Below are 72,089 nucleotides of genomic sequence, written 5' to 3' on the forward strand. Positions count from 1 at the left end.
CTAAAAAGTAACCCGGACCGATCAAAATTTTAATCAAACAATTTGAAAATTTTTCAACCTACAATTTCTTTCAATTTTTTGCTGAAAATTTTTGTCTTCAACCATATGATCAGCATGTTTCTTTCATGAATTATTTGTCTGATATGCAGTTTTTATACATTAAACTTGTATAGAAGAAAATGCAACATAATGTGCCGGAATTTTTTTTTCGAAAACACAATGAACAAATAGTTTGTTATAACCACGTACAAACGCAAGAAAGCCCAGATGTTCAGTTGCAAAAACTGCACAGATAACTGCAATTGGCAATTTGCTTTGTAAATTAAAAATAAAATTTGCACACAGAACTACCTACAAAAAACGTAACATTTTGATACGAAGCTCTGTATAATGTTTTAATTGTTTGAAAAATGGGGAACAACTTTGCATTTGGGTGTGTTTTACTTTTTCTCTTTTTTCCACGCAACTAGCACAAATAATAATCGGAATCAATCGAATAATATACCATAACAAGACTGCTCGTATCAGGGCGAAGCCCTGAATGTTCCGACTGCCTTTTAAGGTTTATGGAGCAGCAGTAATAACATTAAAAAATTAAATGATATGAAAAATAAATAAAATGAAATTTTTTTTTCTAAATTTTGAAATGTTTTATGAAAATCATCCCCCCACACGCCATATAAAGTATAAAAAGATAAATTTCGTTCCTTGTAACAAATCATTTATGGCAAATAAGCTTCGTTCAACCAATTTGGAACGATTTATAAGACGGATTAAATCTCCGCTTACGCGTTAATAGCGCGAATTATATCGCGCGTTAATTGTCCCAAATTGGTCAAAATGGCAATCTTTAATCCCTCATAACTTTACGAAAAACTTTTCAAATTTAAGCTCAGGACAACAATACCTTTTGAATGATATAAAAAATTCCGTCAAAAATGGCTAGTTAAAATGTCGAAATTTGTCTGAAGAAAAAAACCCACCCCGAGCACAAATATTCCGTTACTTTCGAATCGAAAAAAGTCGAAAAAATAAAACTCTTTCAGTCGTAAGTCGAACAACTTTTAAAAAATTGTCACAGTACTGAAAAAACGAGTTTAAAATTTTTGGTTTTCACTCCTAATTCGAGCAAAGAAAGAAAACAAGCAGGCTTACAAATAGCTCATTTTTTTTCGCTTTTCTAGTCATAAATTTCCTAAAATTTCCAATAGTTTCCAAAAATTTTTCATGAGAAATGGTTATCCAAATACTGATTTTTTTACGACTAGAAAACTTCAGAAAGGCCAAAAAGGCGAAATATAGTTTTAGAATAATTTGAAAAAATGTATGACAAGCTCTTTTTCGTTAGATCAATGTATTAATTTGTTTGATAATCAGTTTTTGTGGGGAGGTCACTACCAGAAGTTTGGAGTTTTTTTATCATGTAGGAGGTGCATTTTTTGTTTTCGAACGACAATTTTAATGTTTTTTTCTAGTTCCAAGATACTTTCATATAGGGGCGGATCTAGGATTTTCTCGAGGGGGGCGGATTTTCAAAAAATGTTCGAAAACTTTGTCGACCTTTTTTAGGTCGACCGAATTGATCTTTCGAGCTCTTTCTAAGCAGGATTTAGTCCCTGTTTTGGCAAAGTTTTATGTGCCGCTGTTTTGAAAAAAAAAACAGTCCAAAAAAGAGTTTTTGGAAAATTTTGACCAAAAAATCGCTTCTTTTCGGCGCAAAGAAAGAAACGCTCCCCTCAAAATTAGTAAATATTGGCGCCCAAGGCGCCCTTAGAAAATTTTTAGGGTCGGTCGGCCAAAAATGGATTTCTTAAAAAGTACCAAAGGGGGGACCCTGAGGAGGGGAACGTCCGCCCCCCTCCCCCGTAAATCCGCCCCTGCTTTCATATGTGCTTAAGTGATCGTTTTCACACATTTTTAGATCTTTAATTAGAAAGTGCAAATTTTATCGCATTGCTTTCGATTTATTTCTTTTTTTTTTATGTTTTCTTATTACATGAATTTTGAGGTCTGGAGAGTTATTTTCCAATTCGTCGCAGGGTGTCAGTCGAGTATTGTAAACCAAATTAAGTACTCGATTAGACCAAAAGCTAGTTTAGAAGTGTGATACCGCCAGACCACTTAAAATATACTTCAAGTGGACGAAAATAAAAAAGAGCAATTCCAGTAAACAAACTAAAAGGCAGCACAACGTTTCCAAAATAATATTTTTTTTTACTGGTTTTTCCAAAAAAAATCGATTTGCCTAAAAGGAAATATCATTTCACTGGCAAACATTGTCGGAAAACCGTACATACATTTTTTTGAAAAAATATGGTGAAGTTGCTAGAAAAATTTTTCTAAATTAGTTTTTGGGGAAGTGTGCGCCAAAGAAAAAACTTTTTTAGGTCAACATGTTCCAAAAAATGCCTAAAAATGCTTTCTTGGCCGGCTTTTTTTTTCAAAAAAAATGGCGCATACACTTTGGTTAAAATAGGGTTGTTAAAGTTATTTAAAAGAGCCAAGAAAATCAGTTTAGTCTACCTACAAAAAAGGCCGACAAAATTTTCAAATTTTTTTGAAAAGCAGTCACCCATCTCGATAAAATCCTAGATCCGCCCCTGAGTAAGACCCAATACAATCACATATTGCATCAGTAGATTTTTCGGGTGAAGACGAGTTAGTGAGACATTTTTTATCCAGATATAATGGAGAGAAGAAAAAAGGCATTTCGATTTCTTTTCCTGTTCACGTAGGGACAAATTAGCTCACGTGTATTGCAGTTAAGTGTTTTCTTCTCCCTTTAATGAGCTTGTTCGGGAAATTCGATGCCAGATTTGTCTCTGAAAAGGAGATCTAAATTGACAGATAGCGGAAACCCAACACTGAGATGCGGATGTACTCTGGGGTATCAATTAAATATTAACAACTATTGAAAAATAATCTTATTTTTTCTTCATAAGTGCAGAACTTTATTTTGAAAAAATAATCAATTTTCAGTTTTTTAAATCTCAATATGTGACATTTTTTTAAATTTTATGCGTGTCCAATCGAATTAGAATTTAATCAAAAACAATCAAGGTATTTTTTTCAATTAAAAAAGTAGTCATGAAAGAAAAAAAATTCGTCACTTTTTAGTTGAGAAGAGTTTATCTTTTATCGTAGTCATCAAAAAGTTGTATTCCCTGAAATCTATTTTAAATTCGGCTATCTATATCAATTTAATTGCAAATAGAATACAAGGAAAACGATTTCATTGGCTGAGGCAAATTACCCTGCCCGCAAATTCGGTACGTCGGAAGGAAAATTCACACTAAGATTGTCCCCAAAATTCAATTCCACAAAATTCTTCCCTTTTTCTGAATTCAGTTTTCACCGGATATTTTATGCCAATTTGCTTTCAATAGCTTTAACAATTTATAGCTACGACTAAATTGTAAAATATCACAAAAACAGGTGGAAAACTTTCGACAAGCAATCATTTAAATAACCAAAAGTAGCTAACATAGCTGTTTTTGCAGTAAAAACAGGTTTTATTATGGCTAGCGAAGTTGCGATTAATAAAAATCATCAGCAAAACCAACTTACTGAAGTAGAGTTAACATCTTTGGAAAACTTCGTCAAAAACCTTTCCCCAAAATTAGAAAAACGACAGGTCGTCAATTTCGTCCCGGAGCCTCAAAATTACTACCAGTCGCTCAAAAGTTCCAAAAACTACTCAATTTCCGAATCGCCCGTTCAAGAATTCCAGACTAGTCAGAACAACCCTTTCTATTTGAACAGTTATTTGTTCCCGTTGCCGACCGTTCAAAATGTTCACGGAACGAGTTCTTCGACTTGCAAAGAGCCGAGCAGCAACACAGGCGAAATAGTCAGTTCTTCGTCTCTGCATTCGCTGGACAATGTTGTAGCGTCTCAAAACTCGACTTTGGGCTACCATGGTTATTACAATGCCCAGAGTTTCATAACTTTGCCGAGTAACGAGCTCGGCCAAAAAGTCGGGCAGTCGATGTTGCCGATCATCCACGAAAGGTGCATTTGTGCTAGAGACGATTTAGGAAACCGACTCGGCTGTAGTTCGGAAATGCCGACTAGTGCATTCGGTTCTCGATTTTATTTGGCCAAAAAGCTGATGCCTCCTTCCCTTACATGGATTGGTGAGAACACCGTTTTTAAATTTACAATTATTTTGCCATTTTTTAAAGCATAATGGATCAATCTCCACCACGTAATGACCAATTGAGCTATCAACCCCCCCCCCCCCCCGCAAGCAAAAACGGTAAACCACTACAAAAAGACATCAGAAAAAGCAAGAAGATAGTTGATGTGTTGTAGCACGCAATCAATTGACCGTCTGAAGTTTATTTTATATGACTATCGAGAAAAATTTTGAAAAAAAATCGAATTTTATTTAAAAAATTTTTTTTTTTGCAAATTTTTGTTTGGGCGACCATTGCCTCATCGAGGTATGCGACTTACCAGGGTTGATGATCTAGCCTTCTATCTGAAGATCAAAAACTGTTCTCTGCAGCACCTTAATATTGTATGCAATACATTTTTTATCCTTTTAGGACAGAAAAAAAGTCGCTTTATATGACTCAGTTTTATTGATTCTTTATCACTCTGATTGTATTTTTTGATCTTTGATATAGTAAATTTTGGCGTTTCATATTCGTTGGAGAATCTGTTCTATGATTTCATATCATTCAAACTATTTTCAAGTGGTGGGGGGGGGGGGGGAGATTGCTCTATTGATCTAGCATTATTTCTGTAAATGCTCAGTTAACATCAAGTTTCGATCAAAAAAAAAGAAAAATATCAGATAAGTTATTGCTGCCAGATTATGGCGGATGGGACGGTGAAGATAAAACTGACGAAATTTTCGATTGAGCAAAAAAAATTGTACGAGATTCGAAAAAACTGCTGCAAACGAGTTAGTCAATTCTTCGAATTTGTATTCGCTGGACAAGAATGCAAACAGGCGCGGATCTAGAAAATTCTCGAGGGGGGCGGATATTCAAAAAACTTAGCTATAAAACCCTAATTTGACCAAATTTTTTGCGCCGCAGGCAAGGTTTTGAAAAAAGGCCAAAAATTGCGTTTTTAGACACTTTTTGGAAAATTTTGACCAAAAAATTTCTCCACCCTTAAAATTAGTATATATTGGCGCCCAAGGCGCCTTTAGAAAACTTTTAAGGTCCGTCACCAAAAATGGATATCTCAAAATAGTACAACGAGGGGACCATTTGGGTCGGCAGGGGTCGAATCCCTGAAGGGAAAGCGTCCGCCCCTCCGCCCCCCCCCCCTCCCTAAATCCGCTACTGGTTGCAAAACCCAAGAGTATTTGAATTAGTTTTCTTGGAATATTTTCGGAAAAAAGCAGAACATTTTAATGATTTCTTATTTTTCAGGAGTTTTATGGACTCTAATTTCCGTCACACTCGCGTTTCTCTCCGCCTTCAGCATAATTTCTTCGACTTGGGTGCTGCAGTTCGCCGATTCTGACCAAAATGGATTCGGCCCGATGAAATCTTGCCAACTGACTGTGGAAGACAACCTGTACTTTGTTCAGCATTGTTCATACTTCGTTCTAGACAATGGAGTGATGAATTGGCCGAGCAGTCCCTTTCAAGTCACAGCTCTTCTCTATTCTGTCGGAACGTTTTTTCTGCTAATTGCATCGATTTTCGCTTTTTCGTCTTTGTTGACACTTTCAGTTTGGCGACAAAGAACGAGCTGGCTCGCCGGATATTTTCAACTTTCAGCAGGTAATTTAACTTTTGTCCAAAATATATTATACTTTTTGAAAGTTTTTGATTCTCCCGGAATTTAAACGGGATCGTTTCAATATTTCAAAAATTACACGTACACACTAATAAAGGGTCAATCTAACGGTTAAGAATATACGAACTTGCATCTAGCTAACAATCTTTCCCCCTTTCAGAAAAGGGGGGAGATTGTTAAAAAAAAGAGTAAGTTAATCGAATTTTCGACCAATCAGAATGCAGCAAAATTAAAATTCTCGCCAGAAAGCTCTAGTGCTAATTTACTGTTTTATTCAGAAGGGTGGAAGTTCTTTAGATACCATACCATAGGGGGAAGGTTGTTAAGTAGATCCACAAACTTACAAGCTACAAACGAGCCTATTGTAATGAATCAAGGTAGTAGCAGATTTAAGGGGGTGGGAGATGCTTTTTTCAAGGATTCGACCCCTTAGCATCCAGAGGCTCCCCCTTAGATACCATTTTCCGATGTCGATTTTTGGTTGACCAGTCCTAATTTTTTAAAGCGCCTCTGGTGTCAGTGTGCTCTAAACTTTAGGGAAGAGCCAATCTAAAGAAAACAAAAAACGTTTGATATTACTTTGAAATTTTGTGTTTGCTTCAAAGGTGTATTTTTGTTCCAAGTCACTGAATTTATTTAAGCTTTTTCAAAGTTAATAAATAATGCCTTTTATCATAAAAGCCAAAAATTATTATTTGAGTTCTTTTTAGGCCGATTTTCAAACAAAAAATATGCGAAAGTTTGCTCTTTGAAATTTATTATATGACCTTTGGACAGACCAATGACCTCTTATGCATTTAACATCAATTTATTTCTCAGTATAAGACTGGTTCTTATGACAGGGGTTCTTCTGGGGAAGTCTTTTCCAGCTAAATTACAGCATAAAGACTTTGACAAGGGTATTTTGACCGGTTGACAGGAATTTTGACAGTGATATTCGACCCTTTAGGACAAGGACGGATCGAGGATTATCTCGATGGGGGAAGGGGGGGGGGGGGGGGGGGGGATATGGGGAAGCGATTTTAAAAAATTTGGTCGTACTTTTTTAGGTTGACACTAAATTGAATTTTTGAATACTATAAAGAGCCTTTTTGGACAAAAAAAAATTGCGCCGCAAGCAAACTTTTGAAAAAAAAACAGGACAAAAATGGCATTTTTGTTCGTTTTTTTCTGAAAATTTTGACCAAACAATCGCGTTTTTCGGCGCGCGCTCCCCTTCAAAGCCACTATATATTGGCGCCTTTAAAAAATTTTAGGGTTGGTCGGCCGAAAATGGATGTCATAAAATAATATCAAAGGGGGATCAAGTTAACATCCTCCCCCCAAATAGACCAAGTTAAGATACTCCACCCCAGCGCTGAGTTAAAATTAAATTTGCTAAGCGCTGCATGTAAATTGCTCGACTCTGCTTGGAGAGGAGTTCGAATACCTGAGGTAGGGGTCGCAGTCCCTAAAAAAATGCGAATGGTAATTTTTTCAGATTTTTTGGAGAATAAAACTTTGGATTGTTTATTTACACTTTTCTTTGATCTCTGAGCTGTATTTGTAATCATATGTTTAGCTTACATGCCAGTTAATCAGCGGCCTTATTTACGTCTGAGTAATAAACAAAATCTATATCTATAGACCAGAATTACAGATACGGAGATCAAATTTCAGTCTTGCGTTTGTGATCACCTGTGAAATCGATCTCCATTTTCGATCGTGAGAGAAAAATCTTTTAATCTCATTTCGATAAGGTGTCGACGTACTCCTAGATTTCCTTGTTTTTCGGTACCAATGGACCTTCTCAAATCGTGTAGGTTTGGGCTGCTATAATCCTCTTCCAATTATAGGTTATGTTGTCCTGTAGGTATGATAATTAAAGGACATTTCGACTTAATCTGGGATAAATCTGTGTCTTAAATGGAAGAGTGATCAACAAATTACCCATTATCTATAGTCTCCGTCAAAAATTACCCCAAAAAGACACAAAATGTCCCCTTACATGCGCTTTGAAACAACTTTGGAACCAGTACTTAACAAAATTTGTGACATTTTCGCTATTCTAGACATATAATTAAAAGCGTAAGCTAATACTGGCTTTATTTTTTGTTATCCATTTGTGAATGACCTTTCCAGATAATTATAGACTACGAGTTGTCATTATTTCTATCGCTACGTCCTCCCATTGAAAACGGGCTTCTTTTCCCCACAGTTCAATTACTACTTAGAGTAATGGAAAATACTTTTTTATTAAAAGATAACATGTGCACAAAAGATAACGCCTAAGGGTCTGTCTCGAAATACACTTTTAAAGACCTTTTCAGACTAAAAGTCTGTTTTTCCTAAAACTTTAAATGCATTCTGGCGTCAAATTTTCTCAACTTATTCTTAAATCCTTCCAAACCAAGTCAATTATCTTTGAAAATTGCGTTTTTTTCTAAATGACCAAAATCAATTGTCGAACCAGGAAGAAAAATTTACTAGATTTACTCCTCGTAAAAGTACTTTTTTGCAGATAAGAAACGCCCATTGATTTCAGCTGATTTTTTGTACTTCCTCCCTTCAATAAGTTTAATCGCACATTTTGTCTGTCTTTCAAATGCAATCAATTCCAACCTCGAATTTGCTTGTCTTAAGAAGATTAAATTCGCGCTCATAAAGATTAAGACGCTGAAAACACAGATTATTCAAGTTTTCTTCAACTTTTCTTTATTTTTTTCTTCAAAAACGACCTTATATCTAATTAGGTCTTTGAAATAATGAGAAAGGGATAGTTTTTACTAAGACGGGCCTCGTTTTTTCTTTATAGGAGTGATTTTAACCTCAAATTTCCTGCTGATTTTTCGTCTAATTAGGAAGAATGGCTGAAAAAATTGTAACAACTATGATTAATTGGAAGCTCTTCAAAGAATAAACAAAACGGAAAATGTCAGTGGGAAGCAGTATTATGTAATAGTACCCGATAGTTGTTTCCCCAACATTTTCTTAGCAATTTCCTTAACGATCGCTATTTATAACATTGACATTTGTAATTGATGTTATAGCACACTAATGTTAACCCCTCCCTCTCACCGCATTCTAGAAACCAGCATTTAACTTAGATCTGGAGCTGCAATTTTCAACAAACTGATTTGGACACCGAAATAGGTGGTTACTTGAGAGTAAAAAAAATGTTAAAAAGTTATAAAAACTGTCGGCAGCCTGTATATGAAACTCAAGGATTCAAGGCTGGTTTTTGGTAAAAAGCATAATGTGTTAAAAACATGTGTCGGTATGAAAAAAAGCTTGCCGACAAAATCCCTTTTGTTTGTTCCGATTGAGAAAAAAAATTGATGGAGTATTTATGCTTGGGGTAGTTTTTTCTCAGACCAATTTAATTTTTTTAATTAATCATTTTTGAGAGTTTTTTAAAACCTTTGAAAGAGTTTTCCACATGTTTATCTCCAAATGTACAATGCAGTACATTTTTATACACCCCACTATTTATTACCCTAGCAATTAAAAATTACTATATTTTAACGACGCTCAATTTAATGCAGCCGGTGGGAGCCATTCGCGCTTGTCGCCGCTGCGCAGTGATAAACGGCTCTATTTTTCGTATACAAACCTACCCTCTGTTGAAGGACTGTCAAAAGTATAAAAGTAGGAAGTTATTAATTATAGAGCGAAGTTTTAACATTTCGGTGTCAAGTTATAAAATAGGAGCTGAATTGTCTGCAATTTACACTGTAAAGAATGAAATGACTATTATGAAAAAGTACGGTGTTAAATTGAGTGTTGTTAAAATATATGACACCCTTCAAAATATTGATACCTTGAGCTCAAATTATATATATTTAGGATCTCTTTAACTATATGCCCCACGGGTACCTAGTAACTAATATCCCGCTATAAAGAAAAGCCCTGAATGTTCCGACTGCCCATTAAGTGGTCTCGATTAGTTTTTGAAGGTTTTGGTAAAATAAGAATTTTAAGCTGATAATATCAATTTTTACTTGTTAAACTTTGAGTCGTGCATAGAATTAATACGACCAATTAGCTTGCTTCACTTCAATTTGGATTGATTATGAATGCGGATCATTTGTCACGCATGAACAGTTTGCGTTGTAAAATAATCTGTTTGAGTAACAACGCCAATGGCAATTTTTGGTTCCGACTTTCGATACAAAAGTAACGGAATATTTGTGCTCGGGGTGGGTTTTTTTTTCTTCAGACAAATTTCGACTTTTTAACTAGCCAGTTTTGACGGAATTTTCTTATATCATTCGAAAGCTATTGTTGTCCTGAGCTTAAATTTGAAAAGATATTTTACCTGTGAACATTTTTCGTAAAGTTATGAGGGTTTAGAGATTGCCATTTTGGCCATTTTGACCAATTTGGGACAATTAACGCGCAATCAATTCGTGCTATTAACGCGTAAGCGGAGAGTTAATCCGTCTTAGAAATCGTTCCAAAGTGGTTGAAAGAAGCTTATTTGCCATAATTACTTTATTGTTACAAGGAGCGAAATCTATTGTTTTTTACTTAATATGGCGTGTGGGGGGATGATTTTCATAGAAAAATTTTCAAATTTTATTATTTTTTGCAAGCATACTCGCTTGGCAGTTCGAAGGTTACAGGATTACAGGATCGAAACCCATACGCGGTCAACTTTTCTAGAATCGGTCTGAATAAAAAAAACACCCCAGATATATCTATTTCTCACTTCCTTCGACATTCGGAACAAACAATCAACGGTTGAGCATATGAGAATTTAAACCAAGTAACGATCTCCCCCTTTGAGAAAGGGGCGATATACTTAAAGAGATCCAAAACTGATATTTCACTTGCGACTTTTTTCCTAATTTATTGGTGTTTGAAAATTTTGAGTTGCCCAATTTGGGATGAATAAGTTGCGTTATTTCAAGTTTTAATTAGGGTGTAGCTTGCGCCTGATATTCAATCCTTCAAATTAAATGATGCATGTGGAATTTTTTTTTTGAAAAGTTTCTAGATTTGGAAGAAAAAACAAATGCAGATACTTAAAAAAAGAAATGGAAACATCAAGGTCGGGTCATGACACGAGCACTTTTGTTACGCCTGTTTTTCAATACAGTTACGAAATGCTTGGTGTATTCTTCTCATAACATCAATTTCAGTTATATCAAAAAACATTTTTCAACAAAAAGTTTTCACAGCGCAATTAAAACAGGAAACCTTGAGTTCAACTGTAAAAATTGTTCTACTATCAATCATTTTAGTGAAGTCTTAAAGGTTGGAAAAAAGCCGTTTTGGACTAACATATGCGCGCGCCAAGTTTTTTGTTTGAGATGATCAAAGTGTAAGGGAAAACTGCTTAAGGGTAGCGAATTATCCTACTCACAAAATTGTACCAAAAAGGTTTGAGGTAATTTGTTTAGTCATAAGATTTGCCTACGACTCAATTTATAATAATAACAATCAGAGTTTGGGTGCAGTTAATCAAAAATTTTTCTTATCAAAAACTGTTCGAGACTAATTTAGGAACAGTCTGAACATTCAGAATTTGCGCTAATACGAGCCCTCTATCATTTATAAAACTCTATAAGCTACTTACTTGTTGAAAAAGTGCTTTAAAAAAGTGGCAACTCTCTGCACTATAAGGCAATTCGATTGCCCTTGTAGATAATTATTGTTCGATTTGAGAGCAGATTTTGAAATTGATTCTGGTTGATTTGTTTCAGTTCTTGTTCAGTCATTTGCTCTCGCCATCTTCCCCATGGGATTCAGAAGTGTCTTCGTTAGGAACATGTGTGGCCCTAATGTGTCCATGTACAATATGGGCAACTGTCACTTAGGGTGGGGATACGTGCTGGCTATAGTCACTACAAGTCTTGTCATTTTCTGCCCTTTTCTGTCCAAATTCTCAACCAAAAGGTCAACCAAGAGGTGCTTGAGGTCAACCCAGTTCACGAATCAGACAAACTCGGGTTACGCAGTGTCGTCATCGCAATGCTCGAATGTTCCGATTTCGCTCTCAACTGGATGTGTTTGAAAATTTTCTCAAACACAGATTTAATCTAGAATTTGAAAAAAACAACAACATTGAATATTTTGTCCTAAATTGCAAGCGTTGGTAAATTAAGATTTGATTTTACTGTTTGTAAAAAAAAATCTTGCAATATCAAAGCATCTACAAATTAGTTTTATACGCTCAAATAAACTGTTCATGATGTTATTTCTAATGTCACTTTAATAAATAATTTTTTTTGTTTGAAAATTTTTAAGCAGAGATAAGAAAATAAGTCGAGTCCCCTAGACGAACCTGCTTAACGAGCATGCTGCAGTTTCAAAGCCGCAGTGATAAAGCTTTTTGCACTTGGAGTTTTCTTTGTTTCCGTAATTTTGACAGAACAAGCAGCTCCAAACTTCTGAAGGTTTCCACATTTTAGTCAAGAATTAGATAGAGGTCGCTAGCCTTTGAGCCATCTCTTTTCCATCTAGGCCCTGCTTTTTGTTGTTTTCATCTCACAATCAAGCCCTTGGCGCCGCAACGTTTTTGATACAATGATAATTGTAATAGAATCCTGCTCCAAATATTGTTTTCTACTAAACACTATAAAAAGATTGTGAAATTTGGATAAAACGACAAAAGAGTTTTAGAAAAAAAAGTTGTGATCTTTGCGAAATTTTTTCTCGTTGTTCGGGTTTTTTTTCTTTGATCAGAGTCAAACTTGAGCTTTCATATAGGCAATGGTCCACGAATGAAGATTCTTGTAACATCCATTGCACAGCAACTTAAAGGCAGCTGAAAATATGCTTAATGACATCCATTAGTAACTTAAAATGTTTTCTAAAAGGTCTGCTCCTAAATGTACTTTATTAGAGAGCCGCGCACAAAAAAGTATATTTTTATGGTTCCGAGAATTTTTTTTATTTAAAGGGGAATTTTAGCAAGGATAGCTAGTTACTGTGAAAACATAACAGAATGTTCCGACCAGTCATAAGAACTAGTGTCGTTTTTCTGTGTAGTGTAATAAAAAGATCAGAGCGAAAAAATAGAATTTAAGCACATTCGACGGTCATAGTCAAAAAGGCCAATTGAAAACAATTTCTGTAAGGAAATGAAAAGAAAAATGAACCGTAATGAGAAATTAAAACTTTTCAAAAAAAATTTCTAATGTTTTCGCAGAGAGTTTTCAAATTTTTGAAGTTTATGATTCCCAAAATGAAGCAAAAAAAAACTCCAACAACTAATTTTACTTGAGTAAAAGTAAGCTTTCACGGCTTAAAATAAGCTTAAATAAGCTATTCTAAGCCTGAACGCTCACCTTATTAACTCGAATTGAGACCAAAAATCAAAAATTTCAAACCGATTTTTCTAGACACTTGAAAAAAAAATTTTAAATTCAATGTCTTTCGAATTCAGGCTGAAAGAACTTAATACGCTATAGAACTCAAATTTGCGTTGAAAAAAATGAAACATGACCGAATACAAAATTCCTTCACATTTTTCAAATGGTCGGATCAGTAAATACAATCAAAGAAGTAGATATTTGTAATCACAAATTTCTTGTGTCAGCAGTTTCCCTTTGGAATACATCTGGTTGGTGCTCTTGAAAATCGTTTTTAGGATCACAAAATTGACTTTCTCCAGTTTTTCATTGAAAAAATATGAGTTCTCAAGAAATAACTGGTCGTTTAATTTCAAAAATCTCTGCGTTTTGGTATCACACTTATATGAACAAAATAGCTCGTATCAGGGCAAATCCTTGATTGTTCCGACTGCGTTTTGATTTCTTTGTAGACCTTGATATGTTTGGAGATCGACTACGTTTTGATTTCTAGGAAAAACTCCGTCATAAATTCTTCAATAAATTTGTCTAAGAAAAAAACCACCCCAAGAACAAATATTTCAGCACTTTTATAAAAAAAAGTTGGATAAAAAAGGTGGTTAAAACAAAAAATGAACTGAACCAATTAATTACTCTTCGCTCGTAAATCAGACTAGTTAAATTGACAATTTGTTTTAATCTATCTGACGTGATTTGTCCATTTGTTGGATGCTGGCTTCAAAATACAACTGTTTTGGTCTCGAAAAGTTTTTGGTAAATTAAGAATTGACAAAAAATGAATTCCAGGCTGATCATGTTAAAACTAAAGTGTAACAGTTTTAGTCGTAATGGAATTAATTGTAATGAAATGGAATTAATAAAACCAATAAGTTGCATCAATTCAAAATGGAAAAAGTTTGTATTGCGGGATAATTTGTCACGCGTGTAAATTATAAAACGAGTAGTTTAAACAATCTCGTGGAAGGTTACTATAGTGGTCTCCAAACCCGGCTGGATTCATGAAGACTAGGACATCAATCTCCCAACACCCCGAAGAGTTGTGTAAAATTTGTCTAAAAAACCATACAATCATATATATTCCTCCTTTCCCCTGAAAGTCGTAACATTTACTGCTATAAGAAACTTGATGATAATCTATTGCTAGCTCGAAGTTGTTCTGTTTTCTTAGAGTACTGCATACATGTCGAAAATAAAATTCATTGAAGTCTTGGAATTATATTTTGGAAGTCTTGGAATTATATTTTGTTTGATGCCGGCTGTAGTTTTGGGAATCTTATAGTTTGCAACAAATAACAGATTTTAGTTTCCCTAATGACAATTACTTGTTACTCAATTGTTTTTCTTAGAGCAGCAGCGGTTCTCTCTGAAACATTTTATAGAGCTCTATCTTAATCTTTTCCCTCGTGGACAAATATTCTTAACCCTGTAAAAGTTGCAAAAACGAAAAAATGCTCTTAAAAACGGTTTCTAAATCACTGTTTTTTTTCTAATGACTATCGTTATAACTCCATATTGTTTTATTTGAATTTTGTTCTTAGTTTTTTTTGTTGTTTACTTGTCTGAAAAACTTCCAAAAATTTCGCTCCAATATGTAAACATTTTTGAAAAGGAAAATATCAATCACCAAAATTTTTCATTTCAATAAAATCGGTTTTTTAATCATTGAAAATGGGGAGGAACTTTGTATTTGGGTGTGTTTTAGATTTTTTTTCACGCAAAATCAGGTAAAAAAAATAATCGGATCAGTTTGATTGATAGTTTATATAAAAAACCCTTTGAATCAAGATTCGAATGGCATTAAAAATATTTCAAAAACAAGTAGAGAAAAACCGTTTCGAAGCATTTGAGTTTTAATCTATTTTCGAGCAAGGAAAGCAATTGATAGTAGACATCGAAACCTGCTCCTTTAGGCTGAAAAAACTTAATTTTACTGAATAGAAAATTAGTTTCAAAAGCTTCATTTTGAGTTTCCTGGGAAACAAAGTTTCTAAAACAATTTTTGAAAAACATTATTATCGATTGTGACTAATTTGCTAATATTTCGTAAAAATTTACGCGTTTTATACTTTTCTCATCACACCACGCACTACTTTTTTTTGTAGTTTTTTAATGAAAGTGGTCGGAACTTTCTGAGCTACTTGCACAGCAACTGGCTATCCTTTCTGGTATTATAAATATGTATTTAAGACTTTCATATTCATGTTTTACTATTAAAAATCACTATAATTTAACCTCAAAATCAAAGTAGTCTATTAAAATTTTCTCAGAACTTTGAGAGTTGAGCTTCAATTTAATTTTTTGTTTTTGAAAAATTAGGAAAAGACAAGAAAAATGACAAACACTATTTTTTGAATGTGCATTTTTTACTTTAGAAACAGATTTTAGTTTCCCTAATGACAATTACTTGTTACTCAATTGTTTTTCTTAGAGCAGCAGCGGTTCTCTCTGAAACATTTTATAGAGCTCTATCTTAATCTTTTCCCTCGTGGACAAATATTCTTAACCCTGTAAAAGTTGCAAAAACGAAAAAATGCTCTTAAAAACGGTTTCTAAATCACTGTTTTTTTTCTAATGACTATCGTTATAACTCCATATTGTTTTATTTGAATTTTGTTCTTAGTTTTTTTTGTTGTTTACTTGTCTGAAAAACTTCCAAAAATTTCGCTCCAATATGTAAACATTTTTGAAAAGGAAAATATCAATCACCAAAATTTTTCATTTCAATAAAATCGGTTTTTTAATCATTGAAAATGGGGAGGAACTTTTTATTTGGGTGTGTTTTAGATTTTTTTTCACGCAAAATCAGGTAAAAAAAATAATCGGATCAGTTTGATTGATAGTTTATATAAAAAACCCTTTGAATCAAGATTCGAATGGCATTAAAAATATTTCAAAAACAAGTAGAGAAAAACCGTTTCGAAGCATTTGAGTTTTAATCTATTTTCGAGCAAGGAAAGCAATTGATAGTAGACATCGAAACCTGCTCCTTTAGGCTGAAAAAACTTAATTTTACTGAATAGAAAATTAGTTTCAAAAGCTTCATTTTGAGTTTCCTGGGAAACAAAGTTTCTAAAACAATTTTTGAAAAACATTATTATCGATTGTGACTAATTTGCTAATATTTCGTAAAAATTTACGCGTTTTATACTTTTCTCATCACACCACGCACTACTTTTTTTTGTAGTTTTTTAATGAAAGTGGTCGGAACTTTCTGAGCTACTTGCACAGCAACTGGCTATCCTTTCTGGTATTATAAATATGTATTTAAGACTTTCATATTCATGTTTTACTATTAAAAATCACTATAATTTAACCTCAAAATCAAAGTAGTCTATTAAAATTTTCTCAGAACTTTGAGAGTTGAGCTTCAATTTAATTTTTTGTTTTTGAAAAATTAGGAAAAGACAAGAAAAATGACAAACACTATTTTTTGAATGTGCATTTTTTACTTTAGAAAAGCTGTTGAAAAAAGACAATGAATTAAATCAGAAACTAAGCTAATCTAATAAATAATAAAGAAAATGATTTCAGTTTCAGTTAAGACTATCATAATTTTCAACCCTTCTTTTTTGCACGTTAAGTTTAACAAAGTGATATGCCATGCCCAATAAGACACATAGAATAGCACCGATCAGGGAATACAGAAAAATTAATGATTTCAAGCCCTCTTTGATGATGCACGCATAAGATAAGAGGCATAAAAATAGACAGACAACTGTGCCTGGAATTCCGAAGGGCGATTTGTAGCATGTCCTGTTGGGGTATTTCATCACGAGCTTGATATGTGACGCACATTGCAGGAAATATGAAACGAGAGCACCTAAAAAAATACGATTGGTGGTTTGGCTCGAGGGCAAGTTCGGGAATGTGAATATCACCATTTTACTTTGTCTCAGGTATTTTAGTAACAAAAGTAATAATTTTTCTTGAAAGTATTGTTATATATTTATTTCCGAAAATAAGATAGCGTGACGATCAGACGGTGTACCTTATCTGAAATTACTCTATGAGTACAGTAACCTATAATATAACTCAATCCCTTTAAACTACTTGATATGAATCGGAGAAAAACTTTTTTCGCTCCCGCGTTGTGCACAGAAAAATGAAGAAAGGCATGTTAATTTTTCGTAGCTCCGTACTGATTTTTTTTTAATTTAAGTTCTATAAATTGCTTACCAAACAACGCCATATTGATCAGTGCAGATCCTACTTGATCGTCTCCACCTGTTATGCAATACAATAAGGCAGTTATTGCGTAACTCAGCACCGATGACGTAATCAGCGCGATATACGGAGTGTCTGCTTTGGGCAACAGACGTGACAGAGGAGCCGGCAGAAGTCCGTCCCTTAACAATTGCTTTTTTATTACACAAGTCAAATAAAAAAGCGAAAAACTACGAAAAAAGCAAAATTATCCACGAAAAAACTACGTGAAAAGTAGTCTGAAACTGTAAGAGCTTTCAGTTCTTAAAATTATTTTAAACAGACTTATGAAGACTGAAATTAAGTCAGCCCAAATTTTGAGCCTTGACCCACTGAAAATTTATTCAAGCGGATACAAAACCGAGAAATCTGTAACGTTCCCATTGAACGATTCTATACCATTCCCCGTGATAGAGTGGTGAAAGAAGGGCTAACAAAATTTTGAATTTTGGCACTTTTTGTTTCCTTTGTTATTATTTTTGCTAAACTTCGTGCAAACATCTCCACGTTTTTTGTCCTTGTTTTTTGTTTAATTTCAAAGGCCCTGGTTATGTGGCTCGTGTGATATGCTTAAAGTTTTACGAGTCATATGTAGTTATGAATTGTTCTAGTGGATAAACAGTTTAAAGTAGGAAGGGGCTGGTTGATACATAGCAGGTAGTCATAGGATGTAATCATAGCATGCTGGCCTCTTGCCTGGACATGGCGAAAAGAAGTCTTCCGGCGCAAAGGAGGAAAGACATACAACTTGCCACGAATCCCACCACAATGACCCAGGAGAAGTACTCGAACCAATTGCCATGATTTACTATAGTGCGGTAGCCTATAACACATTTTCTATCTGGTTGCAAGGAACAGGGGTTCAAAGAGATATTTGATGAGTTTCACATTGCAATTTTTTGTCGAGTTTTTTTCTGCGCCTTAGCCTTTATTATTTTTTCCACAAACTTAACCTTAAAACCAGTTTCTGACGGAACCACCGTTGTCTCAAATTTTTTTGCCAAAGTTTTTTTAGACTCCATTCTTAGTAATTATTTCATAACATGCATACGTGAAAGGCAATTGATGGATTCCTATCGTTAACAGCCTTAGATCTATTGGCGTATAATTATTCTAACCAGTGAGCAGCGGCGAGTTGTCAGTTGAAATAGCATAGGCACCCGGCTCTATGGCACAGCTAAACAGCAAAGTACACCCAGACAACACTGTCAAAGTAGCCATAGCTGAGAGTATGCCCACGACCACCTTCTTTGAGTCATCTGACCCCTCCCCCACCACCATGGGGATCTCTTCTATGCCCAGGTAGAACCAGAGGGCAAAAGATACTCCGGCTGACAGCCCATCTAGTCCGTTTGGATAGAGCCAGCGTTGAGGACATGCCGAGGAGTTGCCCTAAATAAATGCTTCATAAAAACGATATACTCTCCCCCACATTCAATATTCAATCATTCAAAATTTCTTTTCTCCGTATTTAATAACTAAGGATACAACCCCATAAAACAAGTATTCTGAAAAGAAACCCAAAAAACTGAATGAAATTAAAGAACACAAAGAATCTTTACAGTGTTTTTTTTTCGTATTGTGCAAGTCCAATTGAAGACTAAAACATGATCGGAACATTCTGTTAATTTCCCAGCAACAAGCTGCTAATGTTCAAAATGGCCTTTCAATTTACGTACTTTTTGTCTTCTATAGGATAATTCTGTTTTTTTTTTCATACCAAGAGACCTACAAAATTGAAGAAGTTTTAGCCCAATATGAAACAATACTCACTGAAAGATCGTCTGAGTCGCAATTTCCGAGCACCCACTGAAATGACACAATTACGGTTCATAGAAAATATGGATCTACATTTGACCGAAATGATCTCTCTGCTTTTAACGGTTCAGCTATTTTTAAACTTTGAGTTAACCGCCTAAAAGGTAAAAGTTTTTGATCAAAATTATCAAAATTAACTTTCATCCAATATTCGGGCAGCGTAAAATTTACACTAGAGATTTTTTGTTTCATGTGTTCAGAAGAGCTTAACGTATTTTAAACTCATAAGTAGAAGCTTGATATATTAACGAAGCTCCGCATCTTTCGAAATCTATTAATCTATTTCTACTACATTATAATTTATATCAAATATTTTTGACTGGTCTCCCTGTAAATAGATCTTCAAGTGACTTCAGTGCCAACATACTTCTGATTTGAGAATGACACGAGGGCAAAAGTTTTCTAAAACTCCAAAAATAGGTTTTTTTTAGATGAAATCTCTGTGATCGCCAATTTGATGATCATTTGGGATTTCAGCGAAATATATTTTAAAAAATTTCAGATGTATTTTCGTGAAAAATTATAAACCACGCTAAAAAATGTTAGATCATCGCACCTTGTCGAAATTGAATTTGGGAATGGCTCCTAGATAGAACACCACGAGCACAGTCACAGAGATGAGGGTGATGGCTAGTTCCACGTGGAAAGAGAACTTGAGTCCGACCACATTCACCAGTGTGAAGAAGAGGACGAAGGCAAGCCACCAGAGGGGTTGCCAAGAGGGATCCGTGTCGGTTATCTGCACCTGAAATAACACCTAATCTTCACCTAATGAACATCTTTGAGTGGGAGCAAAACAGCGGTTCTAATTAAAGGAGAGAACAGACTTGGCTTATTTCAGAAGGAGAGTTGCTTATTTTGCGCTTTAAAATTGAAGCAAAGAATTCTCACAGTCTGTTTCCCATTATAGCCCCCCTCCCCCCGCTCTCAGGCTAAAAGAACCGCTGAGCTTCATACGGGGAGCTGCTGTGGGTCCCCTGATAAGACTTTTTCGTTTTCTAATTTTTAGTTTAATTTTTGTACTGTTACTAGTTACGCTGAAGCAACGAGCACGGATCACTCGAATTGTTATAAAATATTGAAGGAATATTAAGGAGGATGCGCAATTCGTTTAAGAAATCCAATAGCATTTGACCTTTTTTGCAATTTTGGTCAGCTTTTAACTATGTAGTTTAGAGATTTTAAAAGAAGTGTTAAAAATCATCAATACAGGTGAATGAAAGAGCGAGACAATTGGTGGTCGGGGGTGGGGGGGGGGGGGGGTTGATTTTTTATGAGACTGACCATGTACGATCCAATGGCGTATATGCCCACTCCCCCCACTGTGATAACTTTCAGGGCCTCACAAAGCCCACTGAGGAAGCCCAAGTTGGGTCCCAATAGAGCAGAGACATAGGTGTATGGACCCCCTGCGTCTGGTTTGAACGAGGCCAGCTCAGCTATGCACAGGCTAAGCAGCAGGTACAGTACTGTCACCAGTCCCAGAGAGATACACGCACCTGGAAAGGAGGCGCAGAATTGGAAATTTAAGTGACCAGAGATAATTTCAAGGTCAAATCAAGAACAAGAGAATAAAAGAATCAAGTTGATGCAGGGTATAAAACGTCATAAAACTTGTGTTTAAAGCAATCGAAAACGTATTCTAAGAAACCTGCTTTGTTCAAGCTTTCAGCTTGAAAAATTTTACACAAAAAAAATACAATTCGCTTAATAAATAATTTTTTTAGCTTGGTTGTATTGGAAAAAATGCCTTTTTGCCACCTTTTTGGTCAATTATATTTTTAGCGAACTATTACCCAGAAATCCACCGACAAGTGACGACTGCCAGCCAAAGAAGTCGCCGGCAATGACTGCCCCGACTCCCATTGCCCATATATGGTACACCTTCGTCTGATGCAGACCCGGGGCACTCAAGGTAACGTCACCCTGGTTATAATTCATGGCTCCGGAGGGATCCATTTTGGGAGTTCAACTGGTACCTGCAGAGTGCAGGAAACAACAATTTCGCACATTTTAAACGCAAAAAAGCTGACAAAGAATAATGTTTTTCCCCTTTATTCAAAAAAATACAAATACACTCCTAGCAATTTAGGATTTGCACAGGTTTGAAGAAAGGAAAAGATTTCAAGAACTAAATTTGGAAATATGCTTTTGGCCAAACCTAATTAAGCTGTGCATTCTCTGATAAAATGTTACTTTGTTGTAGCTAATTCTAAGTTAAAACTATTAAAAAGAATAAGAATTAAGATGAATTAGTCGGTAAGTTAAAACATTAAACTAGTGAGAGATCATTCTCTCCGCCGGAGAGAATGGCTAATGAAGGTCATAACTAAGTGACCAGTTAATTAAATAAGTATGTTTAGCAATAATTGCAAAACCTGATGTAAAATCACAACATTCCCTTAAGCAGGAAAAAATTTAAATTGCAATATTTTAATGCACAATAACTAACTATGACTGACTCCTTTCTCCCCCTTTAAGGACGAGGAAAGAAAATTAAAGCGCCTTAAGATGAGGTACTAACACTAAGTAAGCTCCACTAGTGTTAAATGACAGCAACAAAGGTTATCCAGATTCCGATGGATAAGGGTTATGTTAAGATGAGATAAAGGCATCACGTTTTGGCACAACGCTGAATTTAGGACCACGTTTTATGAGTGAGGTCATGGTTTATAATGCGCGAGTGAAGAGGATATGATTTAAAGAAATTATGGGAGCAACAGATGATAATTTCTTTTGTAGGGTGAAATTTATCCGAAGGATAAAGTTGTCGAATTTAGCAAACACATTTTGGTAACTGGAAAATTAGCACCGGTTTACAAGGTAACATGCGTAGATAGCACATAATTTTAATGGAGTTGGTCTTGGTTTGTAAAACACAAACTGGAGTGAAGGCGAATTAAAGAATTTAGGAAAACACGTGAAGATGTCTTCTTTTTACTACATGAAATTTTATCCGCAGGGTTAAGTTCTTAAGTTTAGTGAACGGCCGTTAATATCTGAATGTTAGCACCGGTTTACTCAGTAATGTGTGTTATTTGGTAAGCCAGAATATCAGATTAAAGTATATCTAAGTGGTTATAAAGTTTTATAGTCTTTTAAAAAGTTTTCGAGTTCAGTGTTGAAAAGTTCACTATCAAGATCGGAGTGGTCGCCGAAATTTGCTATTTCCATTCTCAGTGATTCATCGGTTGATGAGTTTGACATTTGATCTGATGAAGATGATGAATCTGAATCTAGAACAATTAACTCCGCCGGATTCGTCTTGTTGATTGTCTCATGTGGTTCCTCAATCTCTAACACAATAGGCTCGGCCGCCGAACCAGAGGCTTCTTGGACACTCTCTACGGCATCAATAAAGTAACGTTGACCATAAAATTTTGGTGGGCCGACATTTCTACTAGAGCGACGGATAGGAATTTTACCGGGTATTATGGCAGGACTGTTGGATATAGTGCACTCATCCGTTGAGTCACTTATCTCATACACCGGAAAGTCTGTGTTTGAGTCGGTCTCCGTCGGATTATGCTCAACTTGTAAGTCATTTTGTCCAATGGTGTCGTTTTCCCCTCCCTGATTTGCGGTTCTCTGATCCGCCGAGTTAGATGTTCGGCTGGCTGGCACTATACTTATTGGGCACTCATATGATTGATCCATGGGTTGTTCACTGATTGGGAAACTGTCGTTTTCTAAAATCTCAGATTTTATTTCAGGATTGGTTATAGTAGAATTAAAATTATTTCCGATTGAGATGTGAGGTGTAAGTGAATCCGAAATAAAGCGCTCTCTGGCTACGTCTCTACAAGGAAAACCGCCCGCTATCCATTCCCATTCACTAGTATCCGAAATATCCGAAGGAATTAGCATAGATTCATCCGAAGCGAGGTAACCTGGATGAGTTGGTGACTTCTTTGAGCGTCGTGTCTGTCTTCTTGTCGGGATGGATGATGATCCAGAAATGCGTGTCCTAGTTAGGTTATCGGATGATGTCGGGTCTAATTGTCTGGTCCTTCTTTTTGTTGACTTCTTGGGTTTTGGTTTTCTTTTTGAGCCTTCCAGTTTCTGACCTACTTCAACATTAGGGTTAGAAAAGTACGGGAATGAAATGTTTCCTCTAAAAGGTCTGATTTTATTTGAGGTAGAGATAGGAATCGCAATGTCGGATTTTCGTATTATTTTTCCGTCGGATAACTTAACTGTCGAAGTCGAAGAATTTATAATTCTTTTGTTTAGTTCTTTATAAAAACAGTCTCGGTTGATATTACCATTAGTTTTCCGAAGGATTTTACCTTTAAAAGGGCTTTCGATTGGTATTCTGTTTTGAGTCATTTTCGAGGATGAAGCATAGTCTGTATCGTAGCCTTTTTCAGTCGGATTTTGGTTCTTCTTCGCAATCAAATCGTCCTTGTATCCGTCCTCTATTCTATCATCCGCGTTCCAATCCTTAGCTCGATCCTTAGACAATATTGATTTCCCTTTGTCTAAAATTCCAAAGGAAGGTTTACCCGAAGCTAATTGTTTCCAAATAGTATTTGGTTTTCTGTTATAGTGGATCTCGAAAGGTGAGCATTTAATTTTTGATTGGAAAGTAGAACGTAGGTTCCAAATGATTTTTGAAACGGCATTTTGCAGTGTGGTTTTATGATGTTCTTTTGAGATAGCCAGTAGTTTGATTTTTACAGTGTGTACAAGTTTTTCGACTAATCCGTTGGAACGGTGATCGCCTACTGTACAAAAGATTATTTTGATGTTGTTAGAATCGCAGAATGATTTGAAGTCTTGACTTGTAAAGCAAGTAGCATGATCCACCCTTATAGAATAAGGTATCCCGTGTAAGAATATGTAGTCTTGTAAAAATTCTATAACTGTCTTTGAAGAGGTAGATGATGTAATTTTTGCGACGGAAATTTAGAAAATCTGTCAATACAAAGTAAAATGTATTTATTTGACCCCCAATAAGAATCCAAAGGACCCGCGAAATCTAAATTAAGTTCTTCATTTGGTTCTGATAATGGATGAAGTTCACTAATTTGTGAATTAGGAATAACAGATTTTATATTCTTACCCGCCGATGTACACTCTGAGCAATTAATTCCATGAAAGTAGATTTGTCTGTTAATGTGGGGCCACCAAATGTATTGGGCCAAATATTTCATTCCGAATTGACATGGATGTGTTTCGTGGAGGGTCTTCATCATCGCGTTTCGTATGGTAAATGGAATAACGAGTTTGCCGTCCATGTAAAGTAATCCATCGGATTCGTGAAGGTCTCGGGTGAAATGTTTGAAATAAGGAGAATCTGCATTAATCTTCTCCACCTTATTTTGAAGTGCTTTAACAATAGGGCTTAACATGGGATCGTCTTCTGTCAAGAGAGCCACTAACTTGGCGTTAAATAAAATATTTAAATCCAAGGGTCGATCCGGCAACTTCAAGTTTTCACGGTATTTTTTAACAAGATTGATATGATTTGGTAAAAGTTTGAATTCTAAATCTACGGAAATACCGGAAGTGGTGGGATTAATTACAATATTCTTATGATTCATATTAACAGTATCTACAATTTTTTTTATCTACAGGTGAATTAATTAGGCTACAATTAAGAATTAAAAAATAAAGAAATGCGGAATTTGAAATGGAAATAATTAAAGTATTTGTGTTGGAATAATCCGTTGGAATACAATTTGAGGTACAAAATTCTGTTCTTCTGTGATTGAATGAGCAAATTGGAAAAGACGAGTTAATAAGTTTTAGTACTGCTGCTATTAGGTAATTACGTAATAAGACGTAGTCGGAATTTTCCAGATTGAGACCAATGGCTGAGCAAGTAGTTCTTAGTTTCTCCGACGGATTTAATGATTTATTAATCTTATTAATGTTTGCTACTACGAATTCTTCGTCGTAATGTGATGTTGGGAGGGCTTTTCCGGATGGAATTCTAGAAATAAGGTCAGTGAAGCCCATGTCTTTTCCTGCGATATGTTTGATTGAGAAATTAAAAGGTAATAATCTGTCTACCCATCTTGTTAATCTACTGTGGTAGGTTTTATTTCCGTGGTTTGGTGAAAGAGCGGATAATAGGGCCTTGTGATCAGTGATTATTTCGAAATCAGATCCGTAAAGGTAATTTTTATAATGCTCAACATCCCAAACAACCCCTAGAAGTTCGAGTTCGTTAGTAGAGTATTTAGACTCGTGAGGATTTAAAAAACGTGACGCAAATGAGATTGTTTTCCAATCGTTCCCATGGAGTTGTTCCAGCGAGGCTCCAAGTCCATTGTGTGATGCGTCTGTTTTCACTCTAGTTTTTCGTTTTACGTCGAAATGTGTATTCTCTGTTAGGTTTACGATTTCTTCTTTTATTCTTTCAAACGCTTTTGTATGATCATCGTTCCATTGGAATATTGATTTCTTATTTAGGAGCGGTCGGAGTGGGCTTCCTAAGGATGCAAGGTTTGGGACGAATTTAATGTATTGGTTTATAGAACCAAAAAATGATCGTAATTCTTTCAGATTCTTCGGTATAGGTAGGTCTTTTATAGCTTTCGATTTGTCGAATAACGGGGTAATTCCTGATTTAGAGATTTTAAATCCCAACCATTCTATTTCTTTTTGAAAGAATTTACATTTTGACCATTTTACGGCAAAGTTGTATTCGTCGAGGGTCGATAAAATTTTTAATACAATATTCTTGTGGTCTAAGAATGTTCCTTTGGAAGAGATTAAAATGTCGTCCAAGTAACAGTTAGTAAATGGGATTGAACCTAACGTAGAGTCCATTACTCTTTGAAATTCGTTGGGCATATCCCCTAAGCCGTAAAAACCAGTTAAAAATTGGTAAGTACCCGTAATGTCACCGCCCACGATACTGAAGTTACATTGGTTACTAGTAAATTTGTCTAATGCTAATTGACTGTATGCATTTTTTAAGTCTAAGTTAGTAAACCACACTTCTCCAACGGAATCATTAGTAATTTGTGCCGCGACGTTGTCTACAAGTTCGTGGATGTTTGGCATTTGATATTTGTTCTTGTAAATCTGTTTGTTTATGAATTTGGAATCTAATGCCAGTTTGATGGATTTGTCTTTTTTGCAAGTGATGACTATTGGGCTAATAAATCTGTCTTCGTCGCAATTTTCTAATTTTTTAATATGTCCCTCTGCTTTTAATCTATTGAGTTCTGTTTTTACCGCGTCCAGTAAATGGAGGGGAACTCGTCTTCCTTTTAGTTGAATTGGTTTTAATGGTTCGTGAAAATGGGTAATTTTTATTTGATTTTTGATTTTTCCAATCCGAAGGAATAAATTTTTAAATGACTTTGATATATTAAGGATTTCCCTATCTTGGTTTGTTTGGGAAATGGAATTTATTGACTTACACTGCTTGTTGGTCTGGAAATGTGGAAAATGTTTCTGAGAGACTTCTATTCCCACTTTTGGAAGGTTGTCGTTTCCTAAGATATTCCTTTCATGTCCTTCGGTTAGGAAGAATTGACAGTCGTTGTCTGACCAACCATTTGAGAATATCGGAATCTTCACCTTTCCAGTGATGTTTATGGCATTATCCGTGAATCCACAGTAAAGGTCTCTAGTTGTCTTATCCACCGGATAAATTTTCAAGTAGGGATCGCGTAATTTCAATTCGTGAAGTACGTTTTTCTTAAGAAAGCTCACCGGGCTAGCTGAATCCACTTGAATGTTTAAAATTACTTGGTTTTCTTTTCCGAGTCCGATGTTTAATAATTTCTTCAGTTCCTTTCCGTCGTTATCAAAAATTGTAGTTACATTTAGTACAGAGTAATCGTCGTTTTCACTTTGTCCAGATTCCGACCATGCGTTTATGACGCCGCAACATTCTCTATCCGTGTGGTCGTTATTTACATCCGGAAAATCCGACGGATTAAAATCTGTATTATCTACAATTTGAGTATTTACAATGTTTACATTTTTACGTCGAGATCTACAAAGTCTGGTGAAATGACCTTTGAATTTACAAGAAGTACAAGTCGTGTCCTTTGCTGGGCAAACTGCTAAGTGTCCTTTTGAGAATGAACCGCCACACTTCATACAGCTGTTACTTCTTTCGATGTTGAGAGTTGGTTCTCTTTTGACGTTAAAATGGTTGTTTGGTTTATATACAGATGATCCGTTGGATTTAAAATTATTAGTTAACTTCAAGTGATTCAGAATTCCTTTTTCATCGATGAGTGCTACGTTTAGTGCTTCGCGTGGAGGGAGGGTTTCTGTTAATAATTTCCTTTGGATGTCGTAGTTTTTCATATTATTTATGAAAATATCTCTTATCCACTCTTCTTCTCCTGCGGATATGTCGCACTTTTTCGCCATTTCAGCTAAGGCACCCCAAAATTGTTCGAGGGATTCTCTGTCGCGTTGTTTTCTATTTAACAGTTTATGTCGTTCAAATGTGACATTTGATTTTCTTACGAAAGCAATCGCTAAGAACTCCCAGAATTCTTTAAAGGAAATTTGTAAGACTTTCACCTTGGTAGATTTCTGTCCGAAGATCCTTTTTCCTTCATTTCCCAATGCCAGATATAAGACCGAACGTAATTTCTTGTCTGCTTCTTCTATTCGCATTCCGTTAAATTTCTTAGTTTCGGTTTTTATCGAAGCTGTTTCTTCTTCGTCATATCGTCTTTGTTCTTGGGTATTTCTCTCCAATCTCAAGCGTCTTTGGGCGTCTGTTTCACCGTCCGGTGGGTTTTCCAAATTTGGTGGTAGTGGATGTTGTCTCTCCGACGGATTGAGTAGATTTTCTATATCTATGTTTTCTTTAGCAATTATAGCTAATTGAAACAGATCACTCCAATCTTCCCAAGGAATGGGTGGGTCTACCGTATGGTTTTTCCAAAAGGGAGGTATTCCTCTCACGTTGGATTCGTTAGATGACTGCGCCATGATAAAATGTTACTTTGTTGTAGCTAATTCTAAGTTAAAACTATTAAAAAGAATAAGAATTAAGATGAATTAGTCGGTAAGTTAAAACATTAAACTAGTGAGAGATCATTCTCTCCGCCGGAGAGAATGGCCAATGAAGGTCATAACTAAGTGACCAGTTAATTAAATAAGTATGTTTAGCAATAATTGCAAAACCTGATGTAAAATCACAACATTCTCAAAAGATCTTTTTCACAAAAATGAAAGGTTTGGTTTGAAAGTTAGCCTAACAAACAAGGTTCTAGTAGATAGCAATGAATAGAATTGTGAAAATCGAGTCCGCTAGAAGTAACGAAAATTCTAATTTTTTGAGAATCCTCCCGGTTTGGCCTCCATAGACCGATATGCTAATCGTATAATTTACTAAACTAAGCTTATAAAATGCTAGTCAAACAAGTGTCATTCATTTATGCGAAAATGGAAGAATCGAACTTTTAGAGAACACTTTTTTTAATTTTCATTACGAGGCTTAACAGAATGCAAAGAACAAATAACTAAAAAACTGTATTGCTCAAAACCGCTCCAACAGCAGCTTATTTTGAGAGAGTCCGTAATAAAACTTGCAAAACTCCGGAACAGTTCAAAAAATCCAGTGACAAATAATAGTATATATATTTAGCAAAATCCGTAACTGTAAGCGGAAACCGCAGCTTGCAGGCGGTATTTGCAAACTGTAATAGGATTTTTCAAACTGTGAGCGGAATCTGAAGATTGATGCGATCCCAGTAAATTATATGTTACGTTTTTATAGTAAGCCCATTGTTTTTATCAGGCTCAATCAAAAAAGTTTTAGCCGCGGTCAAAAATTCATACGCTGCACTTTTCTCCAGCAGGCAAGATAGTAGATCTTAGCTAAAAAAAAACAAAATTCAGGATCAGATGTAACCGTTGAACTACATTATAAATTTCAGGATTTCGGATAAAAATTATAGTTTAGCTGTTGGGTTTCTGAACTAAGTTTAAGGATATCCGATGAACTGATTAATTTTTATGCCGAGTTTCAGGATACTGGATTAAAAGATTAATATCCACACTGCCCATTAAAATATTAATATCAATATTAAAACCCACAAATGATTAATATCTATGCAGTTTTTCAGGATTTCGGATGACGAGATTAATTACGCATTGAAGCTTTATTTACATACGGAATTAAACATGCATTATACCGTTGCTCCGTTGTATAGTTTCCAACGCTAATCTTTAAAAAAAATGAGCTTTCTGATTTGTGCATTTTCGCAGTTATGATATCTCAATTATGATCTCAAGACAGGTTGCATTAGGGATTCAACCATGATTTTAGTCAACCAGTGTTTTTTGGTTTAAAATGATTGTAGATTCCAGTGACCATAACTGTCCTTGCTTTTAAATTCAACGTTTGCTAAGTGTTAATTCTAGCTCCAGCTATTATTTATTCACGCACAAACCTAGTTCAGTGTGATAAACAAATTTGCGGAATCCACTTACACTTTGAGGAGTCCACTTACATTTTGCGGAATCCGCCTAGCTTTTCCGAATCCCTTTACATTTGCGGATTTTGGAACATCTAGCCATGTTCGCTGGTTGCGGAATCCGCGAAAAACTAGTATGCCGAAAAAAATTTACGTTACACCTTTTTTCACTCGGAATTCAGGAAAATTTAAAAAGGGGAATCCATTTGCTTTTTCAAGGTGTTCAGCAAATTGTCTCTGCATTCCAGAGACCTACAGAAACCACACTGTGCGCCTATTTATTATACAGTTTGGCCTCGTAACTTTGGCATAAAAAAGGATGTATCATTTTTTAAAAAAATGTTGACAAAAAATTGTTAATCGTATAATTTTCATAGATGGAACTCTCATGACTAGTTTTTTTTGATGGCGGCATCAAAAGTTAAGAAACATACATTTCGTTAAACAAGAGTGTCACAATAGAAAGGAAGCAGAAATTGAAATTAGTCCTAAACAAAATTTTTGAATAGTAAAATGCTATAGCTAGAGTTGGGCAAATGAAAAAATCTCACAATAAAAATCAAAAACAGAACACGAAAAAAAGTAACTTGATTTCAATTATAATCTGTAGTCACTTAAAATCCGAATTTCATTCAATAATATCGACACCAACCTTATCTGACAGTTAATTAGAAAAAGGAAATTCATTTATTGTACCCACTCATTTACCAAATAGCAGAAACAAACGAAAAATAGGAAGGACTAGAGCGATACTATGTTCACTCTGCAGAATAAAAAACAGAATTTAGGTAGATTAGACCAAATAGACATCCTCTAAGAACCTGAAGGTACAGAATCGTTCAGGGAGGAGAGTAATAACTTGGTTCTGAGTTTGAAATTTCAACCAATCAGATTCGATTGTTTTATACGCAGCGCATAGAAGCTTCAGTATAAACTGAACGCTGAGGTCAAGGATCCTAACTTGGTCTATTCGGGTTAGGGGGAAGTTACCTACTGGATACTTTTTGCACAGTTTTTTCTCTTTAAGTCTAAAATGTTAAAGCGTGTTCAGTTTTTGGCTATTTTTCTTTGCCGACTTTCACTATCGCAACTGCAACCAAGTTTAAAGTCAAGAAAATTCTTATCAGTTTTTTCGAGCTACTTTTAGGATTTTCAGCTCTCTAACTGATATCTTTTATTGAAAGTCACTGAGAGAAGTTGCAAATTTTTGCAATGTTGTAAGCTATTGAGAGTGTTTAGTACAGTTACGGGACATGAGAATTACAAATTTGTGATTTTAACGAGCAAAAAAACAATTATTCTCTTAACGAGTGCATATATTTAAGATATAGGGATCAAACTTTGACACTTGCTATAGAAAACTATACGAAAGTACCTAAAGGGGCCCTAATTTGAGAAACGTTGTTTAGAAGGCGTGAACTAGCCAGTATCTCATTTTGGAAGTGTTCTTGCCGTGGAAACATCTTTGCAAACAACACAAAGATAATGATTGTAGTTTTTTTAGTTAAGTTGATAAATTGACATACGTATCATGCAGTCGAAAACAACATGCAGCAGAATTGAAAAAATTATTTGGCCGGAGTCAATAATTTAGCGCTGACGATCAAAAAAAGTCACCAAAAAACTGTTGCAGCTATGATGTGCGCAAGCTTTGATCAACCTTCTGGCTCCTAAGAACTTTAACATCTCCCAAGAATTTTAATTTGTCACCAAACTAGAAATGATGGTTTTTCGACAACTGACCAAGTAACTCTTCCAAATCTGTTGTATGTTGTTTTTCGGCGGCATAGGTAGTAAATCAAGTATACCATCTCCCGAAAAAACTAATATGTGCCCATAGATACAATTTCTAACCACGGCAAGAACGACTCTTAAATTAGTTATACTTTTTTACCTACGTTTTTGAAATAATTTTCTCAATTTTAATTCCATTCGAGTGTTTAATTAGAGTTTTATCAAGCAAGCGTCAAAAATTGAACCCTATATGTTCAGTAGGTGTACAGAAAAAAAAACATGAATAAAAATTTCGTTTTTTGCTGGTTGAAATCAAAAAGTTGTGGTTTTTTGTCCCGTGACTTTGATTTTAGTAGCAACTCTTGACGTGGTATGGGTTGGGGGCATTCCCTAAGTGTAATAAATAGTTCAAAAACACTTTGAACGGTGATCTTAGGATGGTGTTACTTCCAGAACGCTGCTAGCCATCGAGTTTGTTTTATAAAATACAAGGAAGGCTGTGGCAAGTACTAAATTTTTTCAGATAAATTAGTTAGAAAAACAAGCTAAGCTAAACATAGAAGGCTAAGACTTTAATCAGTTGTCTTTTATAGCTAGTGAATAATCTTCAATTACATAGCGACCAACGGTGCTGCTATTTTTTCAAACAAGACTGCTCGTATCACGGAAAAATCTTGAAACTTCCGACTCATTTTTTAAGGTCTATGAAGCAGTGTTTACCAAAATAAATCAAAAAAATATATTAGACCTTTATTTTTAAATCATTCTCACACTCGCTATGTAAAATATAAAGTATAGTTGCAAATTATATAGTTGATATATAGCTGCAAATTATAAGTATTAAATAGACCAAATAGCATACTTGAATTCAATTGAGTCGAAATTTGTGTCGAAATTTGAAAAAACTTTTTTTGAGTCGAAATTTGTCTAGAAAATACCACCTGGAACAAAAATTTTCTTTGAATTTTTTTGAACAAGTTTGACACCAGAAATAAAGAATAACGAGAAATAAAAAAAGTGCTCCGGCCAAAAATTACACTCTGCGCAATATTTCCTTCCAATTACTTTCAGTGGATGCAAAACAACACAAAACTAAACACAAGACTGCTCGTAAATTAAGCCATGTTTCTTCCAACAGCACTTAAATGAAAAATTGACAAAATAATTTTAAAAAGTTTTTATTTCATTAATTTGCCACCTACGCTTGTTACAACAACGCAATAAACCGAGCCTTTGTTATGCCAAGTTGGTCAATTAAGTAATTTTCAGAAACCCCATTTCACAAAAAATGATCACAGGCGAAAATATTTTAAGAGGCTAAATTTTTATATTATAATTTTGAGCTCAAGACAACAATATATCTCAGGTACAACAAAAACCGTTTAAAATGCTGAATAGCAAGTCGGAGATTGACTGAATAAAAAAACCATCCCAAGATTGAATATTTCGCACTGTCTAAAAACTCTTTCTTCAAAGCTCAATCAATTTGCACTTTCCTAACTTATTCGAGTCCATTTTTTCTATATGAGGCCAAACTGTACACTGGAGAGGAGCACAAATTAGTGTTTGTAGGTCTGTGGAATCCAGAGACAAGTTTTAAAGCATGTGAAAAAATGAGAGCGCGTTGGATTTCCAAAATTGTCGTGAAATGCGCCTGAAAAACTGTAAGCTAAATTTCATCGGCACATCGGTTTTTTGCTGATTTTGTAACAAGCGAAAATGGCTATTTGTTCTTGATTCCGAAAAAAAGCTCATTCCGAAACAGGTAAAAAAAGAGTCTGCAAAATTTGTAAGCAGAATTCGCAAATGTAAGCAAATTTTGCAAATTGTAGAGATTTTTTAAAAATTTTGTTCATTAAACTGAAATGAACCAGTTCTCGCGTACGAACGATTTCAAGCCAGAACTAGAAATATTATCTAGCAAAAGCGGAATTCATAAGCAAGGACTTAACAGTTGTCAATGAGTTCACGAACAAATCTTGAATTGTTACTTAACTAAGTTCTCCTGGCTATATCCATTATTACAAAAATATTCCAGTCAGCTGTTTTTGGGGTATTTGTTCGGAAACGAATCTTAATATCGAGTATGCAAAATCATCATTTGGGAATAGCGAAGTTGGGTTGTGATTTGGTAATACTTATGTGACTAAAACTCTTAGTTCCGACCAAATTGTTATTGAATAAAATTCTCTAAAAATTTAGGATATCATTTTGAACTAATTTAGGATTAATTGTAAATTCCTATCGCTTAAATCGATTTGTTATTTGGTTTGAAGTTCCGAATAAAATAAAATCTTGCATATAATTAATTTGAAAAGATTACAAGGAAGGCCAAAATAAAAAAATATATTTATAAATAACCCATGAATTTGTTTATTTTAGCTCGTGAAAATTGTTTTGGGGTTTGACAATTAGTTAGTAGATTTTTATCAAATTGAACTGTTGACAGTAAATGAGATTGAGTTGTTGGCATTGACTGAGATTAATTTAACTTGGATTGAATTGTTGTCAGTAAATGAGATTGAGTTTTTTACAGTATTGAGAGTTGACAGTTGGCAGTAATTGAAGTTGAACTGTTAGAAAGTCTCGCTGGTGACCCACAAAAACTATAATTGTTCCGACTTTCGATACGAAAGTAACGGAATAATTGTGCTCGGGATGGGTTTTTTTTTCTTCAGACAAATTTCGACTTTTTAACTAGCCATATTTGACGGAATTTTTTTATATCATTCAAAAGTTATTGTTGTCCTGAGCTTAAACTTGAAAAGATATTTCACCTGTGATCATTTTTCGTAAAGCTATGAGGGTTTAAAGATTGCCATTTTGGCCATTTTGACCAATTTGGGACAATTAACGCGCAATATAATTCGCGCTATTAACGCGTAAGCGAGATTTAATCCGTCTTATAAATCGTTCCAAATTGGTTTAACGAAGCTTATTTGCCAGAATTGATTTGTTACAAGGAATGAAATTTATCTTTTTGTGCTTTATAGGGCGTGTGGGGGGATGATTTTCATTTAAAAAATTCAAATTTTAGAAAAAAAAATTTCATTTTATTTTATTTCATTTAATTTTTTTATGTATTACTGCTGCTCAATAAACCTTAAAAGGCAGTCGGAACATTCAGGGCTTCGCCCTGATACGAGCAGTCTTGTTGTTCCGACTTTCGGTACGAAAGTAACGGAATATTTGTGCTCGGGGTGGGTTTTTTTTTCTTCAGACAAATTTCGACTTTTTAACTAGCCATTTTTGACGGAATTGTTTTTTATCATTCAAAAGGTATTGTTGTCCTGAGCTTAAATTTGAAAAAATATATCACCTGTGATCATTTTTCGTAAAGTTATGAGGGTTTAAAGATTGCCATTTTGACCAATTTGGGACAATTAACGCGCGATATAATTCGCGCTATTAACGCGTAAGCGGAGATTTAATCCGTCTTATAAATCGTTCCAAATTGGTTGAACGAAGTTTATTTGCCATAATTGATTTGTTACAAGGAACGAAATCTATCCTTTTGTACTTTATATGGCGTGTGGGGGGATGATTTTCATAAAAATTTCAAATTAAAAAAAAAAACTCGTTTTATTTTATTTCATTTAATTTTTTAAATGTTATTACTGCTGCTCCATAAACCTTAAAGGCAGTCGGAACATTCAGGGCTTCGCCCTGATACGAGCAGTCTTGTTATATTTGTTTTTGGATTCCTGAAACAAAATGCGAATTAAGCTTACAGTTTGCAGATTCAGATTCTGTTTACAGTTGCTGACTCCGCAAAAGCACAATTTTTCAATGCACAAACAATATGATTTGTGTGCGTGTTCCACAAAATGTTCTGGGTTTCGCAAAGAAGTCTTGTTTTGGAGCAATTTTCAGCAATAGATCGTTTTGATTTTCAATTTTTCACAATTATTTGTGTTTTTCAGAGATTCAAATATATGTTGAGAAAAAAAAAACACTCTGAGTTGGAACAATAAGAAAAATTGTTAATCGAACAACAGGCTCTTTCAACTTCTTTTGTTCGCCTCAAAAAATGAACTCTCTATCGAGTTTTACACTGCTACTCACCGTTAGTATTTCTAACAGCTATTGGCGCGAAACTTTTTCAATAAAAAACCTAATACGATTGAAGTAATCGTCGGTTTTAGGAAATTCTTGCCACATTTTATAAATAACATGTCAGAATTTAACTTGTTTGTTTCATCCAGCAGACAATGAATAAGTTCAATAGAGTAAATGTACAAGTCAAATAGAGCCAAACCGTGGTAACACGTGGTAGCCTAGAGTCAAACCGTAGTAACATTTGTACCTTTCTTCTATCAAACTACAACGGCTAAAATTATATATTGAGTTTCAATGAGAAAGCAATGGTTGAGAGACTAAAGCTATCTTAAGCCATAGCAGTCAGAAAATCTTGAAGCTGAACCTGAATATTCATAATTTAGACCCAGAAAGTGAAGTTGGCTGAAGTGAACTATTGTTTGTTTGCCATCATGATCACATCCAGGGGCGGATCTAAGATTTTGACGACCTTTTTTTTTTTTTTTAGGTCGACCAAATTGATTTTTCGAGCTCTCCCAAAGCACGGTTTTGTCCCTATTTTGGCCGAATTTTTTGCGCCGCAGGCAAAATTTTGAAAAAACAGTCAAAAAAGCCGTTTTTGGGCACTTTTTGAAAAATTTTGACAAAAAAATCGCGTTTTTTTTGGCGCGCGCTCCTCCTCAAAGTTAGTATATATTGGCGCCAAAGGCGCCTATAGAAAATGTTTAGGGTCGGTCGGCCAAAAATGGATTTCTTAAAAAGTATCAAAGGGGGGACCCTTTGGGTCTGCAGGGGGTCGAATCCCTGAGCGGGGAGGGCGTCCGCCCCCCCCCCCCCCCCTAAATCCGCCCCTGATCACATCATCAGCATCATCACTCGCAGTTTGCCTAAATCTTTTCTTGGTGTTCGATTATTTTGTCATAGTTTTTACTTTTTTAAATACGATGAAAATCTCTATCGATAGAAAAGACAGAGATGCCCAATTGTGTGAAAATGGCAAAAAAAATTATCATCACTTAAAATTGGTGGCTTAAAAAGTTTATGAATTTGATGATATTTTTGAAAAAGCCGGAAAAAATTGATTTTTTTTCTCAACTTATTCCTCAACACGATAGTTAAAGTAGGATATGGTTTATTTAACTCCTATCAGTAAACTGAACAGACCAAAAATTGCATCAAACCATTTAGTACATTTTGTAAGCGGGATTCAATCACCGCTTACTCGTTTATGGTATGAAATTCATTTCTCTCCTTAACAATCCAAAGTTGGTAAGTCAGCAAAATTGGCTTTCAAACACCGTGAGTTCAACAAAAACTATCGTGAAGGGTGTATCAAACAAATTCTGATAAGTTTGAAAATTGATAACTTTTGAAAAAACTGTTTTTGAATTTTGAAGTCGACGTTTTTTTTATCATAATATTTCCCCACACGCTATCTTAAATAAAAAGTGACAAAATAGCTTCGACCAGGGGCGGATCTAGGATTTAATCCAAGGGAGGGGGGGGGGGAATTTTCAAAAAAATGTCGACACTTTTTTGTCGACTTTTTTTGGTCGACCAAATTGATTTTCTTGACCACATTTTCTGGGCAAAAAATTTCAAAATTTAGTATATATTGGCGCCCAGGGCGCCTTTGGAAAAATTTTAGGGTCCATTACCAAAAATTGATATCTCAAAATAGTACAAAGGGGGGACCCTTTGGATCGGTAGGGGATCGAATCCCTGAGAAAGGGCGTCCCCCCCCCTCCCTAAATCCTGCGAGTACCCTTGAAGCCACGCACATAACAGTTGCAAATTTTGATTTATGAAACTCTGAAAAACTTTTTGAAAGTTGGTGTAGCAAAAAGGCAGGATATCTTATTCAACTGCAGCTTAGTAAATCAAAAATGTTCACATGCTATTCGAACTGCTATTCCAGATGCTATTCAAATAGAAACAGATGAAAACTTGTACAAACAAAAAGCATACTGATCTCAAGTATTCCGTCAATTTCTTTCAAGGTCGGATCATCAAAATAGCTCGCATCAGGGCTCGGCTTTTAAAATTTCAATTGCATATCAAGTAAATGAGCAATTTTTGACAAAAAAAAATACAATAAATTAAATACAATAATTATTGTTCCGACTTTCGATTTGAAAGTAACGGAATATTTGTACTCGGGGTCGGTTTTTTTTCTTCAGACAAATTTCGACTTTTTAACTAGCCATTTTTGACGACAATTTTGTATATCATTCGAAAGTCATTCGAAAGTTACATTTGAAAAGACATTTCACCTGTGATAATTTTTCGTAAACGGGGGTTTAAAGATTGCCATTTTGGCCAATTTGGGACAATTAACGGGCGATATATTTCGCGCTATTAACGCGTTAGCGGAGAGTTAATCCGTTTGAGAAATCGTTCCAATTTGGTTGAAAGAAGCATTTTTGCCATTATTGATTTGTTACAAGGAGCGGAATCTATCCTTTTGTACTTAATATGGCGTGTGGGCGGATGATTTTCATTAAAAAATTCAAATTTTAGAAAAAAAAATTTTCATTTTGTTTTATTTCATTTACTTTTTTAATGTTATTACTGCTCCTTAAACATTAAAAGACGGTCGGAACAATCAGGGCTTCGCCCTGATACGAGCAGTCTTGTTATATTTTCAAAAATATATATATATTTTTTGAGCTTACGCGCATTTTCAAAGTCAGTGAGCTATTTTGTACCGGATAACGCAAACGGATAACGTAATGAATGGAAAAAAATTAGATTGAGCCAGTTTAAATCAGAATGGTTTGTCGGTCGATCTTATTACCCGCCCATGCTTTATTTCAAACGAATCTAGTGAATCGTGAGCAATAGATATACGAGTTTTGAAAAATGAGCATTTTCAAAACCGTGATAATTTCTCACAAAATAATCACAGAGATAAGCTTATTGTTCCGACTTTCAATACGAAAGTAACGGAATATTTGTGCTCGGGGTCGGTTTTTTTTCTTCAGACAAATTTTGTCTTTTTAACTAGCCATTTCTGACGGTATCTTTTTATATCATTTGAAAGCAATTGTTGTCTTGAGCTTAAATTTAAAAAGATATTTCACCTGAGATTATTTTTTGTAAAGTTATAGGGGTTTAAAGATTGCCATTTTGGCCAATTTGGGACAATTAACGCGCGATAAATTTCGAGCTATTAACGTGTCAGCGAGATTTAATCCGTCTTAGAAATCGTTCCAAATTGGTTCAAGGAAGCTTATATGCCATATTTGATTTGTTAATAGGCGCAAAATTTATCATTTTGTACTTAATATGACGTGTGGGGGATGTTTATACATAAAATCTCAAATTTTTTCAAAAAAATTTTTCATTTTTTTATTATATTGAAATTTTTCATGTTATAAATGCTCCATAGACCTTAAAAGGCAGTCGGAACATTCAGGGCTTCGCCCTGATACGAGCAGTCTTGTTTATAGTTTAAGCTGTAGACGACAATATTGGTTAGCGACGACTCTAAGTTGATGCTTGCATATATATACATACTGCTACATAAAATTGTATAAGCAAATTTTTTAAGATAGAAATGACTAACATCAGCTTGGTATGCATTCGGCTCCCTTTTCGACTTAATTTTTTAGTTTCGGTTTTCTAATTCCTCGTTGTGAGTATAACGCTTAGCATGTCACTCGTCTAGCAAATTCAATTTTTAAATCACCATATTTCGCTCAGCATGCTCGATTTGATTGTTTCAACTTTCGAAAAAAATGACCATGGTGTGGTTTTTTATTTCAAATTTTTAACCGGCTGTTTTTGAACGAAGTTCCAATCTAACATCTGGAAGGTATTGACGCTCTGAGACTAAATTAAAGTAGATGATAGCGTAGTCTGACAAAAATTGAGAAAAAAAAAACTTCCGCAGACATTAATGGACTGCACGAGCACTCGTCGTGATACGAGCAGTCTTGTTTACAAATGATAGAGGGTGTCAATTGCATCAGGCTATCTCAAACATAATTTAAAAACGACAAGGTAATTGTCTAACATAGTTTAATCAATTCAAATTCTAAGTATCAAGAATTTTTCAATAAAACCATAAAAATCGGATATCTCGAAAACTACAAGAATTTGAAAAGTCATATTTTGAGCAGCAACCCTATAACTGATATCTGGTATAAGTTATTCAATGGGTTTGAATTATAATTAGATTTTTTTTGCAACCTGAAAACAACTAATTGAAACTAAATTTGTGAACGAAGCAAGATTCTTCATTTTAAGTTTTTTTGTTTCATTATTGGGGGTAACAAATTCTTATTACTCATCATGTTTATCAATTTTGCACCTCTGCTGGCTAGCGACAGTAATTTGATCTTGTTTTTACAGAAAGGAGTAAAATATGCAGACTGTTTCGATTTTGTGTATTATATGAAAAACGTTTCACCAAATTATTGAAGTGAGAAAATTTCCCAATCATAGAGTTCCTAATCATAAAATTCATGCAGTGTTAAAAATTTGTTATCTAAAAAATATTGCATTATGCTATCATACTTCTTTGTGAAGTAAATCATTCTGATTGTTTTACGATGTGAAATCTTTATTTTAAATAAACAACGAAAACTTTTTCCTGCATAAAAAAAGTAAGCCAAATTGTAATATTGGTTTCATATTTGCCCAAAAATATTTAAGAAGATTCGATGTTGGTAACAAAGTTATGCATTTTTGAAATTACGCCACAATGGCGTTTTAATTTAGTTACAGTTTTTTGAGTGTTCTGGTTAAACGACAACTGTATATCTACAATTACGCCGAGGTGTTTACAAGATACAAGTTATTGCAACATAACCAGTAAGAAATAATCATTAAATCCAGTTAATTTTCGTTGAAACTGACAGTTTCACAGGATAAATTTTTATATTCTGCAAAAAGGAAAACGCAGGGATTCGACACTGCTTGATGCAAGTCATTTATATAAAAACGAAAAATAAGATGGCCAGGAACAGACCCTTGTGGGACACCTGTAGAAAAATTTAACCAATCTGATGTGCAGTTACTGCTTTTTACACATTGATACCTGTCTGTTATATAACTTTCGAGCCATTGATAACAGTTTCTTTCAACGCCAATTTGATCTAAATTTTAAAGAAAAGATTGATAATCAAATGCATCAGAGGCCTTTTTAGATTGAAAAAAAAAACAACAACATTTAATGATTTTACCCAATCCAACTGAAGGCGTTCAGTCATTTTTGCTAAAGCGTCGATTGTGGAACTTTTTTTCTCGAAATCCAAATTGCTTTTTGTACAGTAAGCCAATTTTTTTAGATAGTTGTATAAACTATAACGCATAATTTTTTCATTTATTTTTCTACAGCTACTCAACAGGGAAAAAGGCCGGTAGTTATTACTTTTCAATTTTGAACCACCCTTATATAATCTTAACACTTTTGCATACTTAAGCTTTTGGGGAAACTTCTCACAAAAAAGGAAAGATTTTTCATAAAAGATATATAAGGGGCTATAAGGAAGTCTGATTTTTCAGTAAAAGGTTTTTCTTGCATAAATTCCACTGGTTTGCATCCACTTTAAAATCGCAAAAACGTTTTTAGCCTCACTGATTTTGCAATTGAAAAGATACTTCAATTGACCAGCTTTCCTAACTTCAACAACTGGCTCGGTAGGCTCTATGGTAAGAGCTAACTTAGAGCCTATTGACCATAAAATAGTCATTGAAAGCGTTAGATATTAACCACGGATCCCATAAACTGTTGCCATCAACATTCAGCGAAGCCAAATTCTCAGCTTTTGAGCTTTTCCCAGTTATTTCATTTAGAAGCTTAAATACTTGATTCTCCTATGAATTTTTGAGTTTATGATGAAAACAGTTTTGTTTTAAAATTCTTACAAGCTTTTCAATTTTTCGACGTTGTTTTCTATTTTTAATTTTGTTTACTGGTGATCAATTTATTAGGTTTCTTTGACTTGTTCTTTTAGTAATGGCATTTTTCAAACCTTATGAAACCAAGACGCGTTGTTTTTTAATTTTGGGATAAATTTTTCTGATGGGGTTAACAAATTTAACGAGTCAAGAAAACCAATTTCATATTTATTGTTCGTATCTTTATTGTTCTCATCGTTGACGAGATTCGACAACTCTAATTTCGCTTTCAAAACGAATGAGAAATCGTTCAATTTTTTTTTCTATATAAGAAACGACATATCTCGGTTTGAATAGAGTGATTCTTCAGCTTCTGATATGAAAGATGCAGTCAAAATTACCGGATAGTGATCGGAAATGCATTTATTTTCGAGAAACCTAGATTTGATTTTTCTAAATTGCTTGTCAACAAATTGTCCAACATGATTCAGAAGCTTCAGTAATTCGAGTCACAGACTCGTTTAGAAAATCGAAAGCATTTGATGTTATTATTTCTAGACAACCTCGCTTTAGTTTTTGATTTAGATTTTATCGATATTGAAATCACCTGTTAAAAATTATTGGTATTTTGCTTTGAGCAACATGTTCAAGTTTTTTAATCAGTATTTCGATAAAAAATTGTCTGTCATATCTAGGTGGTACCTATGCTACCAATATTATAGCTTTCTTGCCAAAAAATAGAACAAGAATTGAAACAGATTCAGGTAACTCCGAATCCAACTTATCAGTTAGAATAATTTCATTACCTAGTTGTATCATCGTTCCACCACCACGAGATTTTTTATATATGAAAACCCTTAAACTTAAAAAGGCTGATAACGTCCATTTCATTTAACCAAGTTTCGGTTAGGCAGAGTACATTAAGTGGAGACTCGAGGATACTTAGAAGTGCTTCCAAATCTATGTTTTGTTTTTTAGAGATCGTACATTAGATAACATAACATGAATATTAGCACAATTCATATTTGATTGTGTTTCAATTGATTCATGCTCCTTCTTGTCTATTGAAATTCCGGAAAACACCATTGAAGCAGTTCATCACAATCTCAAAATTGTGATTTAAAAATCTCCACCTTTGCACGGTCCCGTTTTTTTATATACTTTTTAATCACTCTTCCATACCAAAATTTTTGTTCATTCTCTTGTCCATGTTGATTAAATTCTTTCGTAACCCTTCATCATCTGTATGAAATTAATCCTAGCAGTACTCAGATCTTCAAATTTTTTAATATTCCTGAATCTTTTGGTATTTCTCAGGTTCCTTTTGTTTTGTAGCATATGAACCTTTTTCATACGCCTGGCAAATTGAATTATTACCGGTTTCTCTCTTATCGCTCTTGACGGCACTTTAAGTCACTTTTTGAATAAATAGAAAAATTTTCTTAGAAAAATTAGAAAACTTTTACGAAAATCAGAAGCTGATCTAAGGTTCTTTCAAGGGTTAGCGGGTTTTCAAAAAAGTTCCGGTCTTTTTATAGTTCGACGGAAGTAATTATCCGATTTACCGAGCGGTACCAGACCACTATGAAGAATTAGTTTGGACATAACCTTTAAATTAGAAATTTGGCGCCAAAGGCCCCTTTAGTTCCATTTTGGGATTAGACGGCCTTAATCTGTGGCACAAAATATTACCAAATGGGAGATTTTTTGGTTCGTGAGGGGTTCTGAAGGGGGATGGTTGTTGGACAAAAAAATTTGAGCTGATTTTCAACTTTTTCAAAAGGACGAAAGTGTTGTCAAAATAGCTAAAACAAAAGTGCGGAATCCTGAATATTCGAACTGCCTTTTAAGGTCTATGGAGCCGTAGTATTATGAAAAAATTAAACGTAATCTTTAAAAAAACGATTTTTTTTTCTAAATTTTATATATTTTTTTGAAAATTATCCACCCACACGCCATATAAAGTACAAAGTGATAGATTTCGCTCCTAGTACTAAATAAATTATGGCAAATAGCCTGCTTCAACTAATTTGGAACAATTAAATTTCCGCTTCTGCTAAGATGATCGCGCGTTAATTGTCCATAATTGGCCAAAATGGCCAAAATGGCAATCTTTAAACTCTCATAGCTTTACGAAAAATGATCACAGGTGAAATATCTTTTCAAGTTTAAGCTCAGGACAACAATACCTTTTGAATGATATTAAAAAAATTCCGTCAAATATGGCTAGTTAAAAAGTCGAAATTTGTTTGAAGAAAAAAAAAACCCACCCCGAGCACAAATATTCCGTTACTTTCGTACCGAAAGTCGGAACAACAAGACTGATCGTATCAGGGCGAAGCCCTGAATGTTCCGACTGCCTTTTAAGGTTTATTGAGCAGCAGTAATACATAAAAAAATTAAATGAAATAAAATAAAATGAAATTTTTTTTTCTAAAACTTGAAATTTTTTATGAAAACCATCCCCCCACACGCCCTATAAAGCACAAAAAGATAAATTTCGTTCCTTGTAACAAATCAATTATGGCAAATAAGCTTCGTTAAACCAATTTGGAACGATTTATAAGACGGATTAAATCTCGCTTACGCGTTAATAGCGCGAATTATATTGCGCGTTAATTGTCCCAAATTGGTCAAAATGGCCAAAATGGCAAGCTTTAAACCTTCATAACTTTACGAAAAAGGATCACAGGTTAAATATCCCGTCGAATTTAAGCTCAGGACATCAATAACTTTTGAATGATGTAACACAAAATTTTGTCAAAAATGGCTAGTTAAAAAGTCAAAATTTTTCCAAAGAAAAAAAAACCCCGATCACAAATACTCCGTTATTTTCATTACGAAAATCGGAACAAAATGTCACATTTACAAAAGTTTCATCCTTTGATTTTTTTTGTGGACACCACAACTGATATGGAATTGCAAAGAAATTGTTTTTGTATTACAAAGACTATAAACTGAAAATTGTTTCAAACAATCTTTAACCAGCTAAATCAACCATAAATTGCTTAAAAATGAGTTGTTATATATATGATCGGTGTGACTATGGTTTGTTACATATATAATGTTTTGCTTGTAGATTAGAATTTAAGGAAGAGACAGCCGATGTTTTTGTAATCAATTTTCTTGTAACTCGATCAAATGGACAAACACGATCCTAAAAACGTCAAAAGAGCAAACCCAATTTTGATTATGATCGATTTTTTTACGAGATTAGGGACCTTGTCTGACGCACTCTGCCCATTACAAAATGGCGCCAAATGTTTCGTGTCGGCTAATACAATAACCAGGATTTAAAACGACAAGTTGTAGTCCATTTTATATGGTTCAATGATATTTATACTATTAGATCATCAATGAACCGTCCTGAGAAAATGCGGCACAGATGGATTGAAAATAAAACCTTCGCTGGTTGTAATTATGCAAATTTGACAGGCGAATTACTGCTTTCCTAATCGATGATTCGCTCCAATTGCTTTTTTGCGTTCCCTATGCTCCCTAATTAACTTTGAGCTTTGCAATTTTAAGTGTCAAAGGGGGTAGGGATAATCTGATGCTCATCTGTCAATAAAAATGCTGATCTGAACGAGAAATAGTAAACTGAAAAGGATGTTAATTATCATGCTAAATAATAGTTTCCCCGAAGTACTTCTGTAGTCTAGCGAACGTCTCTCTAAATCGTGAAGTTTTTGTTAGAAAACCTTTTTTTTTCAAGATACCATTGAAAAACCACGTCTTTTGTGTTTGAAATTTCGTTTGTTTTTGTTGAAGTTTTCGTGAGATGTTGTTTTTGTTTTCGTTTGTTTTAAGATCTTTATTTGTACTCGCATTGTAGTTTCAATGTGCAATTTCCAATCAAGTTGTTGCAAAATTTCCCTTTTTTCACGATTTGACGGCCCAACAGTTAACCATACTTCATCAAACCTTTTGAAAGCTAAAAAGAGCTGAAAAATCCAGTACAGATTTTAATTTGAACTGAAGTTTGTTGGAGCGTCATATCATAAACTCTATAATTAAGTGTACATCTTTTACTTATACATCATCTCAGACTTCCCTGGTCCAGCTTTCTTAACTGGATAGGTCTCTAAGGAAAAGAAACAATTTTTCTTTCATCAACCTTTCCCCCTGTCCAACACATGTGAACAATTTCGCCCGAGTAAATACGCCCACTTTCACGTATTGCTCGTCCCAACATGGCCGTAAATTAACTTTAAGATCCCTTTATCTTAAATTAACTAGTTGAGGCTGACTCAACAGTAATAAAAGTGAGATCACGTCTTCAAAATGTTTAACATGAGTTAATTTAGTCTGAAAAATACATGCCCAAAAAACATATTATTACGTGAAAATTTGATCCGCCTTATGTTTATCTCAGATCAATTAGGTTTGCGTATTGAAGTGGCTTGTGCAGTCATTAAAAAATACCGAGTTGAGGTTCCCGCACCGAAGTTTCTCGGATAAAAATAGATTATATTGAGAAAATGTTGCCGAAAATATTGCCATTATAATCGATTATGTGTAACCAATTTAAGCAACAATTTCTATTATAATAGAAAGAAAATAGATTATTTTCATCAAGAATATATTGCCTTGTAATTCCACTGAAATGTATTTTTTTCTCCACATAATCTCAATAAAATCTATTTTTTTTTGCCCTGAAATCGCCATGAAATCTCAATAAAATCTATTGTTTTTGCCATAAAATTGCAATAAAATCTATTGTTTTTGCCATAAAAAAACGGCCCCTCTAGCTTCCCCCCCCCCAACTGAAGGGGTAGGGTAAACTGGGGGGGCATAACCGGGGGGATGGGTAAATAAATCGGGGGGGGGGGGATAAAGTGGTAAACTGGGGGGAGGGTAAATAGTGGGAGTGGCGTAAAGTGGGGTGGGGGGGTAGTAAACTGGTGGGGGTAGTGAACTGGGGGCTTAACTGAGGGTGGGGGGGGGGGGTGTTTAAACTGGGGGGGGGGGGGGTGGGTAGCTTGTGGTAGAAAAACAGTAAAATGAAGTGTTAAACTGCGATGAATTTAAAAACAGAGACCAAAAAGTATAGAAATTTTGTTCTGAAATGTAACATTTTATGAAACGTAATACGTAGCAACTGCACTAAACAGGAAATAAGATAATTTTAAATACATTGTAAATTTCATGAATAACCCCTCAAAAAAATCCATTATAATGGATTAAAATCGATTATAATGGATTATATTGACAAAAAAATATTAGGATTATAATCCATTTTTAATGGATTATAATCGATTATTTTGTCATTTTATTGCAAACCATATTATGACAATATAATCGATTATGATCCATGGGCGCTCGGTGCGGGAATCTCTTATAATCTATTATAATTCCAAAATAATTGACATAAAATTAAAGTTTTTTAATGAATTTTTTTCTCCATATAATCGATTTTTCTGTTCTGCGACCACAAAATCACCAGATAATTGATTATTAAAAGAACAATTTTTTGTTCGACCACAAAATCGCCAGATAATAGATAATAATCAGAGAAACTTCGGTGCGGGTTTCATTTGGTTCAAAATCATCTAGAAAGGGTGTTTTAAAATTGTTTGACAAAAGAAAGGCCCTGCTCAAGGATTCGAACCCCTAGCCACCAAACGTATTCCTTTCTTAATATTTTACGACATACCGTTTTTTGCTGGTTGACAGTTTCCTACGCAATGTCCGCGCTCAAACCATCTCTCATTAACTGTTTGGATATTCTTATTTTTTGAAAACAAAAAACAAATTTAAAAGTATCACTTTTTGTTGTTTTAGGAAATATCAATGGTGACAACCAATGAAAAGATATTGCCATCCATGAGACCGATGCCATTCTTAGATCTTTTATAAAGTTTATATGGTAATCAGAAGGTCAAAAGTATCATACTAACCGAGGTTTCAGTCAGGAGTCCCTTCATCACATATTCCAGTCAAAATTCTTGATGTTATGCAACATCAAAAATTTTTCTTCAAGATTATCTTTTCAAGGTTTTCGATGTTATGGAACAGTTACGTATAACGCGCATAGAAGTAAATGAAAGAGTAAAGTATAACATGGATAGGAGTAAAGAGACTAAGATGGTTGGGAATCTAGCCAGCCAGGTTGAGAAAACTAACACCTGTACAGATAAAAACGGAAGTGAAATATACTGAAAAAAATGACCTAATATGAGCTACGGGTCTATCAGATACTTATACTAAGCTGCGCTTCTATTCCCTTGGCTCTATAAATAAAAAAAATGCTTCGAAACAGTTTTATCAATATTAGAGCTGAGTACGCAGGCAGCGTTCGCAACCTGTATTGCGAGGGAGATTCTCCGCTTGAGAAAACAGCCCGCCGTGGGTTTCTCGGTACACGTGCTCAAATTACTACCGAGCGTATTTAGAAACATCTCAGTGCTAGGGCTGGCGGCACCCTAAATTTTAAAAACTATTGGTTGAAAAAAAATGTCCATCCTTGATAAAGTCTCTATATTTTCCAGATTTCCAATTTCCGCCTCGGTTGCCGCCGTTCCTAAGTTACAAACTGAGCCTCCGCTAATTTATTAGGGAGCCCACTAACATTTATTCCACAGAAGCTGCCTACCAACAGCCCATGGGACGAGCTTCAAACCGTCTGGTAGCTTCTGATCTGTCCTTTAAATGTATTGTGGCTCTTAAATAGAAGGAATTTGAGTGGAAGCGAAATTTCGCTTTACCACGGGATTTAAATTTGAAAGCATAGATATTCTTCCTGAACTTTTCAGACAAGATATGCCAAGCAATCCATCTTCCGTAACAGTTTTTCAGCAAACACATCTAAGTTTTTGTACAGTTTTTTGAAGCTAGGCGGAGTCCACTTGCAATTCCAAGTTGCCTATTTGACAATTTAAAGCTTAGATTTTACAAGGTAAGACGTTCAACCATTGCAATCCAAACTTAACCTGGTAAGCATTAAAACTTTTCACACCAGTAGGTTCTAGATTCAAAATAATTTGAGAACTTTTGTTATCAAGAAAGGATTATTTCAATTTTTTTGAATTCCGTTAGCCGGAGCTAGTTCAAAGTTTGTTGAATCAAGCCAAAGACTTAATGCATCTTATATGTTCCAACTTCGTGCTTCAAATCTGAATTTTCCTGTAGAGTACTTTCTGCTCCTACTGAAAAGGCTAAAAAAGCGCCTTTGCTAGTAGGCGAGCGGTAGATACACTCAAGTTACCTTTGGTTTGCGGGAGAACTACTTGCAAAACTAAGCTATCATTCATTTTTACATTTGTTATCTTGCATAAAGAATTTCATAAAATTCAATCGCATCATTCCAAAAAATCACTTTACAAAAAATATATTAACTTTGGCATAATACAATAGTTTTGCTAGAGGTAGAAACCATAATGTTCATCCAGCTTATCAAAAACGTCCAAATTTTTCCAGCTTATATATTTCTCGCATTTTTTTGCAACAAGATTCGACGATATGGAAGCCTACGATTTGTAAGTTCATCTTGGATTTCATTTTTTGGACAAACTTTTCGAAATTGACCTTGAATTGTTTTGTACTGCGTACTTGTGGTCTGTCCTAGAAAACGAGGCTCACGTTTTTTTTCTGTTTTTTTTGTCTTAAGCCAAAGTTTGTTCTCCGATTCAAGTTTGTTTTTGAGGTCTCGGAGCACTATCTTAAGAATGGCGGCTAAGTTCCATCATCCAGATAACAAACGTCTTGTTGGGTTTCACGCATTTCTCCAGTGTGTGTATCGTTTCAACAGATATGGACCATTGGGGGTCCGACTTGGTGATTGAATTTTCCAAGAAAAGTTAACTCGGTTTATCGTAGACGCAATGAGTTTATTTGACCGACTCCGGGCTGTTCAAAAGAACCTGATTCAGCATAGTTTTCTTAATAATAGAATTCAATGCATTTCAAAAACCTGATTTGAGTAAAATTGAGCACTTCCTGTTGTCATCAAGCTCTATCAAACTTCTAAAGGAGTGCCCAGCAACTTCAGCTCCTTGTTTAATACCACATCCTAATTAAAAACTCCCAAATTAATTTTGACTCTCTGCGAAACTCCTGATCCCACGCATTAGACAAAAATTGTCTGAGTGTGTTGCGGAAGGCAACCGGTCGCAAACTTCTATCTATTTTTATGAGGTCGATACGTTTTGTTCCAAAAAAAGTCCTAACCGTTGGGGTTCTTGAAACTCTCCTATAAGGTTTAAGAGCTAAGTGAGCAGTTTTAAGAAAAACACCCCCCTGAATTTCCGCTTGATTTGCTAATATGGACCTACAAATCGCGAAGAATAATCTTGTACAGACTGGCTCCCGGTCCATAGGATAACCTAACTGAAAAATCCTAAAATAATTTTTGTCTCTCTGCAAAACTCTTGTTCCACGCTTTTAGACGCAAATCGTTTGAGCGTGTTGCGCATGGCAGTCGGTCGCAAATTCTCATCTATTTTTATGAGGGCAATAAGTTTTGCTCCAAAAAAGGAAAGTTTTAACCGTTGGGGCTCTTGAAACTCTCTTATCAGGTTTAAGAGCTGAGTGAGCAGTTTCAAGAAAAAGACATTCCCTGAACTTCCGCTTGATTTGCTAATACGGACTTTAAAATCTCGAAGAACAAATCTTGAATGGACCGGCTCCCGACCCATTAGGAAAAGATATAATTTACTTCCAACTCAATTACAAAAAGAACTATTGACGTTTTCCGGATTTGAGGCCTTCATAGCAACTCTTGTTGAGTGCTTAGATACCAACTTCTCAAAGTTAGGAGTCAAATAATTTGCAAAATTGTCATCAGCAGCGCCCATTTTTGCCCTCCCTTAATATTTCTCTCATCGAGTACAGCAGCAAACTCGACGAGAGAAATATTAAAAAAGGATTCATGCTGACCGCCGCAGTTAGCTTTGTTCTCTGCCCAAGGCCTGTCCGGGCAGGCTTAACACTTGGGTAACGGTTTTAGGCAGTGAAACAGTATGGGCTTTTAGTTTTTTGTGTTGTAGATCCCATTGCTGTCGCTCGATTACAATGAATTCTTTTGAGTTGATCTAAGAAAACAAAATAAAGTCAAAAAATAGCCATTTAAAAACATTTTGCATTGTAGAAAGTATCATTCTTTTTATTCAGAAGATAATTGCCGAGGGAACACTTAATTCCATAGATACTATATTGAGTACTCGAATAGTAGAAAAGGCTGTATGTACGTAACCATCTGGCACTAGGTCATTACCAATGTGAGCTTTTTCGGCAGATTTCACATTAACACTCAAGACATTGAAACCATTAGATCTTTTTAGTCTCGCTAAGAGTTACATACTGGAGAGATAAAGTAACTCAACGAAAAAATCCTTTATTTAATTTGAACTTTTACTAAGTTATTTTTCCGAACGCAGTGAACTATTTTCATACGGCGCATGAATTTGCCACAATTTCGCACAAAAAAAAGGAAAAATTGCAAAAACTCCGCCAGTTTCCTTTTCAAATTGCAACCAAGTAATTGGTATGCTACGTTGTGGCCTTTCAATGAAAAAAATTGCTAAGTTTTTTTGATGTTCTACCTCTACTTTTACAAGAATTCCACAGAAGGAAATAGCTACAAGACAAGTTGAGTAATCACAGCGACCAGGAAAACCAAGGGCATTGAACGTCGAATCAGTTTGAAGAGTTGTTAGAGAACACAATGCCGCACACTACAACCGCGCGACAATTTGGATTTAAAGCTCCTATTATTAGAAAAATTTTGCCTCCGGTAGTTCTTCGATGCAGACGACCGCTCCGAGGCCCAAGTCTTTTGCACAGACTTGCTTGAGCGCTGTTTTAGGCAAATCGGAGATATCGTGACTGGAAAAAAGTACTGTTCAGTGACGAGTGTCGCTTCTCACTCTAAACGCAGCTTGTTATGGCAATCAGGTTTTGAGAGCAGAACTACTTCCTTCTTTGCCTGACACGCCGAGAGTTAGGGCATTTCAGCTACAAAAGGCCCCATGCCACTCTACCCGACCTACATAGCAATTTCTAGCAACAAAAATATTCCAGAGTTGCCCTGGCCATCTTGTAGCCCTAATATAAACCCAATTGAGCATGCATGGGATCTCATTAAATAAAAATTTTGAAGAAAAGTCCTCAAAATTGGTATTTTTGGCTCAAGGAAATTTTGCGGCATGGAGCACCTTCAATCCCGAAGTGATGAAAAAATCGAAAAAAACCACGCGGCTAAGGTTGACTAATGCGGCGCAAATAAGGACGCCATACTGGCTTTTAATTGGTAGATTTTTTGTTTTTTTTCTTTGTTTATTGAGCTTTAAATTTCTCTACTTGCTTTTTTCTTTTTTCTCCAGTGTATTTATCTAAATGATATGATGTCAGTTAGAACAAAAATCAAATCTTGTCCAAATTGAAGGTCATGAAGGCTTGAGTATTCTTTGATTTTAAATTCCTTGCTGTTTTTCCTAATCCTGCCGGCGCGTCTCGAAATTTGAAATATGATTGGACACAGGGATATTGAGTTAAACTATAATAACAGGATGTTTATAGATGAAGAAAAATTTTCAAATATTTTTAAAAGAAAAACAAAATTTATAAAACTCGCAGACAATGAACACTCTCACCTGTGCTCAAAAGATCCTGCGGCGCACCACCAGACTCCCCTTCAAGGAACTCCTTCCTCCAGACAAGAGCCTTGCTTGACTGAACTGTTTTTAAAATCGCTAATAGCCCGTTTGACAAACAGGCACGAACATCACTATTTCACATTGATTTAACTTTTAGATGACTTTGAAGCTATGGCGTGAATAAAATCGAAAGGTCAGAGCTCCTAAATCAAAATTGATTATTACACTAGTGGACAAAGTTAGGCGCAATCTCAGGTTTGTACTACCTGAAAAACTTTTTTTAAATGTCGATTTCGGATAAAGTTTCCTTCAAAATATTTTAAAATTTTTGCTTACATCAGAAGCAAATAATCAGAGCTACTCTCTATGCAACTATCCCTGTTCGGCTGCAAAGTTTATCAAAAGTTTTGGATCTGAAAACGCCAGTTTTCGTCATCTGCATGAAGTGTTTCCACCTGCGTGACTTAGTAAGGAACGTATAATTTTAGTAAAATTTTCACATTGATTGTTTTCTTTTTCTCGATGAGAAAATTTAACGCCGCATGAATACTTTTTTGCTCCGTTTTTTAAGAACAAATTTACCACGATGCAAATTTTAGAGCAGATGAAAAAAATGGCATTTTCAGACCCGGAATACAATGATGAAGGGGAACAAGGCAGAAGATGTCGGAAGATGTCGGAAGATGGAACAAGGCAACCCTGAAGCCCAACCCCTTTTTGCGGGAACAATTCAGACACTAGTCAAAGATGTACAGTCAAAGAGTAGCAGCTAATACTTAGATGATGAAAATTTAACCGATGACTACAAGGTAGTACTCTGGAACCTACAAATGTTCTAAAAGTATGACAAACTTATGGCTCAAGGATGAACACTGAAAAATGCAAACTTCGATTTTTGGGACAGACCATAACTACACAGTAGAATTCAATTTAAACTCTATTTCGATAAAAAAATGACCCGGGATAAAAATTTAAAAAAGAGCTTCTCTCCTAGGATCGATCACAAAAAGGCGAACTTTGTCGTAAAGAATTGCTCAACGAACAATTTACGAAGCTTCAAAAAATCTCGGATAATTGACAAACTAGATGCTCATTACGGTTTTTACCTTCTGAAAAGATGCTTTAGAATGCCAAAACTCCTATATTTTTTGCGTACGAGCTCTTGTTTTGAGCTAACTGGATTTTTGGAATGCTCCGACATAATACTAACAAACTCGTTGTGCAAGGTCACTAATAGGGAAACGGATTTTAGCCAGTTTTTACAAACAGTAGAAGGTGTTTTGAATGTTTCTTCCACTCGTCTACTAGCTTCAACCGCTGTCTTAGCCTCGGCACTAAGAAAATGTGGATGGAACCAATAACGATGAGCTTAAATGGTTGTCTGAAATTGAAAAAATTGAAATGGCTTCAGAAAAATAAACACAAAAATGAATGGAAGTGCCAATTTTTGACAGTGAAGCTGCTGCAGTTTGATTTTAGGCCTCAGGTGTCTTTGCAGTTTGATATTAGACTCAGCTGTCTTAGTCTCAGCAGTTGGAGCATGTGGATGGAACCAATAATGATGCGCTAAAACGGTGGTCTGGACTTGAAAAAAAGAAGAAATGGCTCCGGAAAACTCAAACCCAAAAAAATGGAAGAGCAAAATTTTGACAGCTGTTTAAAACTGGAACCAAGGGAAATTAAAAAATTCCATGCATTTCAGGTTAGACTTGGTTCCAATGGTTAAACGTGATCCCATTCAAAAAGTTAAATTTAAAAATATCGATTTAACGACTCAGAATTGCGATAAAACTTCGATCAGGCTCAAAAATTTGATGCGTATGCAGAAAAATTGTTACCGAAGATTGGCATGGCCGAAAAAGCATAGTTTATATATAACTCACACTCCGTCTGATATAGAGCCACGACACCTCTACAGGACCGATTAGAAGCAACCAGACGGTTTGGCGCTCGTTCCATGGGCTGTTGGTTAGCAGCTCCTGTGGGATGTAACTTAAAAGACTCCCCACTTGTTTACTCGGCACTATGCATACTCGGAACTATATGTGACAAAAACAACTTTCGACGAGTTTTTTTTATTTGTAATACAATATATATTTATACATATATACATATATTGAAGAAATTTTTGCTAAAAAGTAAATTTCAAACGTTTTCGCAACTATGTGCATCGTCAGGATTTTTACAATAAACTAATCTAAATGACGATAAAACATCAATTTACAAATGTTATTTACAAAAAATCACATACAATTTGGTTCTAAACCATCATGATAAAAAATTAGCCAATCACAGTTGACCTCTAAATTACTATTAAGATTAAAATACTTTTCACCTCTAAAATTAATTAAACATTTTTAAATTAATTTGTTTGGAAGTTTCTGAGTCATAATTTCGATTTAGACATGTACGTTTTAAATAAAAAACCAAAACTGTTTTGGGACTAAGTTTTCAGTGTTAACTCCCTGCTCCTAAAATCATCGCGCGTGTTCAAGCCCGGTCTCTCTTTCCTGACATGTATTGCCTCTAGTGTTAGCAATTTGTTTGGTTGTTTGACCTATCTATAATTTTCCAACTAAGATCTGCGCTATTTCCCTCGAGTTGGCATTGCTGAAGGTGGAGGCCTACCAGTGAGTCTGCTTTCTTATGTTCCTCAACTCTATTGGTAAAATGTCGAACAGTTTGTCCGACATAGGTGGAAGTGCATCCACTACATGACAGTTTATAAACCACTCTTGACAAAGTATTGGCTCTGGTTCCCTCTATATTGCACCATCAGCATTGGGGGCTTCCCATCCTTTGGTGATTGAACTGACAAACACCCTCGATGATCTTGCACAAGGAGTCTGAAGCCACCTTTGCGGACCAATTTTCAGGGTACTGATTTGTCAGCCATTGCGCCCTATTAGTTTCCATAGCCTTATCAAATTGCTCCCAGCTAGATGTACTCCTAAAAACCCTGTGTACAGTGCCTTGGATAACACTACGCTTATACTGAGTTGGGGCGCAGCTTCTATAGTTCATTATAATCCCTGTATCTGTTGGTTTTTGATACCAACTGCAAGTTACACGCCTACCCTGCGATAAATTTATGTTCAAATCCAGGAACGGCAAATTCGCCTCCGAATTAGTTTTCTCTAGAGTGAACTGCAAATTTGGATGAAGAGAATTGGCGGCATCGAGAAGACAACTCGGCTCCCCTCTGACTGTTCTAACAATGTCATCCACATACCTGAGGAACAATTTCACCTGGGGAGTATCCTTCTCCTTGTTCTTAGCTCGGCAGCAGTTTTCACAGTACCAGACTATCTCGGTTATTGATGCGTCGGTTATTTATACGTCATCGGATATTTTTCCGCATTTTAGATGATACCAGTTTCGGCAACTCTCGCGTTCAACCCCCTTTGATCTATATGTGACTTTCCTGCTGCAACATGGGCACAAGCCCTTTTTGTCATTAATTTGCTGTACCTCCGTTCCCACTGGTATTTCTTGTCTCAGAGCAAACTCGTACTCTTTCAGCCATAAGTTTGCCAGAATTACAGCGAGGAACGCGCCCATTGCTAAACCATCAACTTGTACATACCATGAATCATTACACTTGAAATATACTTTGCTGACCGCCATATTCAAAAGCCTTTTCATGGTTGCTCTTTGAATTTCAGGAGGAGACTCCTGGCTGTACAGCTTCTGTAAAGCAATTTCAATTGCCTCCTTCAGGGGAACGTTGGTGTACAAACTTTTCACATCAAGAGATATTATGGTTTCATCCGGATCTAGAGCAATGTTTTCAATTTTTTCTCTAGCCTCTTTAGTATTGGTTTCTATATTTGTTCTATCGATTTTGTCAAAAAACTTTGCAAGCATTTTGTTAAGATTCTCATACGAGCTGCCTGGAAGTGATAGTACTGGTCCTTACGTTTTTGTTTCTGAAATTATTAATTTATTTCTGATTTTAATAGAACTTTCAGAACTGAATTTTTAGAACCGAATTTTTTCAGACAAGGATTTGACTCAATGTCAGTCCTCCAATCTTTAAAAGATGCAACTTCGGTGAAAGAGAAAGAATGGAGAGAGTTGTTAGAAATGAGCATTGAAAAGTTGGAATCAGAGCTGGAGCAAACCAAAAAAGCTCTTGAAGAAGAGCAGACGCGGTTTCTAGAACTCAAGACAGACTTCAAGCATAACTATGCGCTGTTGCAAGACAAAGAAAGCAAGTGCAATGGACTACAAATGAAATTTGAGCAGATGAAAGAGGCAAACGAAAATTTGAAGAACGACTACAACGACATTTCTGAAACAAATGAAAAGTTACGATCACAAATCGACTATGAAAGGACTTCAATAGAAGAAATTCGGGTATTTTTCAAAGATTCGATTGATAGACAATCTAAAGAACACGAGCGGACGAGAAAGGAACTTGAAAAGTACTACACAGAGGAGATAGAAGTTCTACAGAAAACAAAAACTTCGTTGATGAAAGATTTAGCATTGCTTGAAGAAAATTTCAATTCGCAGAAAGATCAATACATTGCTGAACACGAGGAAAAGTTCTTTGAATTAAGAACTGAAAACGATGAGAAGTTTTCGTCAATGGAGCAAAAGATATTCACTTTAGAACTAGAGAAAGATATGCTGTTTAAGGACATGCAAACTTTGACTGCGGCTGCCAATAGCTTACAGAGAGAGCTAGAAGAAAAAGACGGTTCTAGTAATGAGTTGAAAACAAGCAAGAAGACATTGGAGCTAAAACTGAAAGATTTGCAAAAGGTGCACCAAGCCCATATAAAGCAGTCTCAATATGAACTAGCTGAAATGAACGAAAAGTTTTCTAAACAGGCCAACAATTCGGAATTCAAAATCTCAAATCTTAAAGATACGTTATCGAAAAGTGAAATGGCATGTAAAGAATTGAAAATTGAGACGAATAGTCTAAAACAGCAAGTAAATGACCAGAAAAGATCCCAACTGTCAGAAATGCAAATCAAAGACGAAGAAGTTTCGAGGCTGAAAAGTAGGTTCGAATCAGATTTGATGCAGAAAGACTCGTCGCACGAAAAGTTGTTTGATGAAAAACGTAAATTGCAACAGGAGCTGGAGCTGTGTACTATAGAGAAAGACAGATTGGCAAAAATGTTGAACGAAGAAGGAAAACATTGCCAGGAAAAGTTGGATCGAATGAAATATGACCTGAAAGTCAAAAACGAAGACTTGGAAAGGTACAGAGGTGAGATTGCAGTGAATCTTGAAAATATTCGAGCCTTACAACAAGAAATGGAACAAAAAGATTTAGACTGGAGTAGAAAATGCGAACAGATTGAAGCTTCGAGTTATGAAAAATCAGAAGCGCTCGTCAAAACGCTTTCTGAGCATCGTTCAAAAATGTCTGTTGAGATATCAGAGCTGAAGCGCGCAGTGAATGCAAAAACTCACCTAGTCCATTTACTCAAGAAAGAGAGAGATTGCAGTGTTTTAACGTTAAGAAGGCACAATTTGTCTGTAGATTTTGACATTCCTATCAAGGATTCTCAGGTTGATTTGGATGGTCTAAAGTCAATCGAATTTGAAAGGATGACCGATCAAAACGAAAACTTACGGGAAGTTATCAAAAAAATGAGAGAAGAAATGGTAAATTTCAGTAAAGAAACCGACACCAAGCACCGTCGCGAAGTGCAAAAGCTAACGAACAGAATAACGGATTTGCAACGCGAGGTGGACGAAAAAAGCTCAAAGTTGCAACAAATTCAGTCGAGCAATCGAACTTTTGAAACTGAACTGAATAAACTCAGAAGCAAAATTGAGAGCCAAAGTACTGATGAAAACGTTGACAACTCGATTGCTACAGAGAAGTTCTCAGACATGCAATATGAATTGATGACGCAAAAACGGAAATCAGCCAGTGAGATCAAGAGTTTGAAATCTCAATTGGAATTGGCAGAAGAAAAAATAGAGAAGCTTAACCATGAAAAGGAGAGTTTGTTTCATAGGTTGAGAACAGGGCAGCAAAATTCAACAAGTTTTGGTCAGTCAATGAAAAACCATGAAGCAGAGTATATAGTCCAGCTGAATAATAAGTTGAAGACTGCGGCAAAACACATAAACTATCTGGCCAAGGAGAGGCAGAGGCTCATTGCAGCTTGCAACAAACTCAGAGCTGGTTCTCTAGATGCTCCAACTAAGTCGCCAGAAGCGCAAAAAGGGGTGTTCAAATCGCGTCTGGATGAAATCCAACAGTTGCAGTACGAGCTGGCTCGGAAGCAATTAGCGGAGAATTTTGAAGGCGAGACAGGCGGTGCTGGTAGCTTCAACCAAATTTCGGTTGATGATGAGTCAAATGAGAGACCGAAAAGGATCGACTCTCCTATTTTATCCTCTTCGCGCGGCACTTCACCATCCCAGACATTAGCAAGAATGCAAAGTAATGTGAGGAGAAACATTGGACCAGAAATGCATTCTTCCTCTTCGGCAGTTGAATCAGAGCCAACTCCAGACAGAAGAAGAAAGGTGGACCAAGGTGCGGTTGATGTTATGTCATCAATCGGTGCAGAAGATACGACGCTTCAGAATATAATGAAAATGGTTGACAAGGGTCCCGAGTCATTCACACCTATGATGGCATCCTTGAACTCTTCAGATGGGACTATGTTAAACAGATTCGCATCAGGGAATCAAATCTCGGAAGCACAAGAACACCAAAGGGTTACAGAAGGAAACCATACACCAGGGAGTAAGCCTGGTCAAAACCTGGAAGTTGTTGGGAAGTCAGAATCGATTGCAGCAGAAAAAGATCGTAAACAAGTCACTATGTCACTGAAAGCCCAGGGAAAGTTAGCCGCAGCAGAAACAAGAAAGAGAGTTGTTAGAAATTATAATAACAAATCGGAGGAATAAACTTAGAAAATGCCATAGACCCAAATTTTCAACCGTATTGTATTATAGTGTTTATGATTGTACATATTTTTCTTGCCGATATCTCGTGTTAATTTACTCTTTATTGACGTTTGCTCCCCAGAATTTTTGTTTACTCTTCGAGGTAAGGTTTGAGCCTCATTTAGTATTTGACATGCTACATTTCAATTGTTGCAACGTTCAATTTTTTTTGAAGTCTATGTTAGTTGATCATTTTATAGTTTCCTGTACGAATGCTGGAACAAGTATTTTAACTGAACGCAAAATTGAATGCAAATTTGCAATGTCATCTATGGTTTTCGTCATACATCTGTTGAAGCGCAGATGCCTTAACACTTTTTTGCTACACCAACTTTCAAAAAGTTTTTCAGAGTTTCATAAATCAAAATTTGCAAACGTTATATGCGTGGCTCCAAAGGTACTCGCAGGGGCTCCAAATCTGACCTCTGATTAGAGTTACTGACATTCTCTTAGTTTCCGCGATCTGCCGATTTTCATAATTTTTCTAAAGATTTTTCAAAATTATGCTCAAAACCAAGTTTAAACTCTCAACTTTATGCTTAAGTGCTTACTGGGGTTTAGTTTAGTTTTAATTGAATTAAATGATTTTTTCTGTAAATTCCATTTACATGAAAAAATGTCAGAATAGGAGACAACAGTGCTAAAATGACATTAAAATATTAATGATAAAATGATAAATTGTAGTGGGAGTCAGCTTCTCAACAAAATTTTGTCCCAAATCGTAGAACAGCTTTTTTCAACTCAGAGAACTTTTTCAATTTATTTTGGAATCCTTAATACTACCAAAACTGCTTCAATAAGATACCTTTCTTGTGACCCCCTGCAATCTTTCCTGGAGTTCCTCACAATTGGGTGAAAAAAACGACCCAAATCAAAGCTCCTTCACGCTCTTCGAGAGTGATCAGAACAATCAAATTAAAAAATTTCATTTAAGAGTTAAATGATTATACAAAAAATATAATCTTTTTTGATTTTTTTTGGTAAAGGAAAGTGCAGTTTTATGCTGTCGGTATTTTAGAGTCGAAAATTTAAGTTGAAAATACAAAGATTTGAAACCAGGTAACTTTTGAGTTATGCCAAAGTTAGAGTTCAATTTTAAAAAACTTTGATTTCATAATTTCAGTTCGTTTGAAAGGCCTAATCTTTTGAACTTTGAAACCTTCAAAAAATCTACCTTTTTCTATATTATCTCAAAGTTTTAACTATTCAGTGAGATTTTTAGCACCTCTGCAGCCAAAAATTTAACTGAGTAGGGTTAACCTCAAACTTACTGCAAAATAATAAAGGGTGCTGAAACTAGCCGTAAAATGAATGATTTTTTAAATCGATTTGGACTATCGTTGATCCTTTTAATATATAGTGGCTTGGTGCTTATAACACACTTTTTGCGAAAGGTAGCTATGTTCACCGTGTAGAACGCTATTTTCGCTCTGTGTTTTTAAAAGAAGATCAGAGCTTTTTTCCATGTTAACAACTGTTCTAACAAAATCAGTGAATCATTTTTCAGCTTTTTTTCCTCAGTTGTGTTTGTCAAAAACTAACTAAAATTGAGCATGTTTGCGTTTTAAGAACTCGCTCCTTTTGAAGTCTGATTTTATAGTGGGATGTGTTTTTTTTGCAATTTCATTTGAATAGTTTTAGATCTTTTTTGCTTCATTCAGCTTGAAAGATAAGGGTTTCGGCTTTTTTTTATACCGATTTAGCCGATTCATGCTGCGTCCCATGAAAGAACATTTTTTAAAAATTCGTGTTTGGGTTGTGAGACTTTATTAATAAACTGAAGTTCGAAAATTTCCTGTCGTAAGTTTTTCTTCCAAAGCCAGTTCTTTTTTGCTCAACCGAAGATAGTGAGATAGTAAAACAAGCTCTACCCAGGAGGATGGGGGGCAAAGCTTAACCCAGTTAAGTTTTCGATAAAGAAATGCACCAAAAAAATTATTTCAATTTTTTTTTGCAAACTTAGCCTCATGATATGACTTATGACTCTTCAAGGTCATGTTACATCCTCATCTCAGTAACTTAGTTTCATTGAGATACATGAAAATTACTCAGAATTAATTTTTTTGTAAAAAAACGCATTTTTTTAAGTTCTGTTTTATCAATGTAGTAAGAATCAGCAAAGTCATGTTACATCCTCTGCTAACTCTATAGCTAAATCTTTTTCTATAAATGGCTTAAGCAAGAAAATTGTATTTGAAAAGTTTGCAATTTTTAAGTGTTGCTTTTTCAAGCTCATTAAAATCATTTTACATCAACTGTCCTCTCGAAAATAATCGATTGTCTCAAAATAAGTATAAACATGAAGGTTGCTCAGCTACAAGAATCAAAATTGAAAAATGTGCAGTTTTCAAACTTTGCCTCCTTATTTGTAAAATGACTCAAATCTGATTATCCTTGCGCTTATGATCTCCGTGAGGGCTTTTACTTGATCTATACTCAGTGCAACAATAACAGAAGACATGCGCATGATGACTCATACCAAATAAAATGAAGAAAACCTGAACAATGCGTTTAATTACAAAAAAAATTAATTCTGAGCAACTTTTACCTTTATGCGCTAGGTCGCTCAGAAGTTGCAAAATTGCTCAAAAGATCCTCAGCATCAAAAAAAAAGTTAAAATTCAAAAAAAAACTTTTTACCAATTTTTGCCTCATGATATGCTATATGACTCATCAAAGCATGTTACATCCTCTTATATCTCATCTATTTTTGATTTTTCGACCATAGGCATTAACAAGAAAATTGCTCAGAATTATTTTTTTTTATAGAAAAAGCATTTTTGAAGTTTTGCTTAATTTTTTTGCAGTATGACTCATCGTGGTCATGTTACATCATCTGCTATCTTATTAAATTAACTTTTTTCGACCATAGGCTAAAAGGTGAAATTTGCTCAAAATCAACAAACTTTTTGTAAAAAAAATTGCATTTTTCAAGTTTTGCTTTATCATATGTACTATGAATCATCGAAGTCATGTTACATTCTCTGCTATCTCAAAAAATAATTTTTTTTGACCATTGGCTTAAACAAAAAACAGGTCGGCTTTGAGTTTTATAATTTAAAAATTTGTATTTCTTGAGTTTTGTTTATTCATGCTCATCAAGATCAGTTTTTCATCAACTTTTATCTTGAGAATTTTTGATTGTCTCAGAATAAGTATGAAAACAAAAATTAGTTGATCAGCTAGAAAATTAAAATTGAAAAATATACAGTTTGAAAACTTTGCCTCTTTATTCGTAAAATGACCCAAATCTGATTATTTATCGTTAGGCTTATGATCTCCATTAGGTCTTTAACTTGTTATATACTTAGCGCAACATTAACAAAAGACATGAGGATGATGACTCATACTACATAAATTGGAGCAAAATTTGAACCAAGGGGTTTTCTTTAAACAAATAATTCTGAGCAACTTTCACGTTTATGCCTATGGTCGCTCAGAATTTGCAAAATAATTCTCAGAAGATGCTCAGCATCGAAAAAAAATATGTTAAAAAAACTTGTTTTTTTTTTCAAACTTTGCCTCTTGACATGAAGTATGACTCCTCAAGGTCATGTTACGTCCTCTTAGGTCTCATTAAATTTTGAATTTTTGGCCATAGGCATAAACGTGAAAGTTGCTCAGAATAAAAAAAAACGTTGTAAGAAAATGCATTGTTCAAGTTTTGCTTCCTTTTATATGATATGACTCATCATGGTAATGTTGCACCCTCTGTTATCTCATTGAATAATCATTTTTCGACCATAAGCAAGAACGTGAAATTTGCTCAGAATCAACAATTTTTTTTTGTAATAAAAATGCATTTTTCAAATTTTGCTTTCTCATAAGTCGTGTTACATCCTCTGCTTGCTATCTCAATAAATATATAGTTTTTTTTCTACCATGGACTTAAAGAAGTTGGCCAGCTTTGAAAAATGTTTTTTTTTAAACTTGCATTTTTTGATTTTGCTTAATCATTTTCATCAAAATCATTTTACATCAACTGCCATCTTGGAATTAATAATAAGTATGAACATGAAAGTTGCTTAGCTACAAAATTTAAAATTGAAAAAATATGCAGATTTCAAACTTTGCCTCTTTATTTGTAAAATGACTCAAATCTGATTATCCTAACTCTTATGATCACCATTAGTGCTTTTAATGTTTATATACTAAGCACAACATTTACAGAAGACATGACCATGATGACTCAATTTACACAAAATGAAACAACACTTGAACAATGCGTTTTTCTACAAAAAATTAATTCCCAGCATCTTTCAACTTTATGGCTATGGTCGCTCAGAAATTCCTCAGAAATTGCAAAAAAAGCCCAGAATTTGCTCAGCATCAAAAAAAATTGATTTAAAAATGTTTTTTTTTTCAAACTTTGCCTCATTATATGAATTATGACTCAAAAAGCTAGAGCAATTATCAGTCATAATTTTCTATCCCTTGTTTCCTAACTGTTTTAATGATTTTGATTGGCCTAACTGTTGTAAGAAATTCAATAAATAAACTCAGAGTTTTTTGAGGAAAATTAAAACGAAATTATGAATTCAAACGTGACAGCTCTCAATTCGTAGTTGACTCATTTGAATATTTTCCCCCAGACTTCTGAAACACCAACACCAGATAATGACTCAAAACAACCTTGCTCGGTTTTCAGTACATTAAAAGTAGTAGAAGATCACATTTTTGCAAAAACTGTCAGGGAAATTTTTCAAAGTTCAATAAAACAGATTATTCTAAGACTCCGCTAAATCCTCGGACACCTTGAACCGGCGTATTGGATCAATAATCTATGGTAAGCTACAAATATGAGGTTCTTAAACACGACCCTGCATACGAAGGAATGAAGATCTCGTTGAAAACTGTTTCTGAATCTCAACAGCTCGAGAACTACCATCGACAAGATAATATTCAAATGTTTGCAATCCAAAAGAATTAACGCAAAAAATACTGCAAAAGTATAAAAAAATTAAGTTCAAAATGTTTCACAAAAATTACAACAATTGTAACTTTAAATGATATAACCATTGTTCACAATTTTCCCATCAGAAATTATGGAAAGCGCCCTTTTATCGCTCTTTTTTCTCGAAGCATAGGAAAAACTGAAGTGCTGAAGACGAAAAATTGTTAAAGGCTCGAATAATTCAAGATTTTTTTCGCCCAAGAACTGAATTTTTCAATATTCTTAAATGGGACTCTCGTATAGTGGTTTCATGGATGAGGGAGGGCTCGATACTTTAAGTTTGGAGAAATTACGAGTAAACGTACAGTAGCAAGGCTGTACGAAGGAAAAGTAGATCTGGTATACGCTATTTACAACATTATGAAGTGTTTTAATAAAGACCCCAATTAACCTTTGCTCCCAAAATTTTTGTCATTTTGAAGATAGCTGACTTAAATTACCTTTCTCTAGATAAGAACTACGAAAACTTGGAAACACCCGTTTAGAGATTCGAGCATTTTCCCTGAATAATTTGCTAAACAGAAACGTTGCTAGCTTATACAAAAGATATCTAGCAGGCCTAATAGATTGAGATGAAATCATTTGTCGACAGAAGTTTTTTATCTCAAAAATTTTCATTTGTTTTGAAAACTCACGTCAAATCTGTAAAATTTCGAATGAATTGAGTAGAAAATTTGATTATCAGATCATAATATTTTTACTCAAATCCTATGTATGTTCCGGTCCTAAGTCTCCGTCCGTCTAGCAAAACTGTCAAAGTCTTTACTCAGTTCTCTCGGTAGATTTCCGCACACCAGTAATTCCGTATCAAATAAATTCTTCTTTATTTGTTCAAAGATATCAATAATAAAAGTAGATTGTATAATTTTGAGTTTAGCGAACAAATTATCATCGGGATTGGATCATGTAAATGAACTTCTACTGAATTTGTCAAAACATGTTGCAGGTCGGCCTCAGCTAATTTCATCAATCAATCATTGAAACAAGGAAGTTTTCGTCGCGATCTTTCAAAAACTCAAGTCATACCTTTCAGATGCCAAGGAGGATAAAAACAGGCTCATTTTTCGTCTAATTGTATAGAGTAAAAAACAAAAGGGTTGTTTACAATCGATTGTATATGTAATGTGAAAGTCTACCTTTTTTCCGTTGTAAACTATTTGGTTTCCGCGAGAAACATCAAAGAATAGACGCAATGAAGTCGAATTGGGAAGAAACGAGAAGAATTGGGAATCACAGCGAAAACCGACGGGAAATTATCGACGAAATAACAGAAGAAATGGTAAATTTCAGTCAGAAAACGACACCAAAAACCGTCGTGTTTTGCAAAAACTAACGAACAGAATAACGAATTTACAATAAGGAACAATACAAAAACTCAAATTTGCAACAAAATCAATCGAATAAATGATCTTTCGAAGCAAAAGTGAGAATCAAAAATCTGATGTAAGTGTTCACAATTCGATCGCTAGATAAAAATTCTCAGATATAATGTGTGAATTGATGACACAAAAACCAAAATCAGCCAGTGAGAATAATGTTTGAAACAAATCTCAATTTTGAGTAGCAGAAGAAAAAATAGACAGGCTTAACCATGAAAAAAAGAATTTGTTTCACAGATTGAGAACAGGAGAGATAAATCGATTCTTTCAAAAACTCAAATCATCCCACTCAAAAGCCAAAAATGTTTTTTTTTTAACAGGCAAAATTCTGGTTTTGCAAAGAATTCGATTTCCGCAAGAAACAAGAAAAAGAGAGGCATTCGTTGAGCTAATTGAAAAGTGATGTCCAATAACAAACATGAAACAAGACTGCTCGTATCAGGGCGAAGCCCTGAATGTTCCGACTGCCTTTAAATGAAAAAAAAAAATTTCTAAATTTTTTATGAAAATCATCCCCTCACACGCCATATAAAGTACAAAAAGATAGATTTCGTTCCTTGTAACAAATCAATTATGACAAATAAGCTTCGTTAAACCAATTTGGAAAGATTTATAAGACGGATTAAACCTCCGCTTACGCGTTAATAGCGCGAATTATATCGCGCGTTAATTGTCCCAAATTGGTCAAAATGGCCAAAATGGCAATCTTTAAACCCTCATAACTTTACGAAAAATGATCACAGGTGAAATATCTTTTCAAATTTAAGCTCAAGAAAACAATACCTTTTGAATGATATAAAAAAATTCCGTCAAAAATGGCTAGTTAAAAAATCGAAATTTGTCTGAAGAAAAAAAAACCCACCCCGAGCACAAATATTCCGTTACTTTCGTATCGAAAGTCGGAACAATAACAAGTTTTTTCCTTGATCAAACAAACTTCTATTGACTTTGAGCTGCTCCTAAATTATCTCAAATATATAGTATACTTATGAACTCAAATAGTTAGTTCAGAAGCTACTTGTCAGATTGTTTAAAGTGTTCCAAAATAGTTGATCCTATGTTTGATGACTTAAAAATGAGTTTGGTGTACTGCAGTGGTATAAATGAGGACCAATTTTCTTTTTAACCTACAAACGAACTGCCTCAGCTCAGAGCTGTCAAAACAGGCACTTATGTTTGCTGTTGGCACAAATTTAAAATTATTTGATTTTCGTCTAATTTAAATCAGGAAGAATTACATCGAGTTTCCTGATTAAATGAGGACAAACATAACCTCAACTTGTAAATATCTCTAGGATCTAAGTGTTTTAAACACAGCGCTAATTTATTTGATTTTTTCTTAAATGACAATAGTGCGAAATCGGAGATTTCGTCGTGCTTGTACTTAAGGAATAAAAAAAGTCCATTATTTTTTTACTGTCATCTGGGAAATCAGAAACTTGAAAATGAAAATCATTTCATTAGCGAAACTAAGACTTTTAGTCTCAAGGATACATGTTCTCAAATACTATATTGTACAATCTAGGATTCAGTAATTTTTTTTCACGGAGTCCTCACTTATGGAATTTCTCTACCTTGAAGCCAATTATTTTGCTGCAGAAAAATTTTCAAATTTGCAATTGCAGAAATCAAAGCAATGCATCTGATGACACATTGAGGCAAAAAGATTTTTTTTTCGATAAAACTATTTCATTTATAAAATCTAATTAAATTTGATTTGTGCTCGAAAAACTTGCTTTATTCAGAGTTGGCTTTTTATGACATTTTTTTGTTTAAAATTCTGTGCGGACCACTAGATGTTCTAAAAACAAAACCATCAAAGAACCTTTTTGTATGAGAAATTTTGAAAAACACATCTTGAGGTTTTGATTTAGAGTCGCTCACCATTGGAACTTTTTCAGGCATATCTTTATTTTTTCTGATCATTCAGATTCTATGACTGAAAAAAGATTGAAAATAGATATTACAAAGTTATATGCACAACAACGGCAATCTGATTTGAATGTTTTTTTTTCTTGAAATTGATTTTTGAGTTTGAAAGATTTGAGTTTGAAAAGATTCAAATGTGCTCGAAATTACTGCATTTTACTCTGTTTGTTTTCTCGCTGAGTTATAGGCTTGAGCTATCATCAAACAGCTAAAAATTGCTATCGTGCAATAAGTTTTAGTGTTTTTCTAAAGAAAGTTTTGTTTGCTTGTTTTTGATTTATTCGAGTGTTAATTATTCTTGAATTCGGGTTCCTTGGATGATCCTAGAACTCAAAACGAAATGGCCTGGCGTCGCCCCTATCAAATAGTGAATATCGAAACACTTTGATGCAAAAAAGTATTTTTAGTTTTTTATTCCTAAAAAAGTTGAAAATACATAAAAAATTGTCATGGGGCAAACTATAAAGTAGACATGAGTCCCGTTGTTTGTCCCCCCCCCCAAATGTCGACTCATAAATATGGTGTTATCATAACATTTGCTGTCATTTTTGATGAAGTATATTTTTTTAAAATAATTTGAGGAAAAAAAGAACTATTTTTCTGCTGATTGACAGGCCAAATATGTTCTCCAAAATTAGGAGTTTGAAAATTTTTTCTAAGATCAAGTCTTTTTAAAGAAAATATCAGCCATGTGTCAAACTTTTTGTCCTTTATCTGATGAAGTTGAAAAGAAAAAACCAAAAGCGTGAAAAAATTCAGTTTTTTTGCTCCGTCTTTGAAATTATTTTGCAGGGTCTTAATTTTAAATTTGGAAAATTAAAAGTAAAGTAAATTTTGAAAATTTTTGAAAAGATGTTAAAAAATATAAGTTTGAATGAACTTAACGTGTGTATTGGCTGCCTCGCTTTCTTGATGTTTGATTACCAGATTTATGTTTTTTATATAACGCGTTTGATATTGTTGATCGCAGTTTTGAAATGCTGATATTTATTCTGATTTTGTTTTAGCTGATAATTTTGTCGCATGTTTTTCAATCTTATTTAATTTTTTCTTAAATTTTGAAATTATTGTAAACAAAAATACCTAACATGGATTTTCAAGATTATTGGCTCAAATCTTATCTTTTCTTTTCTCGTTCGCTCCTGGTTTCACTTTGATGTCGCTGCATGCGTTGCTATCCAGCAACCAAGTTTAACTTGTGTGTTTTCAGTTTTATGCTTGTTTTTTCTATATGCAATGAATTTTTTTGCCACCTGCGTGTGCTTTCTTAGGGCTTCAGCGAAGTAGTCTCAGTTGCTCTTCGAATCAAAATAACTCCGCTCTGAAAGCTGTTTGCAGCGCCAGCAATTGAACTAAAAAAACCACAATTTTTCAAACCTTGAAAAAAAAATGCATTTGGCACTACATTTTATCAATTTTGGTGGGAACTCAAAGTTTGTTTTGGGTACATATTTATTCGGTTGATAAGTATTAGTTTACTAGTAGTTTTTTTTTATCGGATTTATTGACTAAACTTTCTGCTGTTTCTCGTGTCAATACCATGTAAGTGAAGATACAAACGAGCTCTTGATTCAAATAAAAGTTTTGAACTATAACTAGATCTAATCTGAATGTTTTCAGGTAAAACAGTCTGGAGTAAAACCTTGTTAGCTTTTTTGCTGCTATCAAGCCCTTTGGTCTAGAACGAGTATGCAAGTTTTGCATCTTTGGCTTTTGTTTGAGATCATATTTTTTGTTTCTCATCTTGGTCAATCAGCCGTAGAATTGGTTGCTGCACTAAAAGCTGGATTTTGTTTGTGTGAATTTGTTTCTTCAGATCTTTTATCGGACTACTGCTTTTGTGCTAAGCAATGGAGCGCGATTTTTTGATGAATAAATCTCAATTTTAACCTTAATAACAGTTCGAAACATCAAGATTTACTCTTTTTGAAATATTTTCCAAAGCAAGCAATATCTTACAAAAAAGGTGAAAAACGATGCACAAAAAAATAAAAGGCATGAAAAGGTCAAAGAGTTTTTTGGAAATTAAAAATTTTCACATCTAAGATTTCAGTTTTTTGATGGCATAGTCTGTCTAAAGAGCTGGCTGGATAATTTTTATTTGTAAACTACCTTCTTTTGTTTGATTCGAGTCTAGCCTCGAGTTATGCTTACTTAAACTTAAAATATAGCATTTGACTTTCATAGTTTTTTACTCTGTCTAAGTTTTGCAATCCTTCAGTTTTGCCTCAATTACTATTACTTTTACAAAGTTTGATCGTTTACTTGCTTGGTTTTGATGGTTCAGATTTTTTTAAGTCTTTAAAAATGGGTTTATTTTAAATTAGTGGACTCTATTACGATTGCATTTTAATTTACTGCTTTAATGAATGGTTTTTGATATTTCAAAATTCTGAAAACTCGCTAGTCGTGGCACTTACTAGCCCGTTCAATAACAAAACTTCAACTTATTGGCCCCGCATTTGCTACCTTCAATACTCTGCCTCATCAACTGGATCCCCCGTAACATCAAAAAAAAATTTGATTGGTGGCTAGATTATCATTAGACACACAACTGAGCCCATGCAACAATAACAAGTGAAAAAATCGAAATGTGTCTCTCTAGTCGAATACAAAGGCTACAAAACCAGAAACTCGAGGAAAAGAAGATCTGCATAGAGCGATAAAATTATCATCGCATTTATATTTTTATTTGCAGTCATCTTTGTCCCATAGACACTTTTAATCGGATGGTCAAAACTCAAGATACACATGAACAAGACATATCATGACAAGTATGTGATGCTCGTTGTATCTTGCTTTTTGGACTGAGTTTTTTAAGGATAATTTCAAGTTTTTCAAATTTTACAAGAAAATTTTAAATCTGTAAAAATTAATCAAGGAAATTTTCGAGTTCAATCAAAACTAAGATCTCCACTTTATATATTTTTTGAGAAGTTAAGTTTTTCACTAAAAATTAGAAATTGCTTTCTGACAAAAAACCTAATAATTTTTTTTTTCAAATCATAAAACGAGGCAATAGAAAACTGCGGCTCGTGTAATCATAAACAAGTTTTCTCTTTGCAAAATTGGTTTAAAATTGTAGCAATATCATACCAGTAGAACTGATTTTGAAAGATTATGGCGTATTTTAGAATTAAAACTACGTTTTCTATGAGGTGTAAATGAAAGTTGGGAATCTAGGGGAATGCGAAAATATGTACGTGGTGAAGCATGTTTGAGTGTTTTTACTCGTCGTAAAATCAAAATTGGAAGCACTTTTATTTGATAATTTCATTTGAACAACCTTGTCCATAATGAGCTGTAAATATTAACATTCAACCAGTTCTTTTTTGCGCAGAGATGCTGATGAAAACGTTCAGGAGAAAAATTTAACTCAGTTGTGTTTGTGTCATCTGCAAAAATTTGAACACCGCAATTAGTGCAAACTTTGTGAGGTCATTGATTTAAGTTCAAAACATGGAAAACTAATTGTGTTTTGTGCTAAGATTCAGATCTGCTTTGTTGCTGTCTTAATATGTAACGGTAACATTCGGGAACTACAAACCTATGCATTGGTATGTGACCTATGATAATACTCTGGCACGACCAAATTAAGACTTAAACGAGCGACATGATGAAATTGAGACTTTTTGATGCGACTTTGAATCGTGGAGCATCTGCAAGTTTTAGCCTAAATTGATATTCCGCTCAAAGTCGTGGACCTCAACATATGCAGGAGACCTATTTGTTCGTTTCTACATTGAGTTGGTCAATTTTTTGAGCTGACTCAATTCAAATATAAAGCTGATCTGAAAGATGTTTTTGTTGTGCGAAGAACATGAACAAATTCCAAAAATATCTCGCAAGAATGTTTACTCTTTCATTGAGAAAAAAGTTGTTCATTTAAATATAGAAACCATCTTTGTATTTTTTTTGAAATTTGGAGAATTTAATTTTAATCAAAGCTAAACAGTCAGGCATTATTAAATTAAAAGCAAAATTTTTCTAATCAATTGTCCTATTTTTGATGTCTTTCTAAATTTTTCGAATTTATGTACTCGATGCTGTGGATGAACATGTAATTAGTCGTCTGAGTCTGTCAGCAAGTGAGCGGGATCTCTGTCGCTCTGGTTTCTCGTCATTAACTGCCGAATTGCGAGTAGCTTTCGGCTTTCTCCGCGGGAGTGTTTCATCAATTGGCTCTGGCTTTGAACTTTTGGTTTTCTGGGGTTCTTTTGGTTGATCAGTTTCGTCAGCTGAGCTAAATTCAAAGTTCATTGGAACGGATTGAACAAACGAGAGCTCTTTTGGGTTTTGAACAATTTCCTCAACATCATCTGTTTCTTCGTCACCCTTTATGGTATGGTCGCTTTTGCGATTATTGTTCGTTATTGTCGATTGAGATTCTGCCGTTTCGTTCTTCGGTTGAATGACCGAAGCTTGCGAATATTGGTAACCGTTACTTTCCACATGATCTATGGGCATCGAGTCCAAAAATGATTTGTTTTTATCGCTATTGAAGTCTTGGTATATAACTGAAGTATTTAGCAGGTAAATTTGATCTTGCTTTGAAAGTCCGAAGTACTGAGAGCGTTTCTTGTGCAGATCTTTCTCAATCTCAGATCTAGGTCGCACTCTCATACCACCCATAGACATCGGTCTGGGTCTCAGACTTCCGTTTCTTTTCAGCTCTTCTATGTGAGCATCTGAGGGCAAAGGAGTTATTGTGTCTCGTCTGTATGGCTTAGGACTGACCCCTTTGATGTAGCGGTGTATTGTTGACGACATAGGACGACCTCGGTTGACCGGGTGCCTCAAGATCACCTCGCCTTCCTGTTCGCTCTCAGAAGCTACTTCATGCGATAAAATGTCTCCTGCTTTTGCATGTGCTGAAAGATGTCTAGCTTTTGCCCTCTCACTTGCTGAAACTTCAATTTGGTCCCGCTTGTTTTTGTCTAATTCTTTTGACAGTTTGTCAATGATGTCTGACAAATCTTCTTTCTTGCTCTCTTCAACTTTTTCATCAGTTGACTCCTTGGGCGTTTCCTTTTCCTTTTGTCCAGTTGATAATTGTTCTGCTTCTTCTTCAAGTGGCTCTGCATCAACTTTTTTCGATTCATTTGAGTCAGGGACTAAATTTGAATCGAATGACTTCTCTTCTTGTTTTGTTGCTTCAGCATCAGCGTCTTTTCTATCCTGATCTGCCTCAG

At 34.8% G+C, this 72,089-nt stretch overlaps 4 protein-coding genes across 5 annotated transcripts in view; 2 read left to right on the top strand and 2 right to left on the bottom strand.

The window, feature by feature from the left end:
- Nucleotides 1-3,184: 3,184 nt before the first annotated feature.
- LOC134845834 (uncharacterized) lies at nt 3,185-11,928 on the top strand. The gene is made up of 3 exons (XM_063862922.1): nt 3,185-4,136; nt 5,391-5,747; nt 11,451-11,928. The coding sequence occupies exons 1-3, from the start codon at nt 3,518-3,520 to the stop codon at nt 11,759-11,761; spliced, it is 1,287 nt and encodes a 428-aa protein (XP_063718992.1). The 5' UTR covers nt 3,185-3,517; the 3' UTR covers nt 11,762-11,928.
- A 4,666-nt stretch (nt 11,929-16,594) lies between these two features.
- Nucleotides 16,595-35,499, bottom strand: LOC134846820 (uncharacterized transporter R00093-like). The gene is made up of 9 exons (XM_063864216.1): nt 35,291-35,499; nt 20,879-21,061; nt 20,367-20,581; nt 19,639-19,827; nt 19,038-19,073; nt 18,383-18,656; nt 17,961-18,087; nt 17,238-17,407; nt 16,595-16,881 (listed from the first exon to the last, which is right to left on the bottom strand). The coding sequence occupies exons 2-9, from the start codon at nt 21,039-21,041 to the stop codon at nt 16,595-16,597; spliced, it is 1,461 nt and encodes a 486-aa protein (XP_063720286.1). The 5' UTR covers nt 21,042-21,061; nt 35,291-35,499.
- A 20,181-nt stretch (nt 35,500-55,680) lies between these two features.
- On the top strand, nt 55,681-58,709 carry LOC134846259 (coiled-coil domain-containing protein 57-like). The gene has a single exon (XM_063863536.1). The coding sequence runs from the start codon at nt 55,723-55,725 to the stop codon at nt 58,594-58,596; it is 2,874 nt and encodes a 957-aa protein (XP_063719606.1). The 5' UTR covers nt 55,681-55,722; the 3' UTR covers nt 58,597-58,709.
- A 12,093-nt stretch (nt 58,710-70,802) lies between these two features.
- Nucleotides 70,803-72,089, bottom strand: part of LOC134846112 (dentin sialophosphoprotein-like) — a 23,555-nt gene continuing 22,268 nt past the window's right edge. For both annotated transcript variants that reach the window (XM_063863330.1, XM_063863329.1), the window contains exon 4: nt 70,803-72,089. This exon is cut by the window's right edge and continues 2,643 nt beyond it. In XM_063863330.1, coding sequence (XP_063719400.1) covers nt 70,930-72,089 — 1,160 coding nt within the window. In that variant the 3' untranslated portion in view covers nt 70,803-70,929.

This window comes from Symsagittifera roscoffensis, chromosome 5, assembly GCF_963678635.1.
Source record: "Symsagittifera roscoffensis chromosome 5, txSymRosc1.1, whole genome shotgun sequence".
Taxonomy (NCBI): Eukaryota; Metazoa; Xenacoelomorpha; order Acoela; family Convolutidae; genus Symsagittifera; species Symsagittifera roscoffensis.

Bases quoted from the DNA above. Each gene is read 5' to 3' on its own strand.
- LOC134845834 (XM_063862922.1), top strand. From the start codon at position 3,518: ATGGCTAGCGAAGTTGCGATTAATAAAAATCATCAGCAAAACCAACTT. The intron at 4,137-5,390 runs GTGAGAACACCG...CTTATTTTTCAG, and splicing joins TCCTTCCCTTACATGGATTG to GAGTTTTATGGACTCTAATT. The intron at 5,748-11,450 runs GTAATTTAACTT...GATTTGTTTCAG, and splicing joins ATATTTTCAACTTTCAGCAG to TTCTTGTTCAGTCATTTGCT.
- LOC134846820 (XM_063864216.1), bottom strand. From the start codon at position 21,041: ATGGATCCCTCCGGAGCCATGAATTATAACCAGGGTGACGTTACCTTG. The intron at 20,582-20,878 runs GTAATAGTTCGC...CCTCCTTTCCAG, and splicing joins ACTTGTCGGTGGATTTCTGG to GTGCGTGTATCTCTCTGGGA. The intron at 18,088-18,382 runs GTTAGAATAATT...AATGTGTTATAG, and splicing joins CAACTCGCCGCTGCTCACTG to GCTACCGCACTATAGTAAAT.
- LOC134846259 (XM_063863536.1), top strand. From the start codon at position 55,723: ATGTCAGTCCTCCAATCTTTAAAAGATGCAACTTCGGTGAAAGAGAAA.